The sequence below is a fragment of the Mya arenaria genome, chromosome 9, assembly GCF_026914265.1.
Source record: "Mya arenaria isolate MELC-2E11 chromosome 9, ASM2691426v1".
Taxonomy (NCBI): Eukaryota; Metazoa; Mollusca; class Bivalvia; order Myida; family Myidae; genus Mya; species Mya arenaria.
Window position 1 is genome coordinate 72665498 of NC_069130.1, and position 72089 is coordinate 72737586.

General features: G+C 34.6%; 2 protein-coding genes and 1 long non-coding RNA gene across 4 annotated transcripts in view; 2 read left to right on the forward strand and 1 right to left on the reverse strand.

Annotated features, from left to right (window-relative positions):
* Window positions 1-10490: 10490 nt before the first annotated feature.
* LOC128246957 (uncharacterized) lies at window positions 10491-34902 on the reverse strand. 2 transcript variants are annotated; one of them, XR_008263399.1, is made up of 6 exons: window positions 34775-34902; window positions 27822-27940; window positions 17458-17549; window positions 13414-13552; window positions 13094-13175; window positions 10491-12006 (listed from the first exon to the last, which is right to left on the reverse strand). It is a non-coding gene; the product is annotated as an uncharacterized LOC128246957 (long non-coding RNA). The 2 variants fall into 2 exon arrangements; XR_008263398.1 differs by having other exon boundaries at window positions 13414-13558.
* Window positions 34903-36432: 1530 nt separating this feature from the next.
* On the forward strand, window positions 36433-49937 carry LOC128246360 (uncharacterized). Its single transcript, XM_052964547.1, has 10 exons — window positions 36433-36452; window positions 36670-36778; window positions 46500-46791; window positions 46907-47291; window positions 47323-47524; window positions 47861-48215; window positions 48628-48720; window positions 48945-49146; window positions 49340-49377; window positions 49735-49937. Exons 1-10 carry the CDS (start codon window positions 36433-36435, stop codon window positions 49935-49937), a joined length of 1899 nt encoding a protein of 632 aa, XP_052820507.1.
* A 19962-nt stretch (window positions 49938-69899) lies between these two features.
* Window positions 69900-72089, forward strand: part of LOC128246361 (uncharacterized) — a 7063-nt gene continuing 4873 nt past the window's right edge. The window contains exon 1 of the mRNA XM_052964548.1: window positions 69900-69954. Coding sequence (XP_052820508.1) covers window positions 69900-69954 — 55 coding nt within the window. The remainder of the gene's footprint in view (window positions 69955-72089) is intronic.

The following is a 72089-nucleotide window of genomic DNA, read 5'->3' on the forward strand; positions in this document are numbered from 1 at the left end:
GTAAATAAAACTAAATATTTATAATAAAAACATAGCATTCTGGTACAAGTGGTACAAAGTTTGCATAGAATATAGGTCGTAATATGGATATATGTTGTTTTAAAGCTTACTGTTGATTATTTATTGATTCATTATACTTGTTATGTCTCCCCCCAATATTGTTTTTTCGCGAGTTATCTGTCTCTGTTCCTCACAAATTGTGTCCGCTCCATATCCCTTGAACTGCTTGAAGGATTTTGAAATAACTTGCCACAAATGTTTACCATATTGAGACGATGTGCATAGCCCATGTTTAATTTAGCTGGGTTCTAGATCAAGGCCATGCTTAGAGGTCAAAGGTCATAATGACTATAATATGACTGTATTTCATGTGAGATGTTCACCATATTAAGACGATGTGCAGAGAGCATTATACAGTCAGCTCGGGTCAAGGTCTCACTTTGAGATCAAAGGTCACATATGACTACAGTTTTTGTCTGCTCAATATCTTTTGAACCCCCTGAATGATTTTGAAATGACAGGCCACAGATGTTACCCATGTTTAGACAATATGCAGAAGGTATGTTACAACCAGCTTGGTTCACAGTCAAGGTCACACTCATATGACTACATTTCGTGTCTGCTCCATATATCTTGAACCTCTTGATGGATTGGAAATATCTGGCCACAAATGAACTCCACCATTTTGAGACGATGTGCAGAGGGAAAGACATCAGGTTTTAATTTCTTAAACAACCGTCTTGTTTTTTACTTGAACAAGTTTACTTTTCTCCATAACTCCATATAAATTGAGGTATTGACTTTAAACTTCATACAGATACTGACTGTGTTGAGGAAAAGTGCTGTGTATAAGAAACATAATTTTTTGTATGGTATTTTATTTCAACAGTCTATAGTCTGGTCAACATCTTTCAAGTCTAGGCCAGACATTTAATTTTCTCAATTCCTCACAAATTCACTTTTTCTCTTCAAAGATATTTTGTGGAAGTAGTTTTCTGCTTTGACAAAAATGTGTTCTTTTCCATGAATGTAGCCATTTATATGAACATGTATTGTATCTGTGGTGTTGACAGGAATTAATTGTGAATGCTTCAGTGATGTGCTTTAGATAACAAAATTCAAACTTTTTTCAGTAGAGGCTGGTAATATGATTGATTGTGTTGATATCTTGGTTAATTTTAAATACCCGGTAATGGCCATCTCAGGTCGAAAAGTAGGTAACCATTTTAGCCAAGTAGGCAGTAACCTCAGGTCAGAAATATATGGCCATCATGGCCCTCTTGTTGATAATACATGTAGGTGTCATGATAATTGTATAGATTCGCTAGATCTTGAGTTACCACAGGCATGTCTGTTTACATTTTTTTACATATACATTTTTTCATTTTTTTTTCAGAGTTGAAAATCAAGGACCTGTGATATACAATAGAGGACCACTCAAACACGCAGGAAATGTACAACCCTGACCTGACCCAGTGGCCAAGGATCTTTATTTGTGATTGGCGAGAGTCTTATTCGGGCCAAATGGTGCACTGGCCAAGAGCATAGATTGTCTCCAGGAATGAATACAGGAAGTCAGTTAAGTGTGGATCATACCAGCAGACCGGGGGCAGTATTCTGTATGAGGGACAAGACAGACATTGATTACACTGTCAGTCAGTATCAGCTGAAGCTGATTTGTTGTAAACATTTCCAACACGCAGCACCATGTGAACTAGACATTATTTGCTAATATAATTGTTCATTTTTTCATTAAATCATTAGTTCTGGTTGATTTGTATTTCCGTTCATTCATTCATTATATTGCTAATTAGCCAATCAATTATTCATTTATGCATTCAATTATCGGCCCTAATTTATAATATCAGATCTCATTTATGAGAAGTAAAGTGCACAAGAACCATTACACTGGCATACATGCCATATCCACTGTTTGGTGAAAAATCTCTCATAATTTTTATTTTTTTGAGAGAGATTTTACATCTGAGGCAATGATAATGAAGTGAAACTACAGTATGTGAGTGAAACTGAATGTAAACAAACAACTTCACATGGGTGAATTGACTGTTTAAAAAGTTTTCATAAATGCCAAAAGGAATGTTTTTCAACAAGTGATCAATTTATTTGTAGTTATGATCAAAGGCAAAGAAATATTTCTATTTTGGAAAAGGAAGAAATTAATAGTATTAAGCAGAATGTTTTAAAATACTTTGGAGGAAGGTAATTTAATTTAATTGTCTCCAAAACATGTTTTTCCAATGAAATATTTTATTCTGCAAGTGCAATTCAGAATGGCAAGACAGTGTATCATAAAAATTTGATAAATCATGACATAAAATAATTATGTATAAAGAAAAAGTTTTTCATAGCAAAATATATGTAAGACTGAATACATTTTTTCATACATGCAACTAGAAAAAATCACCAATTAGACCTGCTAAAAAATCCCCCTGAATACTTCCAAAATCCGCCTGAATTTTCAGCCTTTTGAAAAAATCCCCCTGAATGGTCTTCAGAAAATATGGCATGTATGCACAGTATTTTTTTAGAAATTGTCCTTTTGTAAATCTTCTTACTTATTTTTTGTACTGAGCATAACTTGAAAAGTCTTTCAGGTATTGATTTCAAACTTGATTAACAGATGATCTTTTTTAGGTTAAGTGCAGTGCACAGAACCATAACTCTGGCTGTCATATTGATTTAGTTATTGTTTTTGTTAATTTTCATTGTTATCCTTTGTCATAAGGCAAAGTTGTTACTGTTAAGATAAAGACAAGATTTATTTTGAGTTAGCAACAATGACAAAATTAGTTTGTGTGAGCTTTTTAACCAACTATGTTTTAACATACAGTCCAAGGTTTTACAATTGTATAAGAGCTGCAATGGCAAAACTAATGATGATTGCATTAATGATAACATTTTACAATAATAATATACAATAAATTCATGGGTTGATGAAAATAGGAACAGTCAAAAAAATCAATGTAGTTGCACAGCTATGTGATATAATTCTTAATTAAAATACATAATAGAAGCCTGCATGATACTTGTGCCAACCTAAGATGTTGATTAGAAAAAATATTAAAAAAGAGATATTATTGCAAAAATAGTTTGGGCTGAAACATCCAAGTACGGAAGAGGTACCATGGTTGGAAGCTATCACAGAAATTGTGTTACCATTTCATATATTGTGATGTATTATGACATAGCAATGACTGTTCTTTATTCTGTTGGGGATATGGCAGTCTGTGAATGCACTTGTTAGCTTTAAAGTCATCCATCTTTTTTTAGCCGGATTTTTTAACGAAATATTACGGTTTATAGAATGGCAAAAACCGGGCGGGCGGGTGTTAACGATACTTCGTTAAAGTTTTCATTTTATGTAATAAAATCAAGAGTTTTTATCCAATAGTTATCAAACTTGTCAGACTATTTTTTGGAATATTATCTTGAATATATATGAATATGGATCATCTCCGGTCAAAAACAAGGTCAGTAGGTCAAATCTTTAAAGAAATATTTCATGGTAATAAATTCAACAATTTTTATCAAATCTTGATGAAACATGGTCAGAATGCTTGTCTGCATTATATCTTGCATATTTTTTAATATGGGTCAACCCTGGTCAAAATCTAGGTCAAATCTTAGGAAAAATATTTCCACGTCATAACTTCAACATTTTTATTCATATCTTAATGAAACTTGGTCAGAATATTTGTCTGCATAATAATTTGCTTATTTTCTACATCGGTCATCCCAGGTCAAATTAAAGGTCAAACTTGGTCAGAATATTTGTCTACATGTTGTCTTAAACATTTGTGAATATGGGTCACCTCAGATAAAAAAAACTAGGTCACTAGGTCAAATCTTAGGAATTATTTTCCCGATGTCATAAAAAATATGAAATCTTAGATGATCAAGTGTGTCATCTAGGGTCAAAAACAAGGTCTGTGGGACAGATCTTATTGGAAAAGCTGATGTAATTATAAAATGTTGATTTTTCCTCACACAAATGGAATAGTTTCTGTTGATCAGGTTATTTGTATGAACAATATCTCAAATAAGTATAAATATGGGTTTTTTTGGTTAAAAGTACTAGGTCACTACCGCAAATCCTAGGTTTGCAAAATTGCATCGTCAAAGAAAAAATCAGGCTTTAATAAGGTATTGCCGCAGAGGCGTCTGGTTTTTCTTTTTTTCCTTTATTCATTGTTGAATTTTTGTTAGATTGTCAGTTATCCATTCATTCAATAATTTCTGTTTTCATTTATTTATCCATTTGTTGCTTTGTCAATCATACATTCTTTCATTTGTGCATTAGTTTATTCATTACACACCCAGAGAGACATATTATTGTAGTTCCAAATGTATTGCACCGAGTCACATGAAACTTAATAGGAATGTTGGTCAGCATGGGAAATGGTGCACCTGCAATTTGTATGACATTCATATATCATACAGTCTAACAAGAGTTATGGCCCTTTACTTAGTAAAAAAATGTTTGAAAAAGTTTGTGTCACATGCAGCTCCAAAAGAGTCAGACCTACACACATGAAACTTCATAGGATTGTCGATCAGCATAAGAAATTGTGCACCTGATATTTGTTTGACGTTTTGCTTCATCTTACAAAAGTTATGGGTCTTTACAGAGTAAAAAAGGGTATTGCTGAAAGTGAAGTATGCTCCCGAAATCTTATTTTCTATGAACAGGCTGAAATTTCAATTTGCTGGTAGAAGGTGAATGGTTTTAGCATTATTATAAACCAGTTAAACAAACATGGAATATATTGAAAGACTTGGCAATTCAATTCTGAAGTAAATTTTAAGCAATTTATTAGAAATACAGCAATTGAAATTCACAAATATCAGTAGAAGAGGAACATTGCTTGTAAGCCTGAATATGGATCTTCAAACATTATGTAACGTTATTGCCATCAATCTATATACCAAGTTGCAATTGAATCCCTTAATAGAACATTCTATGATATTGCCCAAACAAGCACCCATTGTTAAAAAAAGAAGGTTTATGGGAGATAACTAAATACATATCCAGGATGGGGTTATTATTCTTGGGTACTGCACTTCCTGTCATTACAATCTACACACCAAGTTTCATTTTAATTGCTTTTTGAAGTAGATTCCAAGATATGGTGTGGAAAAGCAGGAGTTTAATAAACAAACATGCAGGATGGAATTATGATTCTTTGGTTCTACACTTCTTTTTGTTGCCATCTTTCCACATTACAAGTTTCATTTCAATGCCTTTAGTATTTTCCCGGATGTAGCTGGGACGTATTGAACCCATTTCTGAAAAACACCAGGTTCAGGGGAGATAACTAAGGAAATATGTTGGGAAGGATTATGGTTCCTGTGTACTGCACTTCCTCCCGTTGCCATCTATCTACATACCTAGTTGTATAAAAATGTTTCAATGCGAACACAAATGTGTATTTCAGTTAACAAAATGATCTCTTTGTGCAGTTTTTTTGTTAATATCTCATCTTGTTGTCATTGTGTTAAATTGTTTACGGACGAGCGTTCTTGTTCCCTCCGCGGCGCACTTGTGTGTTTCCATAACTGTACACGGAATGGAATCACTTTTGAATTTGTTTTTCGGAATTATCTTGGCAAGTTTGGAGACGTAGTCATTGAAAAATGAAAGGAAAATACATTTCTAGGAGAAATACACCGGAAATATTTTGTAATTCCATATAAAACGAATTCGTTTAAAATTGGATTATAAATCATTTCCAAAAGACACAACTGATTATATAAAACTACATGTATTATTTAAACTAAATAGCTTAAATTGTAGTATTACAGACACATAATTATGTATATTATGACTACAGCGGCGTAGCGAAAACCATATAGCCAGGGGGGATGGCCAGAGTCAGTCTGTTAACCATGGAGGGACCCCGATGCAGGCGCGTAGGAAAGAAATTGACATTGGGGCCGCGGAAGGGGTGTGCTCTGGATGGGTGGCCCTTACCATCGGTATTTTTTTTCAATTTTAAGCATTGAAAGACTCAATTTCCAGTGAGTTCAGGTCTTATTTTCATGTTTTTATCTAAACCTGTTTCTGTTAAAATAGTCGAAAGATATACAACTATTATCGTTTAGTAGCATTTATTCCTATTTGCGCAGTCTCCCACAATGTATGTTAAATAACAAATTAGCGCAGTTTACCTCTTCATAGTAAAACTACAAGTGACTGGAACCATTGCGAATTGAATGTTTTCTTAGTGCCAAAACATCTCTTAGGAAATTTAAAACTTGTAGGCTGATTTGGAACGTCCATTTTAAAATCAAACTTTTATGTGACCAGTTTAATGAAATAATACATATTGCTGGCTATTTAATGACAATTCATTTTTAACGAGTTATTGCAATTATCACAATAAACTACAGTTTTTGAAAGATCAAAAACGATACAAATAATTACTGGTATTATATTGTCTTATTGCCTCTTCTTCCACTTTAATAATCCGCCCAGAATGTTTCGCCATTTTCACACACCAATATCCTTAACCGGTCATTTTTTACGTTCATTTATTTTTATTTTTTAAGAACAGTTTATGATGTGTGTACGTACACTTAATTTTACTGCTACGTGCAGATAAATAGTGATCAGTGTAACATTGGCGAAAATCAGCCATTGCCCGTGTAGGGCAGCCTTTTATGTGCGACAGAGTGCGTGACCGACGTGACCCAAAGTTTCATATAGGGTTAGCGGCCTAGCGGCCTATTTCCCCCCTCTATTGCAAAACTGTTAATGCGTTTTCTTGGTAAACAATGGTAAATCAATGTTTTTATTCATACATTTACATAGCGGCCTTAAATTATTTCTTAGTCAGGGCATTTTTATATACATTTACTTCCAAAGCAATGATGAACAAATGCCACCTGTTGACGGAGAGAACCTGCTTTCACCTTCGCTCAACATTAAAAAACAACAACAACACACTCTAGAATGGTCTTTATTTATTATGTACATAATTTCCCTCCGTCAGGAAATGCGTAAATGTGTCATAAGCTTTCTTAGTGTACATCAATCTAAATGTTATTCACGGAAATGTTTTTCTTAATTAAGTAAAACAATTCCAGTATGCTCAAAAATGGCTTGACTGGCACAAAAAGTTAAACATAATCTTAATGCTTTTAACTGTTAACTCAAAGTGAATTATTCGCTGAATAAAAACAACAACAACAACCAACAACGATAACAACAACTGATTTTGACAATTGAAGATTATTGTGTTAATTGTGCTAAATCTTATTTTAGGGTAAGAGTGCATCTTTAATGTCAAATAATGAGGTAAAAAAACAACTATGAACGTTGCACTCTCACAGATGTAGAGTTTGGACGTTTTATCAGTTTTTGTAGCAGAATCAGCTTATTTTTGTAACAATGCTCTTAGTTAAGTCGTTTACGGGTTGTCTGGTTAGTGCAGTGGTTAGAGCAGTCGCTTTCACCAACGCGACTCCGGCTCGATTCCCGGCCTTGGCGCATTCGGGCACCCCGAATTCCTCCACATCACAAGATTACACTCTTGCGTTATCATATATTTCTTCACAAACGTCCCAGGAATGTTTTTTGTTTGTTTACCTTTTTATATTTATTAAAAAACATTTCTTGTTATTATTAAGCGTTAGAACGCGTTTAGTCATAAATAAAAAATTTCTGAACGTAAATTGCTACCTGATCTTTTGTCAGCAGTCTTGTATCACAGGTTTTCAGACATTTATGTCAAAATTGGCTCATTCCAAGCCAATCAAAAACCGAAGTTGTGGAAACGTCAGAGTATTAAACTGTTGGTATATCACCAATTCTTGAAATGAAACTAATTAAAGCGATCATTATCTACAGTAGTTTAATTGTCATTTTTAAAATGTTGTAAAAAAAAATGGAAATACACATTTTAACTGGATGTTGAAATTAGAAAATATTTTTTAGTTAATATAAAAAGATAAACAAACAAAAAACAATCCTGGCATATCGATAATTAACTAAAATTTTAGGTTTCTGGCTATTTGTCTATGATATACTTGAATGCCGCAAGTCAAATGTCTCATTTCATTCAAAATTATTAGCGTTCTTAAAAGAAATGCTGTCCGGTGTCCGTATAATGATATTTGCATGCTTAAGAGCATTACGTCTGGTATAATGACTAAGGGGAAATTTGCATTTATCATCTCTGTACACTGCTGACGTAAACTGTTAAAGAACTCACTAGTCAAAGTATTAGGCTTTAATACGAACGAACATGAATTCGATGGAAGGTAATAGCTACCTTTTTATAGTTACACTCTCACAGATTGAACGTTTTGACAACTTTTTTATTTTTTGTCTTGGAAAGAGACAATTTTTGTGAAAATCCATGAAAACAAATTAAATAAGACTGCTGACAAAAATTAGATCGCAGATTCTTGTATTTAAGTTAAAAAATTGATGTTTTATGCATTTTTCATAAACCGTTAGTTAAACAGTTTAAGCCATAAAACATTAACTTAGTTTCAAACGGAAATATGAACATCTACGATCTGATTTTTTTGTCAGCAATCTTATATCATTGGTTTGCAGATATTTACGCAAAAATTTGCCCTTTCCAAGACAAGAAATAAAAAAGTTGTGAAAATGGTAAATCTGTGAGAGTGCAGCTTTAAGAGTTTAAAAACTCAAATCTAGTTTTTACTTATATTATATTTTTACTCAAACTGTATAGTGTTACATGGAATTTCTTATGTATTTAGTCAAATGAAATGTTTTGCATTTTGAATTATTGCTTCGATCGATGAAAATAATTATGCTCATTGATTGTACTTTTGTTTGTATATATGCTATAGGTACGTAAGTACCTGAGCGCATTATTGAAATCAATGGTAAATTGATATCAATGCCTTAAATATCACATTGAATATCAAAATGAACATCGCATAAATGATATGACAAAAATTGTAGTTAAAACGTGCTCATTTTCGTTAAAAATATATTTATTTAATTACAAAAACATAACATTTATTCATGATTAAACTTAGCATACTTATGCACTTGTTCGTATTTGATTAGCTGAGATTCACCATTATGACGTATGCTCTGCAGGGAAGCAAATGTATACCTACATGATACATAACAATATATCGTTTTGTTTAAGTACACACTGTTAAACTTTTAGATTTGTATTGTATAGTTTTGACGTCCTCTGAAACTGATTGTAGCCTAAACATACCTTCGGTCTTATGTGGTTAAAATAAAAGTATTTTGTGATATTTGAGCAATGCAGTTTTATGAAGTTTGAAAAAAACATGTTATCCCTATTTTTCGCAAATAAAATTGTTAACATTATAGATCGGATATTTATTATAGTCAATGAACATGCAGTGCCGTAGCTACACCGAGGCACTACCAGCTGCCTCGGTGTTTTTCTGGGCATATAACAATTTCATTTAGCTCTAAAAATAACTCTTTTCGACTTTCTTAATTTGCCTCAATGTACACAAACCATCGAGGCGGAATGTCTATATTTGAAAAAAAGAAGAAGTGAATATTAGATATAGTAAATAAACTCTACAAACTACGGTACCATACAGTACCGTTTAATGTTCACTTATTGATTATGTAAAGTGACGACATGTGAAACGTTTAGAAGTAGGTTTATGGTATTGGTAACAAAGCCTCTTATGATTGTGACAGTAAATTTCTTCTAAATGCACATTTGTTTTGTCTTAATTTATGTAAACCGTGTAAAATTAACTGTATCGAAAGTTATAGCCCTAAAATGTTGAAATGTTGTATTTTTATGTAATATATTTAGCATTTTATTCCAAAGAAACTCCAGAATGCAGAAAATTGCTTCTTGCAAAAAACATTTCCGGGGGAGATGCCCCCGGACCCCCTAGACCGTTTCTGCCTCGGTGTTATTTTAAGTGAATTAAGGGGATTTTAAAATAACGCATATGTCGCATGCAACACACTCATTTCTGTAGTTTACCATAACTCATAGTCAAACTAAGGTATGCTTAAGATGTAGGTTAGCCCTGCACCTGGGGATTGGGTTCAGAAATGTTTACTATTTGAAGACGGCATGTCTTTAACAAAACCCATAACCATAGGTCAAGGTCACAATCCCATTTTAATGTCACTGGTCAGAGATCTTGTACATGTAGTTTGCCTCATCTGCATTGCATCTTACATGCAGGAGCGTAGCTAACGCTTCGTTCATGTGGATTCATAATTGTCCTTAAGGGGTTCGGGGGCATGATTTTTTGAAGTTTCAAGCTTCTCCAGATTTTTACATCTCAATGCAAAGAGTGATTTGAAAGAACTTGGCATTAATGTTCACAATGAAACACTGCAACTTGAATGCAAATCCCCATTTATGTAAGTCAAATGTCAAAGGGAACACATTGAGGATGCAATTCATACATTACTAGGTGTACATGTAATTATCACTGCCAGTGATGTAGCAAGAAAACAAACTCTATTTTTCCTAGAAAGAAATTTATTGCACAAGTCTTCGCATTGATTATAAAAGAGAATTAAAAGTAAAATACACAATATAAAACAAAACAGACTCCATTTATGGAGCCTTACATTATCAAAGTACATGTATAGTAAAACATATTTTTAAAGCATTTGTTCCCATTTGTCAAAACTATGATGAAATATATATCACAACAACATGTCTTGAATGACTCACAGGCTACCACAAACTGGTCTCAACTTTTATTCTACAATCACATGATGGCAATAATAATAAGGACATTTTAATACATATATGTCACTTAAAAAGATATATATAATAAGTGATTTAAACAGCATTTGATCCCTTATGGTTCAAAATAAAAGATGCAGAGATAAATAAATAGTGTACATGTTTACAAATATATAGAAAATCTAGATGCTTATGATTAAAGTGACACTCTTATTCCAAATCAATACATACACATGTACAACAAACATCAGTTTTGACTGATAAGCCTGTAACTACTTAAACTAAATAATGCATTTATGAAAATTATTAATTACTGATCACAAGATTGTAACCATGTATTTAATAGCAAAAGCGCAAAACATATTAAATGTTTGGTGAATGCTAAAAGATTTACTGTGGTCTACTATAGTCACATAAGGTAGAAATACCGTGTTTTATGCTCATTTCTTTAAAATTAAACTGGGTATCCTTCATAAGAACCATTGTTTTTGACATTTATTCATCCTTTTTGGAATATTTAAATAATATTATGAATTGTGGTAAATCTCATTTGGGAGTTGGAGTGCATCTTTAACAAAAGCCCAAAACACCATTGGCTGCATAAAAAGTTTAAACATAACTATTCAGAAAAAAATAAACATTAATTTTGTACATAAGAAATATACAGTCATGTTACAGTCAATTGAATCCACTATCCGAATTATTAAAAGTATTTACGAGTTTGAACAGAACCTCTGGCAATGTCAGAGATGGATTTCGTTCTCCAAGCCAGTATATTGGGTTTAAAAGAGGTAGAATTTCTTATTTCTTAAATTTTCACTCAAAAACAATCATGTATTTGAACAGTTGTAACTTTTTTACATTTTCGGAAAATATGCCTTAAATATGTCATGGAACTTGTCAAATGGTTGTTTTCAGTTTGAAAATAAGAAGAATATATTACATCAAGCTTGTGAAAACAAAAGCTTGCTTTAAGTAGAGCCACTGATAAATCGAATCAAACTGCCCCAACAGGTCTAGTGCAGATGACTGCAGAATTGTGTATGAAGACGGCCCACAACAAGATTCTCTTCTTTGTTATAAACAATATTATTCCAGTTCACCACTTGAGTAGGAATTCGTAGAAAAGTTTCTAGCTTTAACACTATTTATCCACAAATTATACACACTTTGTCTGTTGATTTATCACCAAAAAACTAAATCATGATGGTTTCATCAATAACGTCCATGTGACACAGTCATGGCCGCATCTTTGGGGTCATCTCTGAATCCATCCACCCACAGAGAGGTCCTACAAAATATGATTCAAAACCACATATTAATTGTCTTCAAATATGATATCAATCATGTGTAAATTTGAAAATATATACAAGAATGCAATGTTCAAGTCATCAAATGCTACCGAAGTGGGGGAAAATTGTTTTTAAGAACTACTTGGGCAACAATGAGACACGGACGCATTAAAGATGCACTCTTACTCCAAAATAAGATTTACCAAAATTAATGTAATTGTATATTGATGATAATAAAAAGGATGAACAAAAGTATAAAACAATGGTTCTTATGGAGGCTAATGAGTTGAGTTTGAAAGAAATGTGCAGAAAAAACAGTATTTCTAACTATGAGACAATAGTACATCACAGTAAATCTTTTAGCACTCACCAATCATTTAATATCTTTGTGTGTTCAACTTTTAAATTCACAGTTACAAGCTTGTTATAAGTAATTAATTTTTACCATAAATGCATTATTTAGTAAGTAGTTAAAGATTTATCAGCCAAAATGTATCTTTGATACACATGTGTATGTATTGATTTTGAATAAGAGTGTCAATTTAATGCAAACCTTTGTTATACAATTAAAACTATTACTATTACTTAAACCTCTAAGTAAGAAATACACTTTTTTCCTTAGTATTTTTCTATGAAAATTCTATCGCAACAGCAATTTCAAGACAGTGATACTCATTGATGAATAGGTCCTCAGACAGCTACATTTTCTGAGAAATTAAGATCTAACAAAATTTGATGTTTCTCCAGATAAGATTTATAGATTTAGATGAAATAAGAAAAATGATACAATGTTTGTGACAGCTTGTTGTTCCTTATCCCTGATTAAGCCCCTTCACTGCATTTAAAATGTGTTAAAAAAATTTGAATAATGAAAATAATGAAAGTTCCACAGTGCCTCTTAAAATGAATGAAAATCCTGTTGACTACTTGATTTTAAAGCATAAAACAGGTTTTCTATGTACACATTTCGAACATCAATTAGTATCTAGTCTCTGATACTGTCAACTTCTTTTTTTAGTTGAAAAATGACAAAAGGAAAGCTTAGACTTCTAGCAGTGTTTAGGAAATAAATACACAGAAGCTCACCGTCTGATATTAATCCTGGCTCTAGTTCGGCGTACTGGAAACTCAGGCCCAATGTACTGGATCTACGCGCCATCGGCAGTATCTGCAAGAGGACTGGGTGTAAATCTTGGATACCTCATTTATTAAATCATTATCAATTTGAGAAAGTTCTTATCCAAATATTAGTAGTGTACGTACATGAAGCTTAGTCAGAACATCTGAAAAAAATATTTGGTCTGGGATCTTAAATTTTGATGTGGAATGTGAGTTGCGCTCAGAACAAGTACAGACTTTAAACGAGTGCATAAATCGTAAGCTTGTAGCCAAAATTTATCCCTTACCTAAAATTTGTAGGGCTATACTGAGGGCTTAGCTGTAAACTGCAGGGACTGTCCACATTAGCCTCTAAAATGAGGGGAAAGGTGGCATAGACGACTGGTGGTACCACTTTGTATTTCTGCCAGCGAACACTGGAAACCACTGCAACTGAACAATTCACTACAAATGTCTGGTCAGAAAAAAGATACAAATATTACTGGGAAGCCTTTCTCACCCAGTGCGCCACACCCAGTTGCTGAAACCTGTGTGTGTCATGGAGCTGTGCTGGCTCTCTGGGAGAATCAAAAGTAACAAAAGATGTCACATTGACAGTTGTATGCGCAGCCTGTGCCCGCTACACTAAATGCTGAAAAACGGGTAACCTTTCTCTTTACACAGGTCACCCCAGTTATCATTATTAATTGAATGCATTATGTTTAATTCAAGTATAAATGCTTTAATGTCTTAATTTGAAAAGTAATTCATTTCTCGTAACATTACATCGGAATTTTGTAACAATAGAAAGGCAATCTCTATAACATATTCATAAAACTCAAATTTAAGGAAACAAAACATGTATTTATTTTCTTAACAAAAGTCAACAATAAACAACGTTTGCTAATACATCATATGGACTTCGCTCTTTTTCTTCCATTCTTCATATAAGAATCACCTTTTTTTATGCAAGTTTAATAAATTATTATTATTGATGACCATTTTATATAAACTTTTTTATGACCATTGCATGATAATAGATCTATGAGATTTATTTATGCATATATATATATATGTCATTTTGTAACAAATCAAATATTTCATAAAGTTATATCACAGACTGATTACCAAAGTATAAGGGATGATATCTTTACTAAAACACAACATCATTAGAATGCGTTGGATACATGTACGTGTGTTAATTAAGATTTAATTCAATGTGACAAATATATAACACAGGATAACCCATTAAAGTTATTCAACTTATTTCCAATGGGGTTCTTATGACAAATATTATTATTTGCCAAGATCTCAGTTGTAAGCTGTTTAAATAGGTTTTATTATACAAAAAATAACTCACATGTACTCTGACTTAGCTTAAGAATGATTAATGTACTACAACCGATTGTAAAAACTCTTTAGCACACTTTAGCATAAAATGACAACAATCTTAGAACTGATATGCAAGCTTAAATGAATAACAATTAATAAAATAGAAAATCTTCTAATTCTGCACAATTCATATAAGCAATGAGATGTGATTTCATTTCTTTTCACTAACAGACTATGTCCAAACAAAGTTAAAAGCAATTGTATATGCCTTGGATTTAAAGATATTGACAATATCATACACTTTGAATACTGATCGATAATTTCTTGTTTTCAGACTAACGAAAAATATATGTATATACTAATACGGACGGTAACAAGAAGACATTTGGTGGGTTGAAATAGTCTACTTAAAGGTCACTTTGTTACCAAACAATGCAAAAAAAGCATAATTTGAGCAATAAAATGTCAGAATTTTGGATTTCAACAATTGTCTTTACATAACCTCTTAGTTATAAGAAACATATTTTGAGTTAAATGTATAGAAAACAGTGTAATTACACTACTGTTGTTAAGTGCAGATTATCGGAGACAGACATGGCAGAAAGCAACAGGCAACTGATATAAGCCCTACCTAACCTGGACACTGTTTGGTCAGACCGGCTAGTTTAATTGACAGGCTGCGTAATGTCATTTATATAAAAATATATAAATCAGTATCAACAAAGGAATTTAAAGGCAAGTATATTTCATTAATATTAACAACACTGTCCATTTGTGCCAGGGCAAACTAGAGGGCTCTTTTTGGAAACCTAACCAGATGTCTCCCAAATGCTTGTTTCATTTTATTCCATGACATTTGACAATGGGAGATATGAAACTGATTATGTGTATGGGTTGATGATATGAACATTGGACACACTTGTTATGAAAATTAGGTTCAGGAGATAGCGAACATGAATTATATGGCTAGAACCTTTGGCCTTGACCCTGTGCTTAGAATGTGAGTTCTCCACTTCATCTGAACAGGGTGAACATTTGACCTGAGTTTCATAGGAATTCTTTGAGGGGTGCAAAAGAAAACAATGTAGGCATGAAAATATATACATGACCATTAACTGTGACCTTGACTTTCAGCCAGCTAGCTTGGAATGTGGGTTCTGCATGTTAAGTCATGATAAGGTGAACATTTTACAAAAGTTTCATGAACATCCTTTAGGGGGTTTAGGAAATATGGAGTTTGAGCCAGCTAGCTGGAGTGTGTGTCTGCATATCTGCATATCATTTATGTTAGTAACATTTGATTTGGGTTCTGAACATTAAGTCTCAATGTACTTGATTATTGCTTGGCAACAAATGAAACAAGAGGGCCCTGAAGGCTCTGCATCACTCACTTGATCCTATTCAAGTGTAAAACAAGTGTTTTCAGGGCGGGGGCAATTGTGACAGGGGGTTCTTCCTAGTGACCCAAGTTTTTTTTAATTTCACGGATGATTTTTTTAATATCACAGATGACCCAGTTGCAAACCTTACCTTGCTCTTATAAGAATATTCCGACCAGGTTTATAGAAAATATGGCCTCAACAGTGTTTTTAACAAGGTTTTTTTACGATTTGACTTTGTGACCTAGTTTTTGAACTCAGGTTACCCAGTTTCAAACTTGACATAGACTTCATTAAACACCAACTTTCTGACATAGTTTCATGGCGATCAAGAGAATGTAACCTCTACAGTGTTTACAAAGTTTTTCTATGATTTGACCTAGTGGCCTGGTTTTTGACCTCTGATTACCAAGTTTCAAACTCAACCTAAAGATCATCAAGAATAACATTCTGATCAAGTTCCATGAACATATGGTCATAAATGTGGCCTCTAGAGTGTGAACATGCTTTTCCTATTATTTGACCTAGTTTTTGACTGCAAATGATCCAGAATCGAACCTAACCTAGAGATTATTAATGTTAACATTCTGACCAAGTTTCCTGCAGATACATTCATAATTGTGACCTCTATAGTGTTAACAAGCTTTTCCTTTAATTTGACCTGGTGACCTAGTTTTTAACCCCAGATGACCCAATACCGAACTCAGCAAAGATTTTATTGAAGGAAACATTCAAAACCTTAACCAGAATTTCTAAGTTGAATAATAAAGGCCTATTTTTTGCATTAAATGCAAACTATTTTTTTAAAACTTGGTTAATTAAGTAGGTTGGATGGTTGAGTATCATTGTATAGAGTCTCAATGCAATACCTCAAGGAGTTGCTGAGATATTAACCTATGTGTGCTTGCATGCAAGGGTGTGACGCTGACGCCGATGCTGATGCTTGGGTGAGTAGTATAGCTCTCCATATTCTTCGAATAGTCGAGCTAAAACAGTATCTCCCTTATATAAATAAGGAGATATCCCACCACTGGCGCCATCAATTTTATGCGCAATAGTCATTAGGTTCATTCTGAACTATATTTGAGACCTATACAAATGCATGTACACAAACGTTCACTTCATTACAAATAAGGAACCTTGAATAAGAAGGTTCAGGTGCTTGTGGTCCAATGTTGTAGTCATTCTGGCAAAACTTCAGACAGGTTGCTGGATATATTCCTATTAACACACTTCAAGATGAAATAGTTCAATCCGTATATAAGAAAAAAGATACAAATCATATTTGATATGCAGTATTCAAAAAACATAAATGGGTATAATTTACAAACTTTAAATGCAGCAATGTAAAGAAACCATGTTGTTAAATGTTTAGCTTTCGAAAAATTGCATGTACAAAAGATTTTTGTATTAAAAGCATAAGTTGCTATAGTCCCTCCAAAAAATCAGTTTACTATTAATATATCCTGCTTTTCAGAAAGACATCTTTGCCCAAAAATAAGATTTGTATGAGCAAATGTATGCAGACAAGGAATATATCTTTCGAAATTTGCTGTACAATTTTCAAGAAAAGTCAATCTTCTATTTGAATATATATATTTATATATATGCCGTTTCTGTACATGTTTGTACCATTCTTACCAGCTATGATTGCAGGTAGGTAAATGTTGGCATAACTGGTACCAAGATAGTTAACAGCAACAATTAAATACAGTCCTTCCCCATTGGTAGTCCTACAAATAAAAAGTACACATTTACCAAAAGGATATCGACATGGATATACATGGAGGCACCCTTCTGGTAGTACCAATATTCTGTGAATGGAACCATCAACTAATATGTTAAACTTCCTTTATCTTTATTCATTACAAAATAATAAGATGGCCCAGGGGAAAGCTGCTACAATCATAAGAGGGTTGTGCTGTGAGCTACTCAAGAAATTACTCTTGGCACTAATGTACGGCATCAATTATGAATAATAATGAAGATAAAACTCAGAATTAGTAGCCCCTTAACTAAATATGGAGATATCCCATTAGTGGCACCATCAATTAGTGATATAGAAAGATAATTATGTTACAAGCATCAGAGGAAGATTCCTAAAGAGATAACTCGGCTGTGCAGATAACTGCATCCACAAGCTCTCAAAGGAGTCCTCCAAGATGAGGATTAACCAAAAGATCAGCAGCCCCTTTAATAAATAAAATGATATTCCATCAGTGGCTCTAGCAATTAATATGTGCAATACCCTTTGGATTCATTCAAATGAGCTGGTCCTATCAATTATTGCAAACAAAATAATTGCACTGAGATTCGTTATAGAAAAAAATATTCTTTAGTGCCAATCTGGTGTACAGCCCCTTTAATGAAACCGACTCACTTTTTATTTCTATTGCCTTGAGTATAAATGTTAAAATGTCAAAACTATATAAGAAAATAATGTATTATTAATTTATATTATGTATTATTAGATTTACAATTTCATACTCAAACATCAATATTCTTCGGTTAAGCACAGTGTCAACTGGCCAAATTTCAACCAGATAGCTGTATATTTCCAAAATCCAAATGTCACTGGTATACGTTATATTCCCGAAATAAGATAAAAAACGCTATCTATAGACAGATAATTTTGTTTCAAATATATCAGAGGAAGGCTCCTAATGAGATAACTCGGCTGTGCAGATTACTGCATCCACAAGCTCTCAAAGGAGTCTTCCAAGATGAGGATTAACCAAAAGATCAGCAGCCCCTTAAATAAATAAAGTGATATTCCATCAGTGGCTCTAGCAATTAATATGTGCAATACCCTTTGGGTTCATGGAAATGAGCTGGTCCTGTCAATTATTGCAAACAAAATAATTGCCCTGAGATTCATTGCAGAAGAAAATACTTTAGTGCCAATCTGGTGTACAGTCCCTTTAATGAAACCGACTCACTTTTTATTTCTATTGCCTTGAGTATAAATGTTAAAATGTCAAAACTATATAAGAAAATAATATATTATTAATTTATATTATGTATTATTAGATGAACAATTTCATACTCAAACATCAATATTCTTCGGTTAAGCACTGTCAACTGGCCAAATTTCAACCAGAGAGCTGTATATTTCCAAAATCCAAATGTCACTGGTAAACGTTACATTCCCGAAATAAGAAAAAAACGCTATCTATAGAAAGATAATTTTGTTTCAAACATCAGAGGAAGGATCCTTAAGAGATAACTCGGCTGTGCAGATTACTGCATCCACAAGCTCTCAAAGGAGTCTTCCAAGATGAGGATTAACCAAAAGATCAGCAGCCCCTTAAATAAATAAAGTAATATTCCATCAGTGGCTCTAGCAATTAATATGTGCAATACCCTTTGGGTTCATTCAAATGAGCTGGTCCTATCAATTATTGCAAACAAAATAATTGCCCTGATATTCGTTATAGAAAAAATATTCTTTAGTGCCAAACTGGTGTACAGCCCCTTTAATGAAACCGACTCACTTTTTATTTCTATTGCCTTGAGTATAAATGTTAAAATGTCAAAACTATATAAGAAAATAATGTATTATTAATTTATATTATGTATTATTAGATTTACAATTTCATACTCAAACATCAATATTCTTCGGTTAAGCACAGTGTCAACTGGCCAAATTTCAACCAGATAGCTGTATATTTCCAAAATCCAAATGTCACTGGTATACGTTATATTCCCGAAATAAGATAAAAAACGCTATCTATAGACAGATAATTTTGTTTCAAATATATCAGAGGAAGGCTCCTAATGAGATAACTCGGCTGTGCAGATTACTGCATCCACAAGCTCTCAAAGGAGTCTTCCAAGATGAGGATTAACCAAAAGATCAGCAGCCCCTTAAATAAATAAAGTGATATTCCATCAGTGGCTCTAGCAATTAATATGTGCAATACCCTTTGGGTTCATGGAAATGAGCTGGTCCTGTCAATTATTGCAAACAAAATAATTGCCCTGAGATTCATTGCAGAAGAAAATACTTTAGTGCCAATCTGGTGTACAGTCCCTTTAATGAAACCGACTCACTTTTTATTTCTATTGCCTTGAGTATAAATGTTAAAATGTCAAAACTATATAAGAAAATAATATATTATTAATTTATATTATGTATTATTAGATGAACAATTTCATACTCAAACATCAATATTCTTCGGTTAAGCACTGTCAACTGGCCAAATTTCAACCAGATAGCTGTATATTTCCAAAATCCAAATGTCACTGGTAAACGTTACATTCCCGAAATAAGAAAAAAACACACGCTATCTATAGAAAGATAATTTTGTTTCAAACATCAGAGGAAGGATCCTTAAGAGATAACTCGGCTGTGCAGATTACTGCATCCACCAGCTCTCAAAGGAGTCTTCCAAGATGAGGATTAACCAAAAGATCAGCAGCCCCTTAAATAAATAAAGTGATATTCCATCAGTGGCTCTAGCAATTAATATGTGCAATACCCTTTGGGTTCATGGAAATGAGCTGGTCCTGTCAATTATTGCAAACAAAATAATTGCCCTGAGATTCATTGCAGAAGAAAATACTTTAGTGCCAATCTGGTGTACAGTCCCTTTAATGAAACCGACTCACTTTTTATTTCTATTGCCTTGAGTATAAATGTTAAAATGTCAAAACTATATAAGAAAATAATATATTATTAATTTATATTATGTATTATTAGATGAACAATTTCATACTCAAACATCAATATTCTTCGGTTAAGCACTGTCAACTGGCCAAATTTCAACCAGAGAGCTGTATATTTCCAAAATCCAAATGTCACTGGTAAACGTTACATTCCCGAAATAAGAAAAAAACGCTATCTATAGAAAGATAATTTTGTTTCAAACATCAGAGGAAGGATCCTTAAGAGATAACTCGGCTGTGCAGATTACTGCATCCACAAGCTCTCAAAGGAGTCTTCCAAGATGAGGATTAACCAAAAGATCAGCAGCCCCTTAAATAAATAAAGTAATATTCCATCAGTGGCTCTAGCAATTAATATGTGCAATACCCTTTGGGTTCATTCAAATGAGCTGGTCCTATCAATTATTGCAAACAAAATAATTGCCCTGATATTCGTTATAGAAAAAATATTCTTTAGTGCCAAACTGGTGTACAGCCCCTTTAATGAAACCGACTCACTTTTTATTTCTATTGCCTTGAGTATAAATGTTAAAATGTCAAAACTATATAAGAAAATAATGTATTATTAATTTATATTATGTATTATTAGATTTACAATTTCATACTCAAACATCAATATTCTTCGGTTAAGCACAGTGTCAACTGGCCAAATTTCAACCAGATAGCTGTATATTTCCAAAATCCAAATGTCACTGGTATACGTTATATTCCCGAAATAAGATAAAAAACGCTATCTATAGACAGATAATTTTGTTTCAAATATATCAGAGGAAGGCTCCTAATGAGATAACTCGGCTGTGCAGATTACTGCATCCACAAGCTCTCAAAGGAGTCTTCCAAGATGAGGATTAACCAAAAGATCAGCAGCCCCTTAAATAAATAAAGTGATATTCCATCAGTGGCTCTAGCAATTAATATGTGCAATACCCTTTGGGTTCATGGAAATGAGCTGGTCCTGTCAATTATTGCAAACAAAATAATTGCCCTGAGATTCATTGCAGAAGAAAATACTTTAGTGCCAATCTGGTGTACAGTCCCTTTAATGAAACCGACTCACTTTTTATTTCTATTGCCTTGAGTATAAATGTTAAAATGTCAAAACTATATAAGAAAATAATATATTATTAATTTATATTATGTATTATTAGATGAACAATTTCATACTCAAACATCAATATTCTTCGGTTAAGCACTGTCAACTGGCCAAATTTCAACCAGATAGCTGTATATTTCCAAAATCCAAATGTCACTGGTAAACGTTACATTCCCGAAATAAGAAAAAAACACACGCTATCTATAGAAAGATAATTTTGTTTCAAACATCAGAGGAAGGATCCTTAAGAGATAACTCGGCTGTGCAGATTACTGCATCCACCAGCTCTCAAAGGAGTCTTCCAAGATGAGGATTAACCAAAAGATCAGCAGCCCCTTAAATAAATAAAGTGATATTCCATCAGTGGCTCTAGCAATTAATATGTGCAATACCCTTTGGGTTCATTCAAATGAGCTGGTCCTATCAATTATTGCAAACAAAATAATTGCCCTGATATTCGTTATAGAAAAAATATTCTTTAGTGCCAATCTGGTGTACAGCCCCTTTAATGAAACCGACTCACTTTTTATTTCTATTGCCTTGAGTATAAATGTTAAAATGTCAAAACTATATCAGAAAATAATGTATTATTAATTTATATTATGTATTATTAGATTTACAATTTCATACTCAAACATCAATATTCTTCGGTTAAGCACTGTCAACTGGCCAAATTTCAAGTGGATAGCTGTTTATTTCCAAAATCCAAATGTCACTGGTATAAGTTACATTCCCGAAATAAGAAAAAAAAACACGCTATCTATAGAAAGATAATTTTGTTTCAAACATCAGAGGAAGGCTCCTAAACAGATAACTCGGCTGTGCAGATTACTGCATCCACAAGCTCTCAAAGGAGTCTTCCAAGATGAGGATTAACCAAAAGATCAGCAGCCCCTTAAATAAATAAAGTGATATTCCATCAGTGGCTCTAGCAATTAATACGTGCAATACCCTTTGGGTTCATTCAAATGAGCTGGTCCTATCAATTATTGCAAACAAAATAATTGCCCTGATATTCGTTATAGAAAAAAAATTCTTTAGTGCCAAACTGGTGTACAGCCCCTTTAATGAAACCGACTCACTTTTTATTTCTATTGCCTTGAGTATAAATGTTAAAATGTCAAAACTATATCAGAAAATAATGTATTATTAATTTATATTATGTATTATTAGATTTACAATTTTATACTCAAACATCAATATTCTTCGGTTAAGCACTGTCAACTGGCCAAATTTCAAGTGGATAGCTGTTTATTTCCAAAATCCAAATGTCACTGGTATACGTTACATTCCCGAAATAAGAAAAAAAACACGCTATCTATAGAAAGATAATTTTGTTTCAAACATCAGAGGAAGGCTCCTAAACAGATAACTCGGCTGTGCAGATTACTGCATCCACAAGCTCTCAAAGGAGTCTTCCAAGATGAGGATTAACCAAAAGATCAGCAGCCTCTTAAATAAATAAACATTTTGAACCCAAGCTATCTATAGAAAGATAATTTTGTTTCAAATATCAGAGGAAGGCTAATAATGAGATAACTCGGCTGTGCAGATTACTGCATCCACAAGCTCTCAAAGGAGTCTTCCAAGATGAGGATTAACCAAAAGATCAGCAGCCCCTTAAATAAATAAAGTGATATTCCATCAGTGGCTCTAGCAATAAATATGTGCAATACCCTTTGGGTTCATTCAAATGAGCTGGTCCTATCAATTATTGCAAACAAAATAATTGCCCTGATATTCGTTATAGAAAAAATATTCTTTAGTGCCAAACTGGTGTACAGCCCCTTTAATGAAACCGACTCACTTTTTATTTCTATTGCCTTGAGTATAAATGTTAAAATGTCAAAACTATATAAGAAAATAATATATTATTAATTTATATTATGTATTATTAGATTTACAATTTCACACTCAAACATCAATATTCTTCGGTAAAGCACTGTCAACTGGCCAAATTTCAACCAGATAGCTGTATAATTCCAAAATCCAAATGTCACTTTCAGGTATACGTTACATTCCCAAAATAAGAAAAAAACGCTATCTATAGACAGATAATTTTGTTTCAAATATATCAGAGAAAGGCTCCTAAAGAGATAACTCGGCTGTGCAGATTACTGCATCCACAAGCTCTCAAAGGAGTCTTCCAAGATGAGGATTAACCAAAAGATCAGCAGCCTCTTAAATAAATAAACATTTTGAACCCAAGCTATCTATAGAAAGATAATTTTGTTTCAAATATCAGAGGAAGGCTACTAATGAGATAACTCGGCTGTGCAGATTACTGCATCCACAAGCTCTCAAAGGAGTCTTCCAAGATGAGGATTAACCAAAAGATCAGCAGCCCCTTAAATAAATAAAGTGATATTCCATCAGTGGCTCTAGCAATTAATATGTGCAATACCCTTTGGGTTCATTCAAATGAGCTGGTCCTATCAATTATTGCAAACAAAATAATTGCCCTGATATTCGTTATAGAAAAAAACTTCTTTAGTGCCAATCTGGTGTACAGCCCCTTTAATGAAACCGACTCACTTTCTATTTCTATTGCCTTGAGTATAAATGTTAAAATGTCAAAACTATATAAGAAAATAATGTATTATTAATTTATATTATGTATTATTAGATTTACAATTTCATACTCAAACATCAATATTCTTCGGTTAAGCACTGTCAACTGGCCAAATTTCAACCAGATAGCTGTATAATTCCAAAATCCAAATGTCACTTTCAGGTATACGTTACATTCCCAAAATAAGAAAAAAACGCTATCTATAGACAGATAATTTTGTTTCAAATATATCAGAGGAAGGCTCCTAAAGAGATAACTCGGCTGTGCAGATTACTGCATCCACAAGCTCTCAAAGGAGTCTTCCAAGATGAGGATTAACCAAAAGATCAGCAGCCCCTTAAATAAATAAAGTGATATTCCATCAGTGGCTCTAGCAATTAATATGTGCAATACCCTTTGGCTTCATTCAAATGAGCTGGTCCTATCAATTATTGCAAACAAAATAATTGCCCTGATATTCGTTATAGAAAAAAAATTCTTTAGTGCCAATCTGGTGTACAGCCCCTTTAATGAAACCGACTCACTTTTTATTTCTATTGCCTTGAGTATAAATGTTAAAATGTCAAAACTATATAAGAAAATAATGTATTATTAATTTATATTATGTATTATTAGATTTACAATTTCTTACTCAAACATCAATATTCTTCGGGCACTGTCAACTGGCCAAATTTCAACCAGATAGCTGTATAATTCCAAAATCCAAATGTCACTGGTATACGTTACATTCCCGAAATAAGAAAAAAACGCTATCTATAGAAAGATAATTTTGTTTCAAACATCAGAGGAAGGCTCCTAAAGAGATAACTCGGCTGTGCAGATTACTGCATCCACAAGCTCTCAAAGGAGTCTTCCAAGATGAGGATTAACCAAAAGATCAGCAGCCTCTTAAATAAATAAACATTTTGAACCCAAAATATCTATAGAAAGATAATTTTGTTTCAAATATCAGCGGAAGACTCCTAATGAGATAACTCGGCTGTGCAGATTACTGCATCCACAAGCTCTCAAAGGAGTCTTCCAAGATGAGGATTAACCAAAAGATCAGCAGCCCCTTAAATAAATAAAGTGATATTCCATCAGTGGCTCTAGCAATTAATATGTGCAATACCCTTTGGGTTCATTCAAATAAGCTGGTCCTATCAATAATTGCAAACAAAATAATTGCCCTGATATTCGTTATAGAAAAAAATATTCTTTAGTGCCAATCTGGTGTACAGTCCCTTTAATGAAACCGACTCACTTTTTATTTCTATTGCCTTGAGTATAAATGTTAAAATGTCAAAACTATATAAGAAAATAATGTATTATTAATTTATATTATGTATTATTAGATTTACAATTTCATACTCAAACATCAATATTCTTCGGTTAAGCACTGTCAACTGGCCAAATTTCAACCAGATAGCTGTATAATTTCAAAATCCAAATGTCACTGGTATACATTACATTCCCGAAATAAGAAAAAAACCACTATCTATAGACAGATAATTTTGTTTCAAATATATCAGAGGAAGGCTCCTAAAGAGATAACTCGGCTGTGCAGATTACTGCATTCACAAGCTCTCAAAGGAGTCTTCCAAGATGAGGATTAACCAAAAGATCAGCAGCCCCTTAAATAAATAAAGTGATATTCCATCAGTGGCTCTAGCAATTAATATGTGCAATACCCTTTGTTTTCTTCAAATGAGCTGGTCCTATCAATTATTGCAAACAAAATAATTGCCCTGATATTCGTTATAGAAAAAATATTCTTTAGTGCCAATCTGGTGTACAGTCCCTTTAATGAAACCGACTCACTTTTTATTTCTATTGCCTCGAGTATAAATGTTAAAATGTCAAAACTATATAAGAAAATAATGTATTATTAATTTATATCATGTATTATTAGATTTACAATTTCATAATCAAACATCAATATTCTTCGGTTAAGCACCGTCAACTGGCCAAATTTCAACCAGATAGCTGTATATTTCCAAAATCCAAATGTCACTGGTATACGTTACATTCCCGAAATAAGGAAAAAAAACACGCTATCTATAGAAAGATAATTTTGTTTCAAACATCAGAGGAAGGCTCCTTAAGAGATAACTCGGCTGTGCAGATTACTGCATCCACAAGCTCTCAAAGGAGTCTTCCAAGATGAGGATTAACCAAAAGATCAGCAGCCTCTTAAATAAATAAACATTTTGAACCCAAGCTATCTATAGAAAGATAATTTTGTTTCAAATATCAGAGGAAGGTTCCTAATGAGATAACTCGGCTGTGCAGATTACTGCATCCACAAGCTCTCAAAGGAGTCTTCCAAGATGAGGATTAACCAAAAGATCAGCAGCCCCTTAAATAAATAAAGTGATATTCCATCAGTGGCTCTAGCAATTAATATGTGCAATACCCTTTGGGTTCATTCAAATAAGCTGGTCCTATCAATAATTGCAAACAAAATAATTGCCCTGATATTCGTTATAGAAAAAAATATTCTTTAGTGCCAATCTGGTGTACAGTCCCTTTAATGAAACCGACTCACTTTTTATTTCTATTGCCTTGAGTATAAATGTTAAAATGTCAAAACTATATAAGAAAATAATGTATTATTAATTTATATTATGTATTATTAGATTTACAATTTCATACTCAAACATCAATATTCTTCGGTTAAGCACTGTCAACTGGCCAAATTTCAACCAGATAGCTGTATAATTTCAAAATCCAAATGTCACTGGTATACATTACATTCCCGAAATAAGAAAAAAACCACTATCTATAAACAGATAATTTTGTTTCAAATATATCAGAGGAACGCTCCTAAAGAGATAACTCGGCTGTGCAGATTACTGCATCCACAAGCTCTCAAAGGAGTCTTCCAAGATGAGGATTAACCAAAAGATCAGCAGCCCCTTAAATAAATAAAGTGATATTCCATCAGTGGCTCTAGCAATTAATATGTGCAATACCCTTTGGCTTCATTCAAATGAGCTGGTCCTATCAATTATTGCAAACAAAATAATTGCCCTGATATTCGTTATAGAAAAAATATTCTTTAGTGCCAATCTGGTGTACAGCCCCTTTAATGAAACCGACTCACTTTTTATTTCTATTGCCTTGAGTATAAATGTTAACAAATGTCACTGGTATACGTTACATTCCCGAAATAAGAAAAAAACCGCTATCTATAGACAGATAATTTTGTTTCAAATATATCAGAGGAAGGCTCCTAAAGAGATAACTCGGCTGTGCAGATTACTGCATCCACAAGCTCTCAAAGGAGTCTTCCAAGATGAGGATTAACCAAAAGATCAGCAGCCCCTTAAATAAATAAAGTGATATTCCATCAGTGGCTCTAGCAATTAATATGTGCAATACCCTTTGGCTTCATTCAAATGAGCTGGTCCTATCAATTATTGCAAACAAAATAATTGCCCTGATATTCGTTATAGAAAAAAAATTCTTTAGTGCCAATCTGGTGTACAGCCCCTTTAATGAAACCGACTCACTTTTTATTTCTATTGCCTTGAGTATAAATGTTAAAATGTCAAAACTATATAAGAAAATAATGTATTATTAATTTATATTATGTATTATTAGATTTACAATTTCATACTTAAACATCAATAGTCTTTGGTTAAAACAAATGCATGTACACAAACATTCACTTCATTACTAATAAGGTACCTTAAATAATAAGGTTCCAATGCATGTGGTCCAATGTTGTAGTTGTTCTGGCAAAACTTCAGACAGGTTGCTGGATATATTCCTATTAACACACTTCAAGATGAAATAGTTCAATCCGTCTATAAGAAAAAGATACAAATCATATTTGATATGCAGTATAGTTCAAAAAACAAAAAACATAAATGGTTATGCCAAGAATACATTTATGTGCCACCATGTTGAATTTTTTAACAATACAATTACTACAATTTTGATACAAATAGCAGTCCAACTGCAATCATAACCAACTAAAATAATACCATGACCAACCTCTTAAATGATCCTGAAAGTATTATATCATCATATAAAATTATCAGCTGTGTCTACCAGAGAAGTCAGGTGAACAATGACTTTCAAAACTCCCTCCTAAATTGAGCAAACAACTGGTCACACCTGATGACAACAAAAGGCCACACAGGTCAATATGTTCCTTCAATCACCACTTATGGTCAAAGGGAGATAATCACAACATTATCTCAAATAAGATCTGGTTAGGCCTTAAAAAAAATGTTTGGTTATGGTCACATCCTTTTTTATTTTTTTATTAGGCGTTGGAGAATGGTGTTAAAGTTATCTTCTGTATAAGCATTTAAGGTTTTAAAGTTTATATTAGTATGTGCTTAAAAGAACCCTTAATATTCTCATAGAAATTTAAATTTCAAATTGACATAAATTCAAAATTGTGATTTCTCCACCCAAGGAATGCTTGCTTTTTTGCTTGAATGGTGACAAAGACATCAGAACAATGATGCAGGTCAGTCAAATAACTTGTTTTTCCTTGCCAAAACATGGTTAAGAATTTAAAAATGTGCCTGTCAACAGAAATAAAAAGAAAATTTAAAACAAAAAAGTCAATCAAGGGCCATAATTTGTATTAAGGGCTAAAATGGAGTTATGTAACCTTATTGTAAGATGGTCAACATTAATTGTGTGAAGTATTTAGTCAATTGAATGAAGGGTATAGGAGATTTTTATTAAAATCCAAACTTGACCTTAACTGCTGCACTCTCACAGATTTACCATTTTTACAACTTTTGATTTTGTTTGTCTTGGAAAGAGCAATTTTTGCGTAAGGCCACAACAAATTGATCATTTGTTCTACGGATTTTGCCCAAAAAAAAGTAGGAGCGAGCAAGCGAAAAAAAAAAAAATAAATACTTTTTTTTAAATTTATGGCAAATCAGAGGCGAGCGAAGAGCGAAAATGTATATTTCTTACCAAATTTATCATACAACTATGTCAAGAAATGCTTTTTAATTGCAAAAAAAGGTTCTCAGTTATAAATGAAAAGGTTTTGAAAGCATCACATGAAAATATGTCTCAATATTTAACAAATGGCAATTATAAAGATCCAGTGCTTAACTATTAACTTTCATTGCATTAGCAATTTAATTGTGGATATTATTGTAAAGACAGCATTCCTCACAGTAACCTGCAATTATTCGAAGAATATAAAAATGTATATAACACAGAGAACATTTCTGAAAAAATACAATGAACATTGAAGCAGTGTTAAACAAATCTGCAAATGTGGCCTGGTCATTATATTAGAGCAGGTGGTGGAATAAAGATGTTTCCGTTTCAAGACCTCACTTTTACCATGAACCTATGGTTTAAAGGTCTGTGCCTTGAAAAAGAATAACATGACAACCTCCATAGCTTCAATGCCTGTAAGAAACAGGCCACTTTATCACTAATTGATCAAAGAAAATAAGTGCGATAAGAACAAAAAATTTAGAAAATTCAAACAGTCATTTACTTATAAAAGGTTTTATTTTCTGATTTTACTGATGTTATTATGCACCAGTCAATTGTAACCACGCCCCCAAGGTCTGGGCAATAACGGGGACTTTGACTTCTGGTCCAGCCAAACCCAGGTAAAATCTCCGCCCTGTGGGAACGAACTGATGGTAAAATCACCGCCAAATGCCCACGCAGCCCAGAGAAGGCACATTCCCTGCTATATTTTGCGCAATAAAACCCACCGCATTCACCCGGCACTGCGGGGCCACCTGAAAGGTAAAAACACGGCCCATTTCCCCGGCTATTCCCGGTATACCCCCGCACCGGGGGGAGCCGTGGTTACAATAGACTGGTGCATTTTAATACTGTATGTGTAAATACAGACTGTTTCTAAAACATTTACAAGTCCTACTTTTTTCTGTTTATAACACTTATGAGTACAGTATATGAATACTGAGAAATGCATTTCAGAATTTTAAAAAAATAACTCACGAAAACATGTTCAATGGTTGTAAGTCGTGTGTCCGGCGTGTATTTGAATAGAAGTTTTGCACTCAAAATCTGATTTAGTCATTATTTAGCACTAAATTTTGAGTGCAAAACAATGAATTACTTAAAACACACAGATAATTAATGCCTTCGACGCTGTGAAACTGCTGTTGTTTACTGAAGGCTATAATCCATTGACTATGACTCTGATTTTTACTTAAAACGTGTATTTTACATTACGAAAACTGATTTAGTAAACTGAAAATGAATACCGGAAATAAATAACAACAGTGCGTCCTGCAAAATATTCCCGACAAAAAAGACTGTCAACAAATATCGGCTGTTTTGCGGTTACCCGGACCTGACTTTGTCCTGACACGAGGAAAGTTTGCTCGCGAAGAATGTAAAGCATGGAAATACCTTCAAAAATAGACGAAGTCGACGTTACAGGTTTAAATTTTAAATAAATCAAATTAAGAAAATAGTGGAAATTCAGAAGTATACAAAAAAAAATCCGCGCGGCCAAATAATATGTGCGGGCGCAATTTTTTTATTTTGTTATTTTTTTGCGTTTTTCGAATTTTAGGTGCGGCAAATCCGACGAACATATGATCAATTTGTTGTGGCCTAAATATCTTCAAACCAATGATATAAGATTGCTGACAAAAAATCAGATCATAGATTTTCATATTTCCATTCGAAAATTAATGTTTTATGGCCTAAACCGCTACTTACGGTTTAAGAAAAATGCATAAAACATGGGTTTTTTTAATACTGGTTTCAATGGATTTTCGCTAAAATCTGCTCGTTCCAAAACAAAAAATAAAAAGGTTGTCAAAACGTTCAATCTGTGAGAGTGCAGCTTTAAATGTTAACATGCCCTTAAAATTTATCAGAAGTTCGTAAGTCAATCAGGGGCCATAACTTGTATCAAAGATATAATGAAGTTGGATATTATGGAGTTATGTTACCTCATTGTGTGAATGGTCCTGAACAATTGTGTGAAGTATTAAGTCAACTGAATGAAGAGTATAGAAGTTATAAATAAATATCAACCTGCCATAAATCATTAACCTTTAAATCAACTTGAACTTTATTATGAACATTGATATCATTTATAACATCATTTATCTTTCAAAATAAGGATACTTTATTTCATTCAACCATTAAAAATAAAACTACTCGCCTACTGGAAGTCCTTGTCCAAATATCTGTACGTTTATGGATTTTTTAAATTTTTGATATAGCAAATCCTTCACGTACAAATTGTTAAGTATCAAAAGTGGGTAGTTATTCCGATCGGGATTCAGGGTTAAAGCATATAACATCTATAAAATATCATAAAAACAAGAAATATTACCAGTTACGTTATTTTATATTTAAGTTCCGTACACCGAAAATAAATATCCGACTTCTAACTTCTAATTATGAGTTTGACGGGTTTTCTTCATTTCATTCGGTCAAAACATAATGATATATATATGAAGGGCACAATTTTAAAATAATCAGAATATTTCGGCCATGGCTGAGTTGTTACAATTGTATTAATGCACCAGTCAATTGTAGCCCCACCCCGGCCGGTCCAGCCAACCCCGGGTAAAATCCCCTCCCTGCAGGGACCAACTGTTGGTTAAACCCCGGCCATATGCCCCGCACCCCAGAGACTCTATATAGGGCCCAATCTTTGCTAAATTTGGCGCACTCACCTGGCCCTGCGGGGCCACCTGGAAACACAGCTCTTTTCCCCGGCTATCCCCGGTATACCCCTGGACTTGGCGGGGGGGGCGTGGTTACAATTGACTGGTGCATAACAAGGTCTATCTCAAAGCTTGTCAGAGGTGCCCGAGTTATTACGATTGGATCGAGTTGTTCCCCTTGGCATTAATTGTTGTCTGTGTCAGTCAACCTTCGTTTTATTGGAAAGGTAAACAATGTGTTTTAATGCATTAAATGCTTGTTATGTGCAAAATAACTTTTAACTTACATGGTAAAATATAAATATAGCCTGTGTGTATCATCTATCAGTGTACTAAGACTTCCTTTGTTTACTGTGAAATCGAAGTTGATATATAAATGTATAATCTTTAATACATATATGTTGAGGATTTAATTACCTTTCAAATTATGTGGCCTTAAAAAGTATTTCTATAGTATGTGTCCGACACCTGACCTATTTGTTGACATAGGGTTCGGTCATTTTGTTTTGTGACGTATGTATAATCAATCGGTGTACATATGACATTTTCACTAGATAACAATAGCAAACATGGAGGTTACGTGACCGCGAATATGCAAGTTGTTAAGAAGCACCAGTGTCAGTGAAGTCATCTGCATATATAAATAGATGAAAATCTGATCTGGGCTTTGCGAGATTCTAGCAATAGCAATGGCTTACACAGGGTTCGAATTTAGACTCGCATACTCGCAAAATGCGAGCGACATTTGAAAATTGCGAGTGACTTTTATTCAAGCTCGCACAATTCTGCGAGTGGCTTTTTCTAGACCACAAAATGTTAAAAGGAAAGTAGAATAAACATGAACTTAACTCCGCTATGTAGTTGAGTGTAAACAGCCTATAAGTGGCATGTTTACACAACCAGTATAAAGAAGACAGTACAGAGTCACGCTCTAGTAAGTTTCCAAAATAGAACAAATACGGAAAAAGCCGAGTTTTATTACGAATCTTTCTGGGATTCTCCGAGGCATGCATAAAACAAAGTGAATTAAAATGATGTAATCACCTAACTCAGTCATTAGCTAAATTTAGCCCAACTGTCAAAGTTTTTGTTATCAAAATGCGGCCAGCATCTGATGAGTCTTTCCATACTTCCCAAAAAGAATAAGCCATCAACAAGTTCTAGTAGTCGAGTCACTCAAGATTGATACTTTTTAATATTCATAATATGTCTTAGGTGTAAATTTCTACTTTAATTAGACAATATAATTATAAGGGAATAAAGCAAATGATAAAATTGCAAGTTGATTTTTCATTTTGCGAGTTGCCTCAAAAAGCACTCGCAAAATTTTGCGAGTGCTCCTCAAAGTTAAATTCGAACCCTGTTACATTTAGAAAGTTTTAAAAAGTAGAATATAGAAAAACAAGAGCTATCGTATCGACCATGCTGCTTCGACTTAGAATCAGTGACGATGTAATATTAATACCAAGTTTGGTCTCTTTATGTCAAACCTAACTAAAATTATTTTATACATAAGGTGACTTTGATGCTGCCCTCCCACCAGCCTGCCCAAACAATGACGCCAGTCATTCAAATAACTTGATTTCCCATTATGAAAATGTGGTTAAGAATATACAAATATGCCTTTCAAAGGAAATTAAAAAAAAATATTAAAAAATATATAAAAAATTCAAGGGCCATAACTTGTACTTAGGCTTAAAACGGAGTTATGTTTCTTGTTGTAGGATGGTCGTAAATAATTTTGAATTTTATTAAGTGCATTTAATGAACGGTATAGAAGTTATTTTTTATTAAAATCCCAACTTGCCCTTAACTTTTACTTGCCTAAAACTTTAACCTAAGTCAATCAGGGGCCATAACTTGTATTGAGGGTATGGAGTTATGTAACCTCATTGGGTGATGGTCCTGAACAATTGTGTGAAATATCAAGTCAATTGAATGAAGGGTATATAAGTTACTAAACAATATCCCAACCTGCCCTAAAACTTTAACCTAAGTTCCATAGTCAATCAGGGGCCATAATTTGTATAAAAGATAATATGGAGTTATCTAACCTCATTATGTGATGGCTCTGAACATCTGTGTGAAGTATTAAGTCAATTGAATGAATGGTATTGGAGTTTTAAGTAAAAATCCCAACTTGCCCTAAAACTTTAACCTAAGTCAATCAGGGGCCATAACTTGTATTTAGGATAATATGGAGTTAAGTAACCTCATTGTGGGATGGTCCTGAACAACTGTGTGAAGTATTAAGTTATTTGAACAAAGGATATAGAAGTTATTAATAAATATTCCAACTTGCCCTAAAACTTTAACCCAAGTTTCATAGTCAATCAGGGGCCATAATCTGTGTAAAGAATAATATGGAGTTATCTAACCTCATTATGTGATGGCCCTGAACAACTGTGTAGCCAATTGAATGTAGGGTATTGGATTTATAAGTGAAAATCCCAACTCGCCCTAAAACTTGAACCAGACGCCGACACCGACGCCGACGCTGGGGCGAGTAGTATAGCCCACCTATTCTTCAAATAGTCAAGCTAAAAATGTAATTACGTATATATTTTAATTACTGGGGAAACGACATGATCTTCAAATGTTTGTAGCTGACAGTTCTCTCGAATGAATATAAACAATCCGAAGTGCAGGTACCCGTTCATGTGATCATTATTCGGCATGTTTCAGATTACATTGATAGATGGTATACACCGATAGATGACACATTTAGTATAAACCTTATGATCAATTTCAACCATAAAATACTTTACTTAATACAATTTCAATATTTTTAAAACACCCCCGCTTTTTGCACCAACCCGTTTAGACGTAAGGGATTGGAAGAATTCCGTATAACACGTCTATTATTTTAGACTACTGGAAGCCCCAGCCAAAATACGTCATTTTATAATTGATTAAATTGTTCATTGTTTACTGAAAACACAAACAGTACCTCTACATTAAAAAAGATATTGTACAGGGACATACTTTATTCCTGTTTAGTGAGCATTGGTCCGCAGACACGGCAAGTCAGTTTGAGGATGAAATCGAATAAAAGTCAAGATGTTTACCATTTTTCTTTCGCACGCAATTTCGAAAGGCAAAACGTATTATCACAAACGGATAAAACCGGTATGTGACTTAACTGGAAATACAGAAATTCATGTAATTACAACAGGAACAAACATCAACTTATTACTATTTTTTTCATTGTATGCAAATTGGAATCACTTTATAATTGGTTAATATTTTAATACGAAAACAAAGACTACGACGAAACAGCCTAATAGCTCATGTCAACTGGCTATGTACAAAGTCAACATATTTTCACTTGCTTCAAGAAGACCACCGATTTCACATACGCCTAATGGTATTCATGCTGCGAAGGCAAAGTTACCGTTTCTGAATTTGTTTGTACAAAGTGACAGTCATACGTAACTTTAAATAAATCATTACTTATGGTCACTTAGGGTTAGTTTACAGTTACTGGGTAAAAAAATCTGCGGATCTTCATCGTTAAATAATAAGTAAAAAAAGTTCCATAACACCCTGTCAACTCATCAGAATTAAGCTGTAGTACCATTGGATGTTTACATTACGCATTAACCGTGTACAATTGTATCAGAAACATTGCCTGCTAAACGTTTAAACATTTGATTTTGAATGTATTTAACAATAAACATACATGTATTTTACTTAATCTGTTAAGTCACATTTGGATATAAACGAAATCCTAGCCGAGTCGTTTGAAGACAACCACAACGTTTTTAAATAAACACAATATTAATAAATTAGATAACTACATTTACATTAAGTCCCATAAGCCACTATATTACATTATGCATAATCATAAATGAACATGTAAATATAACCAATAACTAAAGTAAATAGAAGTAAAAAGCAAACATTTTTCAGAATACAAATATGATACATGTATATCGATGATATAAAACTGTTTGTGTGTGCTTTAATTGTGATTCTATAAAACACACAAAAAGGGCTCATCGTAGTATAGCCTGGAAGTTTATGGACGTTGTGTATATATCTGAAATTAGGCATTGTACATTATAACACACATACAATTAATAAACAAATGTGCATACACAAAACGAAGTGTTTTGCAATATAACTAAAATACGAAGATAATTTTAAAAATATATGTGAATTATCAGTGGATCCATGTAATCCGAAGTCGGATTTCCATTCAATTTTCATTTCATTTATTTTTTGTTCAAGTATCTATAACTTCGGCGATTTTGTATTTATTTCATCAGAATTTAAAATTTAAACCCTTTTATCATGTGCATTCAAATATGCATACAATAAAACCGGTCATTCGGAGCTCCTCGGCCATTTTTTCAAAAACAACCTCGGATGTATATGGACGGTTTACATACTTAAAAAGTGGTACGTTTAAGTCCGCTGCAAATAATCGCGTAGTAATATTATTTAGTAGTTAAAATTTATGACTTAACTCTTGGGAATCGTAATTATGTTTGCAATAATAAACTTCACTGGCAATCAATTTAAACTGAGAGCGATGAATACAATTCTTAAACACTACATTTAATTAATGCTTTTATTTAAAAAAATACGGACTACTTCAACAGATGTACCGGCATTCATCCGAGGTTGTTTTTGAAAAAATGGCCGAGGAGTTCCGAATGTAAAACCGGTGTGTTATCATTGGATCTTGAATGGAATTGGATTCCGGGTTCATCACGTACCAGTATAACAACTTTTAAATAGATAAAACGTCTTATTCTACAAACGATACAGAGTTTCCGATTTGTACTGTATAATTCAATATTTACATGTACATGTACATGTATTAACTTGTGATATATGTTTTAATTGTTTTGCTATACTTCACCATATTTCAGGTCCAAGTTGGCCCTTGCTCTGGAGCGCAGACGATGCCGCCGAAACGGGCAGTGCACGCGTCCCACGACACTGCCAGGCGCACGAGGGGTCGGGATCCTGATTCGGCAAGTAGGGATCAGTCATGGGCATGTCTGGCAGTTTTTCGAAATAAACCACAGTATCTAACTACAGTAGAAGGTAAGCAAACATCGAGTTATAAATTGAGTTTCTCTCGATCTGAGTTAAAAACTAACCCTGATGTTTTTATGTCAAGGTCAACATCCTCATGAACACTCATGATTGCAGTAGAAAGATGAAATGTTTGACCTTAAACATAGATTATCCCATATTGTTTCAAACGCCTAGTTGAAGCCTTCAATAAGTGACAACCGACCCCACCCCAATCAATGTAAAGTACACAACTTTTGTGTATTGATTTTTGTTTTTATTGCTGACTTCTGTATATCAGGTCTAAGATCTGAGTGTCCTGCTGTTCAGTTCTTGAAGTTTATAATAGAAATGAACAAATGTTTTTTTGTTGTTGTTTTTTAAATTTCAAATAGTGATACTTAAATTATTTTTACAATGCTTTAGAATAATGATATATATGATAGCCCATTTATATAACTGCACATGATGCTTCAAAATGTGGATATTACCAATAAAGTGCATTGAAATATGTCAGTCATATATATATATATTGCCCAGTGCCACTAAATCGGGTTTATGTTTAAACTTTTTGCTACTGAGCTTGTTTCTGTAGCCTTTTGCATAAATAATCATAATTGTTTGTCTTAATGCGCTGCAGTTCTTTTTCACAAGTAGATATTTGGTAGTGTCAGTGTTGCTGTTTTTGATGCCTTGGTCATATTTATATTTCGAATATTCCAAAGTTCCTATCAATCCGCACTTTGTTAATATTGACTTTATATTGAAGAACCATTGATATCGGGCTCTTATTATATCATGAGGTAAAGTTTGAACTGTTTTGTATATGCATTTTTATATCATTGATGATAGTTTACTACTACTACTACTATTATTATCATCATCATTATTATTATTATTATTATTATTATTATTATTATTATTATTATTATTATTATTATTATTATTATTATTATTATTATTATTATAAACCATATAATTTGGAATTGAACATTTTAATTTGAGAATATACTTTAAAAAATTCAGCTGAATCCTTTCTATAACACCAAAATTCCCTTTACCCCAGATTTCTGATCTGTAATGTAGAATTGGTTGAACTGTTTTATGGAATAAGTCTATTTGAAGATGGATAGGTAGATTGAGTCTATTAGAGTTTCTGAGAAGACTATAATACGATGCAATATGTATTTTGTTTTTATAGAAAGAACCTGTTCTACTAAACAGCACACCTAGGTATTTATATTCTTTCACTATATCAAACGGTTGATTGTTAAGAGGAGAATTTAAATTTGGTTGTCGGCCTTTTGAAAATATTAGTTTTTTTATTTTGTTGTATTGATCGTAAGTTTCAAGTCAGTGCAGTAATTATAATAGGCATCGAGAGCATTTTGCAGGTCATTTGTCGTTTCTGCCATTATATCTATGTCATCTGTAATAACAGAATAAAAAGCTTTAGAAACTGGGGAAGTTCGTTGTCTTCATTAGGTCGAATTGAAATTCCGTTTACGGTTGGCTTTGACTGTAAGTATTCATGTAGATCATGAAGACATAATGAAAATAAAAGAGGCGAAAGATTTTCTCCTTGTCTGACTCCTATATTGGAAGGAAAATAATTTGAGTATTTTGCAGTAGATGAAGAGAACACACACGATTTGATATTATTATACATATTAGTTATAACCCTTGAGCATTTTTCTGAAAATTGCATTTTTCCCCCCACAATCCAGATATCCATACTTTGTCAAAGGCTTGGTTAAGGTCAATAAATGCACAAAATAACTTCTTTCTATGGTGATTCAAATTAGCTATTAGATGCTGTAGAACAAACATATGATCTGATGTCGAGTATCCTTTTCAAAAACCAGCTTGACAGTTATTACTGACATCATTATCTTCAACATAATTTGCTATCCTATTATTTAAAACACTAGTAAATAATTTGCCAAGACAGCTTAGAAGTGTTATTTGACGATAGTCCTCAGGTTTTGTTTTATCCCCTTTTTTGTCAATTGGATTTACAATTCCAAATTGTCCAAACTTCTTTATTATTATTATTATTATTATTATTATTATTATTATTATTATTATTATTATTATTATTATTATTATTATTATTATTGTTGTTAATTTTACTATAGTAGTTCTTCAACAGATTTTACTCTCATTACCTTTGTTAATTATTTTCCAGAATTCTTTAGAATTATTTCCTTTTAGGGTTCTTAGTTTTGTTATTTTATTATAATGGTGAATTGACCTGTAAAGATTCCCTCAGTTCTGTTACTTGATAGCGTCACAAATTTAAATGTTCCATGTCTCAATCTTGAAAGTTCAATTCTAAATCCTGGGTATTGATATTCTTGTTTTTGGAGAACCCTGGCAAATCTTTTTTCATTTTTAAAACATTTGTGGAAACTATAAATAAATTTAAAAATACTATTAACATTTCAACACTTGTAGCAACAAAATTGAACCAGGCAAACAACGATGCACAGTTTTAAGTCTGCAGCAGTTATATGAATAGCATTAGACAGAAGGCAGTGCCTAATATTTATCAACAGCACTAAGTTATCATGGTAACATGTTATATGAATTGAATACCAAGCACAAATTAACAGGGAGAAAATAATTATTCACTTTTTAAATAAAAACTACTTCCTAATAGCATTGTGTATGCAGTATGACATAGGTGTACAGTGTAGATGTATTTTACAAAGATTGTTTAAAGTATGGCCCTGTGGTTTAAAGTTCCCCTGAAAAAGAGGCGACAGGTTTTCTATATAGTATATAATTACATCATTGAAAATCTTCTCTGAAACTGCAAATAACAGTCCTTTGATTAAAAGGAATTGATCAAATTAAAGAAGTATGTGTGCCAACCACGTAAATTAATTTGTGCAAGTCTGATTTAACGACTTTGGGAAATTCAAAAGAACTATGACTGTATCTGATTTAACGCTTTAGCCCCCCCCCCCCACCCCCACCCCCTCACACACTTAACTAGATTTTTCAAGTTTCCTTTGCAGCTTGCAAGCAGTTTTAGTCTAAAGTTTAAGCTAGCCCATTAAACAGTGACCCCTTGTGATATGAGCCGATTTTTTCAATGCTTAGAACATGGTTGTCAACATTCCCCTGAATGAGGCCCTAGTCCATCAGTGCTTTCAGCACTTTGATTTTAGAAAGGTATGACTCTTAGCGGAAGAAAACAGTGCCCTAAAATATATTAAACAGCTGGGAGCCCAACGTGTTTTGTGTTTTCCAAATTTTAAGTGAGGGAAATGTGTGATGCGGAAAAAAATGGCGGTGTTCGATGAGATTTTGGTCTTTTGGCAGGATATTTGCTCCCATTGATACAGCATACAAAAGTCTTGACGATAAATACGAGCGATAATACTAAGATATAGGTGAGGCTGCTCTTTTATGTATTGTGCAGTTGCCTAGCCTTTTGTATTCATATAAACCTTTTACAATAGCAACTGTTTCAATTTCGTAACTACAATACAATACAATACAATACAATACAATACAATACAATACAATACAATACAATACAATACAATACAATACTATACAATACAATACAATACAATACAATACAATACAATATAATATAATGCAATGCAATACAATACGTTTATTTTGGTTTTAAACTTAAAACCTTTTATATTAGTGAAAAATAGGATATGAAAAGTAGTAGGCAGAACTTAACAAAGGGATGTTATGTATAAAAAATAGATACATGAAATGTTATATCATACATGTATATTCTTCCAAAAGAACAGTACAAAAAGTCAGAGGAAGCTATAATTTCAGGATCACTGATGATGTATGACTTAAATATTTTGAGTTGTTGGTAAAAATTAATTTCTTAATTTCTTTGCAACAAAAATATGTATTTCGCAATATTCATTTGATATTTATTTGATTTGGAGTGTTTCAAACGTATTAAATGTAGGTCATCTACTACAGTAAGTTCTAAAATACCCTTCCCATATGTCTCTATATACAGGGCATACAAGAAAAAAGTGAAATTCTGTTTTTACAGCTGTCATTGAACAAAATTTACAAAGTCGTTCATTTCTTGGTGTTTCATCATACCTCACAGTCTCTATTACTAGTGTATGTGCAGATACTCTAAATTAATATTTTAAGACAGAAACATTGTCTATATAATTTTCTTAGGTGACAACCGCAACACTATATTAGTATTGTGGCCACAACTTAGTAATAACTTGAAGCCACAACTTAGTAACTTGTTGCCACAAATATGGAACTTGTGGTCACAACTTAGTAACTTGTTGCCACAAATATGGAACTTGTGGTCACAACTTAGTAACTTGTTGCCACAAATATGGAACTTGTGGTCACAACTTAGTAACTTGATATCACAAATATGGAACTTGTGGTCACAACTTAGTAACTTGTTGCCACAAATAAGGAACTTGTGGTCACAACTTAGTAACTTGATGTCACAAATAAGGAACTTGTGGTCAAAACTTAGTAACTTGCTGTCACAAATAAGGAACTACAACTTAGTAACTTGATGCCACAAATAAGGAACTTGTGGTCACAACTTAGTAACTTGATGCCACAAATAAGGAACTCGTGGTCACAACTTAGGAACTTGTTGCCACAAATAAGGAACTTGTGGTCACAACTTAGTAACTTGCTGCCACAAATAAGGAACTTGTGGTCACAACTTAGTAACTTGTTGCCACAAATAAGGAACTTGTGGTCACAACTTAGTAACTTGTTGCCACAAATAAGGAACTTGTGGTCACAACTTAGTAACGTGACAACTTTGTTATTTGAGGCAACTACAAAGTAACTTGGGGCTATAACATAGAACCTTGAGGCCACTACAAAGTAACTACAAGCCACAACATAGTACATTGAGGCCACAATATAGTACATTGAGGCCACAACATTGTACCTTAGGGCCACAACTTAGTATCTTGAGGCCGCAACATAGTACATTGAGGCCACAATATAGTGCATTGAGGCCACAACTTTGTACCTTGAGGCCACAGCATAGTACATTGAGGCCACAACTTTGTACCTTGAGGCCACATCATAGTGCATTGAGGCCACAACTTTGTACCTTGAGGCCACATCATAGTACATTGAGGCCACAACTTTGTACCTTGAGGCCACAACTTTGTACCTTGAGGCCACAGTATAGTACATTGAGACCACAACATAGTACACTGAGGCCACAATATAGTACATTGAGGCCACAACATTGTACCTTAGGGCCACAACTTAGTATCTTGAGGCCGCAAAATAGTACCTTGAGGCCACAGAATAGTACTTGAGGCCACAACATAGTACATTGAGGCCACAGTATAGTACATTGAGGCAACAGCATAGTACCTTGAGGCCACAACATAGTACCTTGAGGCCACAACATAGTGCATTGAGGCCACAACTTTGTACCTTGAGGCCACAGCATAGTACATTGAGGCCACAACTTTGTACCTTGAGGCCACAACATAGTACATTGAGGCCACAACTTTGTACCTTGAGGCCACAACATAGTACATTGAGGCCACAACTTTGTAAATTGAGGCCACTACTAAGTTCCTTGTTGCCAAAACATAAAACCTTGAGGCCACACCATAGTGCATTGAGGCCACAACATAGTACCTTAGGGTCACAACACAGAATCTTGAGGTGGCATAATAGTACCTTGAGGCCACAATATAGTATCTTAAGGTCACAACATAGTACATTGAGGCCACAACTTTGTACCTTGAGGCCACAACACAGTCCATTGAGGCCACAACATAGTACCTTGAGGCCACTACTAATTACCTTGAGGCCACAACATAGTTACCTTGAGGCCACAACATAGTACCTTGAGACCACAACGGTGTACATTGATGCCAAAACATAGTACCTTGAGGTCATACCTTAGTAACTTTAGGCCACAACATAGTACCTTGAGGCCACAACATAGTATCTCGAAGTCACAACATAGTATTTTGAGGCCACACCTTAGTAACTTGAGGTCACTTCATAGTTACTTAAGGCCACAACTTAGTTACATAATGTCCCTACTTAGTAACTTAAGGCTCCTTCTTAGTTACTTAAGCTCATTTCTTAGTTACTTAAGGGCCCTTCATAGTTACTTAAGGCCCCTTCTTAGTTACTTAAGGCCATTTCTTAGTTACTTCAGGCCCCTTCATAGTTACTTAAGGCCCCTTCTTAGTTACTTATAGCCATTTCTTAGTTACTTAAGACCCCTTCTTAGTAACTTAAGGCCCCTTCTTGGTAACTTTAGGCCCCTTCATAGATACTTAAGGTCCCTATTTAGTAACTTAATGCCCCTACTTAGTTACTTAAGGCCGTTTCTTAGTTACTTAAGGCCCCTACTTAGTTACTTAAGGCCCCCAACTTAATAACTTAAGGTCCCTACTTAGCTACTTATGGCCATTTCTTAGTTACTTAAGGCCCCTACTTAGTAACTTGAGGCCACAACTTAGTTCATTTATGGTGGGGTGTACATAGAGTACGTATATATTTAGGAACAGAGCAGAACAAAACAGAACAGGGCGGGCGGCGTCCAGTATGTTGTCTGATTAACAACAAATGCATTTGTCCAATCATCACCAAAATTGGTCGCAATTGATACAGGCGTGATATATTTGACAAGTTTGATAACCAGCTACATTGAATGAGTTACTAGAGATTATATCACCTATTTTAGTTACATAATATCGGCTCAAAATTCAACCTTGTTTATCTAATCTTATTATTTTGATTAAACTGTCAGAATTGTTTTTGTCAAAATGAAACATATGGCTATGATGTTGTTTCCTATTAACCTCTTGTCTGTATTCTTTGTACTATAAGAACTTTTTTTCCGAAAATATTCCATTTGGTGACCTACAGCACCATTGAAGATGGCAATGCCCAAATCTTTATTCCAATGATTCCAGCGATGGCCAGATCTCTTGCAGAATGAATAGCGACGTTAACACTGCAGCTCAGTGCAGAGTTAGTACACGATATGTGATAACTGGTGACAGATGCACTTTTAATCGGGGTAAGGTATACGATACTAGTATGCGATATAAGATATGATAAATGTTCATGACAGCTAATATGCCAATAACTGGTTGAAGGGGGTTTAATGCCTTTACATACACGATTAAGCCTGTTGTTTGCTGGCGATCGTTATCCATGGCACACCCTTATGCCTTAAAGTTCACTTTCAAAGCTGTCTGGCAGTTTACATTTAGCGATGTTGCATGAGATTCTTTTACATCCATAACTTGCAACCAGAATGGACTCCTGGATTTAGGGCGGTATTTACATAACCATTATTCAAAAACTTCAAATGCTCATAATTTCCTTTTTTATACCCCCTTCGTGGAATAGGGAGTAAATTTCTTTGCACATATCGGTTGATCGGTCGATATGTCGGTCGGTCCTGCCGTCCATCCGTCGGTAGACCAAAGCTTATCCGAGTGATAACTCGACAATTTCTAGACCTATGGTAATTAAACTTGACGTAAAGATGTGGCCAGACCAGTAGGAGAGCCCTATTGAGTTTAGGGGTAATGGGGTTCAAGGTCACAGTCGTTTTCCACTCGTTTTCAAGACATAATACAGCACTCTGCTACCACAAATGAGAACACAAACAATAGGACATCTGTATTAAGATTAACATTCAAGGTGCTGAAACACAGGTGAAGTTTAGGGTTTATTCCTGTTAAAACCTGTTACCTGATTTATCATTATCATTATGAGGCAACAAACTGTTTCAACATTATTTATTATACCCCTGACGAACAAAGTTTGAAGGGGGTATATTGGAGTCCTCCTGTAGTTGGTCGGTTGGTCGGTCAGTCAGTTTACTTCAAGAAGAAAACTTGAAAATTACTGGATGGATTTTATTGAACTTCATGCAATGATGGAACATATTGAGAATAAGTTCAATGAGACATAACACAGTTTGGTTAAGCATGATGGGTAGGAACGCTGTGTAAGATCTTATTTTTCCCAGATCATATTCTTCCCACCTGGGAAAAATAGGATCCTATTCTTCACAGCTGGGAAAATAAAGATCTCATCTGTCACTCATTTCGAACATGTAAGTCACAGCGTCTGGGAAATTTGAGATCGAAATCGTTATGTACCATGAAATCACACCCCTCATAGGTAAAAAAGTGCATGAATTTTACAAATGAGTCACATTTGTCACAGATTGCTATTGCCAGTATTGTAGTTATATTTCGACGATATACATGTACATGTATGCGTACATATATTCTAGTTTTAAGAATCGTTGATTCAGTTGATGTTGTTGCCTTTTTTGTTGTTGTTAGTTCTCGGCTTGGCTGCAGTTGTAGGCGCAATGGCGGTTGCTGTTTTACTTTGTTATTGTTGTTGTTTTGTTATGTTGTTGCTGTACAGGTATTATTGGTTTAAGAATAAAAAGTATTGGTTCTTGGTGACAACGGAATAGTAGGTGTATGCGTAGTATTGGTATATGGCATTGTGGTTGTGAATTGTGTTGACATAGACAGATGTACTGGAAGAGGTATTTACAAGTCTTTCAACCAACGGCTAAATTTGGAGTAAGCAGTGAATACCGTAGTGCCAGCAGAGATTTGGATAAAAGACAATTCTTTACCGAGCTTGCCTGATATGGTCGAGCATTAACAATAGTGTAACAATTCAACCTCGGGGACACAGTCCGACCAAGATAATTATAGAGTGAAGTTAAGATTTAAGAATTGATGTTGTTGTTGTAAATATGTTTTAAATTTTTTGTATTATGCGTACTTTGAAGAATATGTGTTGGTGTTTGTTTCAATGGCGTAGAAGTAGTTATTGTAGGTGTTTGGCGCCGGGGGATATTTTATATAAACTTCGCGGAGTTGGCCAAAATATAACGTATATCAAATCTAAACTTTTCGTTAAGTCAAACAACTCATTACATTAAGTATGCCCCGTTCAAATAATGCACCAGTCAATTTTAACCGTACCGCCCCCCCCCCCCCCCCCCCCTCCGGGGTATACCGGGGATGGCCGAGGAAATGGGTCGTATTTTTACCTTTCAGGTGCCCCCGCAGTGCCGGGTGAATGCGGTGGTTTTGTCTTTACGCCAAATATAGCGGGGAATGGGTCTTAACTTGAGTGCCTCTGGTGCGGGTCATTTGGCGAGGGTTACACGAGCAATTCACGAGCGGGGACTATGCCTTGGCTTGGCTGGACCGAAAGTCGAAGTCCCCGCTATTTCCCGGATCTAGGGGGGGGGGGGGGGGCGTGGTTACAATTGATTCGTGCATAAGTAATTTGTTCATGTTCGAAACAGAGAAAAAGATAGTATAACAATATTTAAAATATGTTGTTTTCAACTAGAATTTTGACCTCAGTTAAGCAGTGTAGTGATTATGTCCCTTCAATATGCGCCCCGCAAACTTTTCTCGAACCAGCCCGAAATACGACTACTACTGCTGCTGCTGCTTCTGCTTCTGCTGACATAATCGCCTGTGCCGCCGCCGCCACAACCACCTGCTGCTGCTGATCCTCCTCATACTACTACTACCACCAATAGCTGTAATTATCATAATTGCTTCATACTATAATTAATATTTTTATTTTATTATATAATACAAAACTACCCGGTTCATATGACAGATATAATGAGGTTTTTCCTATAATATATTTTCAGAAGTTAGAGAGTGTGTACTCAAATCATTTTGGAAGAACGCCAGTTTCCACACCATTTGCATCACAAGAGTTAGACGAGTCGTGTGAAGTTGATTATGAAGTCGACAACGATGATATTGACACAACTGGCGGGATATTGGAAGGACGTGTGAGGGATTATATTTTGCAGCAAGAAATCGTTGATGAAGATACAGACAGCGATGGCAATGGAGAGGCTGAATTAGATGAAAGCGATATTGAAGTGGCTGAATATTGTGCGCTTACAGATATAAAGAAAGTGTGTAAATATGGATGTGGGTGTCAAAGGAAATGTTCACAACAGCTTAATATAGGAAATGTGTATGAACACATACTTAAGAGAAATGGACACAAATGAAAAAGACATGTATATTATGGCCATCTTACAAGACGACCGCGCCACGGCAACAACTAAGAAAGGAAAAAAGAGGCAACGGATGCGTTATACATTTAAATTTAATGGGTCCATTGTTTGCAGGATAACATTTCACCTCTGCTATGACATAGGAAGAAGTGCCTTACAAGGTCTAATGGCGCACATGGCAACAAATGGGATCGTTCCAAGGACCCATGGAAACACTGGAAGACGGCCCAAGCACGCACTAACGTTTGACGATGTGCAGCGCGTGGTAAAGTTTTTCCTGAACTATGCAGAACGTGAGGGGTTACCAATGCCTGCAGCTCCAAGAGGGCGAGACAATATTCCACCAACTTATCTCCCTGCAAGCGAAACGAAACTGAAGACATTCAAGGAATATGAGAAACAGGCTGTAGATTCGGTGGTTCCCATTCGCTGTAGATTCGGTGGCTCCCATTCGATGTGTGAAGCTGACCGCCTTCAAGACAATTTGGTCGACATGTGTACCCCATATCAAAATCGCATCTCCGCGTGACGACGTCTGTGCTACATGCGAAAAAATCAGGAAACGCGTGATGGACGCTGTCGAGGAAGATGACAAAAATGAAGCGGCGGATGCATACAGCGCTCATATAACGAAGGCACAACAGGTTAAGTACAAAGTTTTTTTGTATGCCAAAGAAGTTATTTTGTGATGATAATATGAATAACTGCCGCATCAATTTCCTGTTCTCGAGAAGCAATAAGAAAGTACCCGTGTAGTGGATCGAACCCATGACCTTTAAGGTGAGAGGTGCACAACTATCCACTAGACTCCCCCACCGTTATAGTTTTATTTATGTACATAAATCATGATGTGCATACTTACTTAAATCACAAATACGAGTCTGCTATTCTCACCTATTATTATACGACAATGTCAATTTCTGGTAAAAGTGAGTTATATTCAAGGTAAATAAAAGAGCCGATTATAACATTTTTTTCAGGAACGGGAGTTGTACAATGACTGTATACGTCGCAGTACGGAGACGCGTCACACCGCTGAATGTGAGCGGTACCACCATTTCACGTTTGACTTTGCCGAAAGTGTTAGCCTGCCGCATTACTACAGACAAATGGGGCCCTTATTCTTCTTGTCCCTTCGGAAGATCAGTATATTTGGATTCCGAATAGATGGCGACCCACACCAGCTGAATTTCCTCATCGACGAGAACGAGGCCAAGGGGAAAGACGGTTCGAAATCACACGGACCAGATGCCGTCATTTCAATGATAGACTGGGCCCTTCAAAACTACGGCGGCCAATCAACGTCTTGCTCCATCCACGCCGATAATTGTACAGGTAAATTTAAACACAAAACAAATCTTTCACAAAGCATATACAATTTATTACTAGCATACCAATTTATTTTAGTTCAATTGTGACGAAAGCTGATAGCGTATAGAGTAACTCTCGAGTCAATTTCCTTGCTTGAACTCACCAGTACTGTGTGTCAATATGAGTGGTCACAAAAATGTTTCCCGACTTGTGATCGGACTTTGCACCTCTTTGTCTCGGAAAGCAGACACTCTAACTCTGCGCCGTCCCTCCTATTTTTATTGGTAATTGTCCGTAACATTAACAATGTCGCACCTTTGCAGTTTTGTGCGTGTGTGCGTTTACGTGTGTTTCTGCTTTAATTTGCGCGTGAGTGGGCGATACATTCTGTACAGGAAATTAATTGCACACATTCATGCATTTTTTCGCATTACAGGTTTGAATAAGAATAAGTATCTCGTGGGCTACTTCATGTGGAGAGTCATGACCGGACAGCACAGTACCATTGAGTATCTTATGCAAATAATAGGTTCGTCTTTCTAAGTCATTATAGTAAAAAATATGCATATTTTTATACATAAACATACAACGATTTCTTGAATACGCATATATAGATGTATATTCACATTTGCTCATATTAAGATTTTATTCTCCTGCTGCTTTTACAACATCGTCTTTTTGTTTCTTCAACTTTAACATCGTGCAAAATACACATGCTCTTAATTAATAAATCCGTTTATCAAACTCTTGCAGGACATGCAAAATGCCTCGTGGATAGTGGGTTTGGAAATGCGAAGCGATTGTACAGGAGAACGGACTGTGAAAGCCTGGATCAGCTGGAGGACGTTGTGAACAAATTCTCATATTCTAACACAGCGGTTCGTTATCCAGCATGGTCTTGGAGAAACTTGAAAGGCTTCCTTGGCGATCATTTCAAAGCACTCAATGGAATAAGGTAACGTCACGTTCAATTATAACTCATAAAAGGCCCATACCTTCTACATAATGATTATGGTTTTACGATTGACTAAAAACCCATATATAAATAATAACCGCAAATGTTACAGTATATAATAAGTAGCCAATCTCCGTTTATTTATTGATGAAAACCGCTTGTTAATCAAGTGTCATGCATGATTAAATTTCAGGAAGTACCAGTACTTTCGATTTTCGTCCACTGAGCCTGGTGTCGCATTCGGAACTCCTCGGCCATTTTATCGAAAACAACCTCGGATGTATGCCGGTACATCTGTTGAAGTAGTTCGTAAAATTTTGAATTATATCATTAGTTAAATGTAGTGTTTTAGAGTTGTATTTATTGATCTAAGTTTAAATTTATTGTCATTGAATTGTATTATAGCAAACATAATGAAGAATCCCAAGAGTTAAGTCACAAAGTTTAACTGCTAAATAAAATCACTACGCGATCTACTTGCAGCGGACTTAAACGTACCACTTTTTGAGTGTGTAAACCATCCATATACATCCGAGGTTGTTTTCGATAAAATGGCCGAGGAGCTCCGAATGCCTGGTGTCGTTGTAGTAAGAACGTCGCGAGATGCAGAGGAGGACACGCAGAACGTTCTAAAGGATCCTGCCTTCCGGTTCGAGACCCAAGCCCGACCGGATGTTGTTCAAGCTGCAGGATTTAGCCATCCCCGACAAGAATCATTATATAAATGCGTCCGACAATACGTTCGGCCTCCGTACCAGGACATTTTATGCCCCGTACCAAACACTTTATAGCTGTGTATGCCTTGTCGCTGGTGATTGTTCTATTGTTAATGTAAATTCACGACATCTTTTGTAGATATATATTTCAGACAATAACTCTAATAAAATAAGTGAAAGGAAATGAAGTTGTTAATTTGTTTTGTTTTTTTGCATTCTGATGCTATGATTCATGTTATTCTTAATTGTTCTTATGTTGCTTAGCAACGAAATAAAAATTGAAAATAAAACAATTAAAACGGTCTATGTCAGTAATATTCTTATAAATATATTTACTCATGAAGACAGGTGTTCGCTTCATTATCACAAAGTTTTTACGTCAGTTGTTGGTATTTCACGTCATAATGTCACGCGTTTTCAAAAAATCGACGTTTACCCCTGTGCCACTTAAAGTGGAAAATCTCAAAAAGTTTACAAGATATCAAAAAAATTTATTGTTATACACACACGTATATAAAAATGTAGAAAACTCAAAATCGATATTTTGGTCACTAAGACAGGTTTTGTCGCGACGCGGCCCATGTATATGTTTAATACTTTTCATAACATTCGACATCTATAGCTACTAAAAACTGCACTCTCATAGATTGAACGTTTTGATAACTTTATTTTGGTCTTAGACAAAGCCATTTTCTTTGCGAAAATCCTTGGGAACCAGTTATATAAGGCTGCTGACAAAAATAGATCGCAGATTTTTATATCTAAAAAATATGTTTATGCATTTTTTACACCGTTAGTAACGGTTTAAGCCATAAAACATTCGGAAATATGAAAATCTGCAATCTGATTTTTAGTCAGCATTCTTTTATCATTTGTTTGCAGATATTTACGCAAAATTTGCTCTTTCCGAGACAAAAATAAAAATGTATTGATTTGTTTATGAAAGGAAAGATGAGCATTGACTTCGTAGAACACCAAAAGCAAGCGTTAACATTTTCCATGCAGCTACTCAAGGGAGCTAACTAAATAGTAAACTGCATGCAGCGGTAACAGCCGTTACTTCCCTTTGTTGACTGCATAGATGATGGCCCAAGATATATTTGAACGGGCCATATCAATGAAGTTTACCACAAGGACGCATGCACAAACATAAGGATGACTTATCCTTAAAGCCTTTTGTTCAAAGACAATGTTTGAGCATAAACCAACATTTATTGAAGTCAGTATCATAGTTTTAAAGCTCCGAAAGATTTTCCATACGAAAAAAGTGAATTTTACAATGTCGAATGGCGTTCGTCTAGCTACACATTCTTTCTCAATGTTGAATGGCGTCGTCTAGCTCAACATTCTTTTACAATGTCGAATGGCGTTTGTCTAGCTCAACATTCTTTCTCAATGTCGAATGCCGTTCGTCTAGCTCAACATTCTTTCTCAATGTCGAATGGCGTTTTTCTAGCTCAACATTCTTTCTGAATGTCGAATGGCGTTTTTCTAGCTCAACATTCTTCCTCACTGTCGAAAGGCGTTTGTCTAGCTCCACATTCTTCCTTAATGTCGAATGACGTTCGTCTAGCTCAACATTATTTCTCAATGTCGAATGGGGTTTTTCTAGCTCAACATTCTTTCTGAATGTCGAATGGCGTTCATCTAGCTCCACATTCTTCCTCACTGTCGAAAGGCGTTTGTCTAGCTCCACATTCTTCCTTAGTGTCGAATGACGTTCGTCTAGCTCCACATTCTTCCTTAATGTCGAATGGCGGTCGTCTACCTCCACATTCTTCCGCAATGTCGAACAACAAATTAACCCGTTTTCCGTGTGTTCATTCATGTAGCAATTTAAAATCATTGGCTACGGAACTGCAGACATGTTTTCACTCACCATTGAATGGATGGGAAAACACTATTTCCGCTTAGGTTTATATGGTAATACTTGATAAAAATAATATATAGAGGATATTTGTTTATTTCAGTGTAAGATCGTATTTTATTTCACGAGTGTCATAGAAAAACATATTTTCACGAGTGGCGAAGCCACGAGTGAAAATGTAGTTTTTTTATGATCACTATCGTGTTTTTCATCATCGTGCCGTCGTGTTTTTATCATCGTACTATCGTGTTTTCATCATCGTACTATCGTGTTTTTATCATCGTACTATCGTGTTTTCATCATCCTACTATCGTGTGTTTATCATCCTACTTTCGTGTTTTCATCATCCTACTATCATGTTTTCATCATCGTACTTTCGTGTTTTCATCATCCTACTACCATGTTTTCATCATCCTTCTATTGTGTTTTCATCATCCTACTATCACGTTTTCATCATCGTACTATCGTGTTTTCATCATCCTACTATCACGTTTTCATCATCGTACTATCGTGTTTTCATCATCGTACTATCATGTTTTCATCATCGTACTATCGTGTTTTCATCATCCTACTATTGTGTTTTCATCATCCTACTATCGTGTTTTTCATCATCGTGCCGTCGTGTTTTCATCGTCCTACTATCGTGTTTTTATCATCGTACTATCGTGTTTTCATCATCGTACTATCGTTTTTTCATCATCGTACTATCGTGTTTTCATCATCCTACTATCGTGTTTTTATCATCCTACTTTCGTGTTTTCATCATCGTACTATCGTGTTTTCATCATCGTACTTTCGTGTTTTCATCATCCTACTTTCGTGTTTTTATCATCCTACTTTCGTGTTTTCATCATCGTACTATCGTGTTTTCATCATCGTACTTTCGTGTTTTCATAATCGTACTATCGTGTTTTCATCATCGTACTATCGTGTTTTCATCATCGTACTGTCGTATTTTTATCATCCTACCATCGTCATTGAATCATGTCTTCAACCGAAGCTTTTATCACGCATTTTGAATTGATCTGAAATACTGTTCATTAAAAGTTTAAACAACGATTGACACAATAAATATTAAAGTGACAGTCGTATTCAAAATCGATACATACACTTGTATAACAAACATTAATTTTGAATGTTAAACTTTCAACTAGTTCCAAAATAATTAATAATGAGAAATATTTATTACTGATAACAAGTTTATAACCGTGTATTTATTAGCTGAAAACGCAAATCAATAAATGATTGGTGAATGCTAAAAGATTAACTCTGATCTACTATCGTCTAGGTAGAAAATCCGTGTTTTCTTTACATTTCTTTCAAATTAAACATAGTATCCTTCATAAGATACTGGTTTTGACATTTATTAATCTGTTTTGGTATATTAAAACAACTGTATTAAATGTAGTAAATCTCATCTGGAAGTAAAAAGTTTAAATTATGAAAAGTCAAAACAGTATCTTCGAACAATTTTACAAATGCATTGCCTGTGAGGTCACATCATCATCATCATCATCATCATCATCATCATCATCATCATCATCATCAGCAGCAGCAGCAGCAGCAGCAGCAGCAGCACCACCACCACCACCACCACCACCACCACCACATCCACCACCACATAAACGTTTAATTCATCATTCAATTTGTGTTTTACTAGTCACTAGCAAGCAGCCATTATCATGCCGTGTTCTATGAACAAAAGTGCTTGTGGATTATTTTAGACGCTTTTTTAAGAATACAACGTAAATAAAAAGACAAATATATTACTGATACAATACCAGCATAAGCAACACATAGTCAATCAGAAAAGAGACCGCGGGTAGTAGTAGTAGTAGTAGTAGTAGTAGTAGTAGTAGTAGTGGTAGTGGTAGTGGTAGTGGTAGTGGTAGTAGTAGTAGTAGTAGTAGTAGTAGTAGTAGTAGTAGTAGCAGTAGTAGTAGTAGTAGTAGTAGTAGCAGCAGCAGTAGAAGTAGCAGTAGCAGCAGCAGCAGCAGCAGCAGCAGTAGTAGTAGTAGTAGTAGTAGTGGTAATAGTAGTGTAGGTAGTGGCAGTCGTAGTCGTCGTGGTAGTCGTGATAGTAGTGGTAGTGGTAGTGGCAGTGGTAGTGACAGTGGCAGTGGCAGTGGCAGTAGCAAAAGCAGAAACAGTAGTAGTCGTAGTAGAACTATTATTGATAAAAAAAACAGGTGCTCTTATTAGGTTTATATGGCGTGGCGTCATTTCACTTCAGGATAATGGCAGATCGTAAAAATGCTCTGAAACGCAGCCCTGTATTCGACATTTTGTCTCATAGACTGCAAATATTTCTCTGCGCATGCGCGCCGGAAGGCGATAGGACGATGATTTAAACTCGACAGTACGATGATGAAAACGCGATAGTACGATGATGAAAGCACGACAGTACGATGACGAAAACACGACAATACGATACTACGATGTTCAAAACGAGAAATCATGAAACTACTATTGTGAAAACGAGACAGTACGATGGTGAAAAGACTGTCGTATCAACGCGGTTTCGTAATGTAGTGTTTTCATCATCGTACTGTCGCGTTTTCACCATCGTAGTTTCGTGATTTCGAGTTTTCGCCATCGTACTTTCGAGTATCGCGTCTCGGATCATCACTTTCAAAAGCCATGGCCCTAACTCCATTCCGTAGAATAGCACTGTTTGACAACGGCATTCAAATATCGCCTGTCTCATAAAGCACAGCCACAATTTACACAAAAGTTGTCTGATTAGATATGTCTTCTGTATTTCATACATCTGGAAGTTTATTTGACTAGTAAAATATTGTTCCGTTGTGCATTCGTATGTCTGTCGGTTACATGGCCATACGTCCTATCACGTGTCATGGTCATCCATGGCACTGGTTCACTATTTCTGTATACGTTGATTGTTATATACACAGGCAGTAACCACTGATTACCAGAAATGCGCGACACACCATTACATGATGCTGTAAATTTATGCAAAGTTTAGACAGGGGGGTACACGTTTTCCGAACCTACAAAGGTTAGAGTGAGATTTTGAGGTCTGATCTGCAAGATGGCGGCGAAACAATGACAAAGTAGCACTTTCGGAACCTGTTTTCGCCTGGTTCTAGTGTAAAGTATATATTTCCAAAATATCATGACGTGCATTCGGCTCTTCAATAACCATGCCTCCCTCAGCTTTTTATTTCATGCTTCTAGGTTACGGAATAAAACAATATTGAAAGAAAACCTCTGGCCAATATGTTGTTTACAAATGTGGGAAGCGAGAATTTGATACATTTAAGGACGTTTAATCTCCAAAAACACATTATTTTGTAATGTTTTCTCCTTTAACATGATTAAAATGTGGTATTTTATTTTCATGACAATTCCTCTGCTGTACAAGAGCCTTTATGGTCTTTTTTGTTTGTTTAACCACCTCAATGTCTACTGATAACAGTTCAACCACCTTTTGGCATCTTCCCGAACAGACTGACCGTAGGTTTTCCTCCAATTACTTTTTTCCATCGCATATTGGCTATATGTTGAATAAGCATACCTTTGCCCACGCATATAACTTATCGCATGTATATGCGGTATGAGCCAACATTTTCCAACGCAAAAACTCATCTTGTATATATGCGAAGTGAGCATCACCCCGCATTTAACTCATCTTCTGTATTTGTGTATATGGGGTATGAGCCTAACTTTTCCCACACATATAACTCATCTTGTGTTTGTGCGGAATGAGCATGCCTTTTCCCACGCATATAACTACATTTTGTGTTTGTGCGGAATGAGCATAACTTTTCCCACACATATAACTCATCTTGTGTATGTGCGGAATGAGCATGCCTTTTCCCACGCATATTATAACTACATTGTGTGTTTGTGCGGAATGAGCATAACTTTTCCCACGCATATAACTCATCTTGTGTATGTGCGGAATGAGCATGCCTTTTCCCACGCAGATAACTCATCTTGTGTATGTGCAGAATGAACATGCCTTTTACCCCGCATATAACTAATTGTGTGTATGTGGGGAATAAGCATACATTTCCCACGCATATAACTCATCTTGTGTATGTGCGAAATGAGCATGCCTTTTCCCATGCACATAACTAATTGTGTGTATGTGTGGAATAAACATACCTTTTCCCACGCATACAACTTATCTTATGTATGTGCGGAATGAGTATGCCTTTTTCCCCGCATATAACTCATCTCGTTTATGCGCGGAATGAGCATACCTTTTTCCACGTATACTACTAATCTTCTGTATATGCGTGCCCCTTACATATAAAACATCTTGTGTATGTGCAGATAAACGTCTCCCCCTCCACCGCATATAACTCATCTTGTGTATGTGGAGAAACACGCCTCCCGCTCCCCCACCGCATGTAACCCATCTTGTTTATGTGCAGAAAAACGTCTCCCCCTCCCCCACCGCATATTACTCATATTGTGTATGTGCAGAAAAACGTCCCCCCTCCCCCACCGCATGTTACTCATCTTGTGTATATGCGGAATGGTTATTCCCCCCCCCCCCCTGCATATTACTCATCTTGTTTAAATAAGGAATGGGAATATATTTTCCCATGCATACAACTCATCTTGTCTGTATTCGGATTGGGAATGTCTTTCCCCCGCGAATAGCACCTCTCGTGTATTTGCGGAAAAGTTTTGCCCCCCCCCCACCCCCCACCCCGTAAAACCTAGCTCGTGTGTATAGGGAATGGAAAGTCTTTTCCCCGCGTATTACTCATCTGATGTATATGCGGAATGGGGATGACCTTCACCCGCATATTTCTCATCAGTGGTGTCTGGGGTCACTTGCACATTCCTTAGATACCACAAAAAATCACTAATACTAAAGTATTCAGAAAAGACAGATTAAGCTATTAATGAAGTCGGGAACTAGCCACTGTGGAAACATATTCAAACAGTCAGGGTTGCGATCTTTTGAAGACAGGTGCTTTTATCATCTTTCATTACTTGTTTTCAAAAGCATGAAATGTTTGACTCCTTCGTACTTCACAAAATTGTTAACATTTGTCAAAGATAGCTTGCGTTCTTCAGAAAAAAGGATCTTTTTGTTGTAAAACCTAGAACAAACTATATCAAAAATACATTTGCCTATAAACCAATGAAAATTTGGAATTCTCTTCCTATACATACATTAAATGTCCAGATAAGCTACCAGCCTTTAAACATGCATTAAAAGGCTACTTATTGGCAGAATAATTTTATCACATGAAAAAAATCTTGACACTTCATTTAATTCACATTATAATAAATAGTTCATTGTTCACGTGAATTGCGTTAATGTACGTAGATGATATTCTTGCAATAACTTGCAATGGATACTACCAAATATGTAAATGTTGAAAATATATTGATTGAATGTGGTTTTACTGAATATATCTACTTTATTTACAATATGAAACTATTGTAATTTATAATCATCATATTACACTGAGTTGTGTTTGTCGAAGAAATGTATGATAGTGATAGTGTGATTGTATGTTTTGTATGTTGATTAATGTGTAACTTAGTATATGTGGAATGGGAATGTCTTTCACTCGCATATTTCACATTTTGTGTATATGCGGAATGTATACGGAATGGGAATGTCCTTCACCCGCATATAACTCATTTTGTGTATATGCGGAATGGGAATGTCTTTCACCCGCATATAACTCATCTTGTGTATATGCGGAAAGGGAATGTCTTTCACCCGCATATAACTCATCTTGTGTATATGCGGTATGGGAATGTCTTTCATCCGCATATTTCTCAACTCGTGTGTTAACGGAATGGGAATGTCTTTTCCCCGCGTATTACTCATCTCATGTATATGCGGAATGAGAATGACTTTTCCCCGTGGATAACTCATCTCGTGTATGAGCGGAATGGAAATGTCTTTCACCCTCATATTTCTCATCTCGTGTTATACGGAATGGGAATGTCTTTCACCCGCATATTTTACATCTCGTGTTATGCGGAATGGGAATGTCTTTCACCTGCATATTTCACATCTCGTGTATGAGCGAAATGGGAATGTCTTTCACCCGCATATTTAACATCTCGTGTTATGCGGAATGGGAATGTCTTTCACCCGCATATTACTCATCTCGTGTTATGCGGAATGGGAAAGACTTTCACCCGCATATTTTTCATCTCGTGTATGAGCGGAATGGGAATGTCTTTCAGCCGCATATAAGTTGTCTTGTGTATATGCGGTATGGGAATGTCTTTCACCCGTATATAACTCATCTCGTGTATGAGTGGAATGGGAATGTCTTACACCTGCATATAACTCATCTTGAGTATATGCGGAATGGGAATGTCTTTCCCCGCATATAACTCATCTTGTGCATATGCTGAATGGGAATGTCTTTCCCCCGCATATAACTCATCTTGTGCATATGCTGAATGGGAATGTCTTTCACCCGCATATGACTCATCTTGTGCATATGCTGAATGGGAATGTCTTTCACCCGCATATATCTCATCTTGAGATTGTGCGGAATGGGAATGTCCCCCCCCCCCCCCCCCACATATTGCATTGCTCATCTTGTGTACATGGGAATCCTACCCATCTTGTGTATATGGGAATCCTACCCATTTTGTGTAAATGCGGACTGGGAATGGCTTTCACCCGCATACATATCATCTTTTGTATATGCGGAATTTAACGGTCAAGTTCAGGCTTTTTTGTCAAATTTCTTGTTTTGGCTTGTCTTTCTTAATTTTCTTTATGAATAAGTAATATTGACTTAAAGCTGCACTCACACAGATTGAACGTTTTGACAACTTTTTTTTATTTTTGTCTTGAAACGAGCAAACTTTTGCGTAAATATATGCAAACCAGTCATAAAAGACTGCTGACAAAAGGTCAGATCGCAGCTTTACATATTTCCATCCCAAAAGTGATGTTTTATGCTAGACATTTCTGACCTTGAAGTTTTCGGCGAGAGCACAGTGGAATGATCAACAAACATCCCCATTCTGTATGGTTTGATCGAAATTCCAGTAAAATTGAGGAAAGCTTATGTCACATAACTTACAGTATGTTTTTGTCCCAAGTGTTTAGGGGGTCTACGACACAGTGGACGCATGTAGGTTTGGCAGAGAAGGATATTAAAATTGCGTACAAGAAAGACCATTGATGCAAAGCATCAAAGGGCGCCGTTTAATAGTTTATGCACTTGTTATATGTTGAAAAACAAGGAATGTCAAGGCCAACAAGCATATTATGGTGTATTGAACCGCATCTATGAAATTCTCAAAATGTTTGTAGTTTTCTGCATGACAACATAGGCAAAAGCATTGAAATTGAAGATTTTCAAGTTGAACATTTCATTAGAGGTGGGGTACATTAATGAACACGACAGAATTAGGGTGCTTGTGCACAGTACTTTTTGTCATTGCCACATACCCATATACCAAGTCTTATTTCAATACCATAAGTAGTTTTAAAGTAATGCTCTGGTCAAGAAAAAGCGGCAAAGGGCAATAATTATGTAATTAGCTTAAAAAACAGCTATAGTCATTGTGCACTGCACTTCCTCTCGTTGTGCTAAATACCATTGAATGATGTTTAATGAAATTCCAAAAAAGTAGTTTTCTAGTTATGCTCCGGACAGGAAAAGATACAAAGGGAATAACTCTTGCAATACGCTGAAATAGAGTTATTGTTCATGTACACTGCAGTTCTAATCATATAGGGGGAGGGGGCAACGTCACCATGCTGGAATGAAAACTTGTAGGGAAGAATAAGTTACCTCATTCATCATGAAGAAGTGATATGAAATAACAATTCAACAATTTGTGTAGTACTTTAATAAACATTATCATTTCGTCCAAAAGTTGCAAACATAAATAGAACATAATTATTGAACTGTACAGTTGAAAACATAAATAGAACATAATTATTGAACTGTTATATAAAAAGTGAACATTGTTTACTAGATGAAATGCATTTATAACATAACATGTCTTGTTTTTAGCTGTTTAATAATACTAATGTTAACTTCTTCATTTACATAGTAAAGAAGAGTAGAAAATGAATGTTTTAGTTGATATTAGCACAAAAACAGCATGTGTCTGGACAATGGCATTTTTTTCAAATATGATAGAAATAACGCATTCAAACTGAATATGTATCAGACTATTTTTCACAAAGGTTTTGAAATACAACAATGCACATATAAGCATAAATAGGCCAAATATGCAAAAAAATAATAGTAAACAATGTGTGAAAGTGATACTGAACACTTAAAATAATTTCTTTGTGCAGTAAATGAATATATACCAGAAAAGCAATACTAAATCAAGTCCAAAATGTATAATAACATGAAGAACAACCCTTTATGAATATCTTCATAACAAATCAGAGTACATGTAAACAATAATCATTTATATCATTAGTATCAAATGTGTCCAGTTTAAAGTGTGTTTTCATTTGCATTAAATTACATTGTAATATATACCAGAAAAGCAATAATAAATATCCTTAAATGTATAAGAAACTGAAGACAATAAAGAATAACACCCATTTATGAATATCTCCAAAACAAATCAGAGGTCACCTATATATAAAACAATAATCATTCGTATAATTAGTATCAAATGTGTCTAGTTTTGTGCGTCTGTTCATTATCTTTAAATGAGCATCTTTAAAGTGAAACTCTTATTTGAAATCAATACATATAATTGTATATATAACACACATCAAATCGAGTGAAAAAACAATAACTACATACTAAATAATGCATTTACTGAAATATCGTTTACTGATAATAAGCTTGTCACCCTGTTTATAATAGCAGAATGCATGACAAATATTAAATGATCAATTGGTGATTGCTAAAAGATTTACTGTGGTCTACTATAGTATCACAGGGCAGAAATACCATGTTTTAAGTTCATTCTTATTAGCAAATTGAACTCCTTCATTAGAAACATTGTTGTTGACATCTATCAACCCATTTTGAAAAATGAAAACAATGATATTAATTATCATAAGTCTTCTTGGGGAGTAAGAGTGCATCTTTAAAAATAGTGTGTGTGTTTTTTCACTTAAATATGTAACAATTCAATTTGACAAATGAGACAAAAGTTAGGAAATTGAAGTAGTAATTGTACATAAAACAAAACATCAACACAAATTGACAAAGCTCAATATAACAGGAAATCTATATTATGAAAACACAAATCCTTAAAGGCCATAATTATTTGAACTGAATTAAAGTATAAGTAATACACACTATGGGACTTTTATCCAAACTTTGAAGATTTTTTACTGTTAATTAAAAATGTTTTGTCTTTATTTGATTTTTTTTTTCACATTATCAGAGATTATGAAATAAACACAACAGTTTCTGGTAAAATAAACTTCAGTTAACAGAAAAATTACGTTCAACCGAACATATTATTGATACACATGGGAAAAAAATCATTTTGATTGATCTTGTGAGTCTTCGGAACAGAGCAGTATTTCGATGTTTGAAAATATATAGCAGTTTTATAAATTCATAAAAAATAGTTAATAATAAGACAACCTGCTGAAATCATTTAAATATTTTATGTCTAATGAACAATTCAAAAGACAATTTATGATAGTTTACCATTCAGTTTTGAAGAAAATATACATAATGTCATGTAACTATACATTTTTATAACTAATAAAATGCTTAAAAATCAACCTTTTTCTTGTAAAAAGCTCAATTGGACTTATTCATAAAATGTAATCATTCAAATAAATGAATTTTACTTATGATACTAACTCAGAATTCAGATTTAAAAACAATGAATGTACTTTTAAATTAAAATATGTAAAGAAACAAGAACACTAAGTAGGCGGTAATGCCCCTCCAAAAATGTCAGAATGAAAGTTCTCAACTAATGTCTTTTGAATATTCTAACATGTAAACAGTCTCTGCTGGTAATCGATGTCTATTTGTTTTATTTAGTCAATGGTATTCTAACATTTAGAACTTTTCACAATAATTCTTCACTCTTCAACATTTAAAGTTTGGTTTGTTCCCATGCGTTTGTACTTGTAGTGTCTGCACAGATGAAAATTACTCAATGCTGAGTCAATGCTGATTTAACAGGTCTTTGCCCATCTAGAATGTTTAGTGCTGTAAAAAAAAAAAGTACTTTCTAACTAATTTGTATAGATAATAATACTGCCATACATATACAAAATAAAATATAAACAGTTTAATATTTCTCAACATTATTTAAAAACAACAACAATAAGCTGATACATACATGTATAAAATATAAAGAAAATTACTAAATTTATCAATAAAATTCATCATCACCACCATCATCACCACCACCACAACCACTGGATTATTGAAAACAGTGAGTTTATAAAACAACAAACACCAACTCAAATATGTTTTATATGAAATACTCACATCATCTCTATCAGATGTGGATAGACATGGATGTCAAATCTGTCTCAATGATCCAACAAAGTATTTAATGCAGGCTGGAATCCTTCATATAATAGTAATATTCAGTCCTTTTCCTGCCTGAAAGAAATTAGACTTCTGATTATCAACCAACAGAAACTACAACCGTAAAATACAAATGCACATGTATTAATTATACATTCTGCACTAATATCCGTTTTAGCCAAGAGTAAGGGTTGGTAGGCACAAATGTGTAGGTGTTGTGCATATAATTGATAATGATTCACAACAGTATGGCGTTCAACGAGACCTACACCAAGCAAATGAATGTCGCTTGTGTCCAAGCTGTTGTGGCTTCCAGCCCGAAACCATGTACATCTTTTAATACAGGATTATTTTGAAAATATGCAGTTTGTAAACAAATAATGGGTATTTTTAAGTCTAATATTTTTCTAAGATAAAACAATCAAATAAAAGATTACATACTCATATCATATACATAAATGATGTACATAAGTACATTTAAAAATATGTAACATGTACATAATGTACCAGTCAATTGTAACCACGGCCCTCCAGGTCTGGGGATATGCCGGGGAAATGGGCTGTGTTTTTAACTTTCAGGTGGCCTCACAGTGCCGGTTGAATACGGTGGTTTTGTCTTTGAGCCAGATATAGCAGGGAATATGCCTTACCTAGGCTCCCTGGGGTACGGGGCATATGGCGAGGATTTGACCATCAGTTCGTCCCCGCAGGACGAGGATTTCACCCGGGGTTGGCTGGACAGAAAGTCAAAGTCCCAGCTATTCCTCGGACCTGGTGGGGCTTTGGTTACAATTGACTGGTGCATTATAAGTAGATGTAAAGTATGTAACATGTATATTTATAGTACATGTAGAAATATTAAAACGCTGTCTTAACGTTTAGCAAATAAAAATGATTTAAGAATTCCAAAGAAATTAAAAAACAAACATTTTTGAACACATAAACTTACACAACTACTCAAGGAAACTTACATCAAGAATTCAAGAATTCAAGATTTATTTAGATCATGGGTTATTACAACCATGTGATCAGAACAATAACGCTTTAACAAACAAATAATTAACCATATATATATATAAACAAAGTGGACATATATTACATACAATTTCCTATAATAGGAAATACTAAGACAAATAAGTCGTATTGTTTTTAAAGGAGAATGACTATTTGACATTAGATAAAAGGGATTTACAAATTATAGCCAGTTTAATAAGTTCTTTTTTGTTTTTACTGTTCATTAATTGATCTAACTTAATACAATTAGAGTTACGACAAAAGTACAATTTAATATTTTTCTTTCTATCGTCTGAAAAATGTTGACATTCAAACAAATAATGAAATTCATCACCTAAACTATTACTACTACACAAATGACATGTTCTACGAAATCTCTCAACATTTTGACCACGCCCTACTTCAATAGGATTTTCAATTTGTGATTCATAATTCTAAATTTAAGCAAATGCAATGAAAGATTCTTGGGTAGTATATCAATATAGCTTTCAAACCCAAAATCTTTTTTGTATACTTTATACATTTGACATTTTGGTGAATTTGAAACAGTACTATACCAATTTTGAATAAATTGTCAGATAATCTGTTTTTAACCATATTTTTAAAAACAATAACACTATTAACCTGTTGTAAATCAAAGTACATACTTAATCCTAAATCATTAAAAGAATTCTTAACAAAGGAAAGCCATGGGAACTTCAAGCCAGAGTTAACATCATTGTGCAAAGAATATGCAGTATTATACAATAAGCGACTAATTTTGCTGCTGCTCACACCAGCAGAATTCACTATCTTACTCCAAAAGGTCAAAAGCCTAGTTTTAGCTTGTATAGAAATTGGTTTTAAACCAAGTTCACCATAAATCATACAATTAGGGGTACACTGTTTTAAATTTAAAATGAGTTTACAATATTTTAACTGAAATTGGTCTAATATCTTAAGATCCTCCATAGCCCATACCTCTGAACCATATAATAATATTGGTACAATCATTGAATTAAACAAATACAATTGTAAAGAGTAAGCTAAGTTAAGTTTACGAGATTTCTTTATAAGTGCAAACATTGCTTTACGAGCTTGATCTACCAAAAGTTTTTTAGTTTTAGTAAATTTACCATTGTAGCTAAACATAACACCAAGATACACAAACTCATCAACAATATCTACTTTAGCGTCATCATAGTAAAAATCCTGTTCTTTCAGTAATGTTCTTTTAGACTTACAAAAAACAATGACTTTAGATTTACTAGGATTAACTTTTAAATCCCACATATTACAATATTCTAGCATGGCATTCAATGCCGCTTGCAAGTCGGCGTGAGATTCGGCGAGGATAACTGTGTCATCAGCATAAAGTAATATATAAAGACGTAGGTAAACATCTACATCATCATCACTTAAACATTCAAAGGTACTTTTAGAAAAGGTTTCAAGCCCTTCAAACCTACTTGACATAAACTGAGTCAAATCATTAAGAAACAGAGCAAATAGTATCGGGGAAAGGTTCTCACCTTGAATAACACCAGCTTGACTACTAAAAACTCTGATAATGAATTACCAACTTTAACACATGACTTAGCAATATCATACATACTATTAATTATCTTAATACATTTACCATCTATATTATTTTCTAAGAGTTTATGCCACAGAGCTATTCTATTAACACTATCAAATGCTTTCTTATAATCAATAAAGGCACAGTAAAGTTTACTACCTTTCATTAAATAAAAATCAATCAAGATTTTCAAAGAAAAAACATGATCAATGGTACTATAGTTTTTCCTGAAGCCAGCTTGCTCCTCACAGAGTAAATTGTGGTTAACCAGGAAAGAGTTTAATCTGTTATTTAGCATGAATAGCCCTTTGATACGAATATCCCAATTTCATGCTGATTGTTGACATTAGTTTTTTTCGACAGAAAATCTTCTCTTACGCGTATAATTCATATAATCCATGTTTTACTGTAATGACTCAAATTGTTAGATGTATCGTAATCAACTGTCAGTGTGCACTTTTAGTGTTTACTTATTTTATTCGTATATTCATGACAAAACCGAGTTTCCAACTATTAATCGACGATGTAGAAATTCCATTATTGACCTATGAATAGCGGGGAAATACCTCCTGGTTCTAAAAATAGCAACATCCGGATATGTGTATTGTTCTAAAAATAAAACAACTCGGGGGCAATCATAATACAATTTTACTAATGTCACCTTCAACACATTAAAAAATAAAGTTAGGTGAACATTTAATACAATATCGATTAAATTAAAGAAAACAGCTTACCTCATTGTTTATTAATGCAGTAAACATAACAAAACAACATAAAACATAATTATTCCCATTCACATAATTACCGGTCCACACATTTTACATTTCATTCGGAACTCCTCCGAATATTTACATTTCCGGCACATGATATTACAGTTAACCAATCGGAAAACGTAAACGAAACAGTTATTAAACTTATTTGTCGTTCTTCAAATATAATGTTTTTAAGATAAATTGAAGACAATCTATTCAACCACAAATAGCATTTTTAACACCCATGCAATCGCCATCCATTTGTATTTTTTAATCATAATAAAATAACAGTAAAACCCAACTGTCAATCAACTTAAAAACCGCTCCTACCACTAACTAAAATAAATTCCCATTCCATAATAGGCGCGCTCTTCAGAGCGGCGCCAGTAAGCGTTCATTTTCTCCCACCTCAGATAAATAGATCCATTAATTTAACCATGCTAGAAATTCTTATCTTGCCCACGGGCGAAGATAAAATGCCCGTATGGAACTCCTTTTAATGGTCACCACATTGTAATTACCTCCCTTGTTGAAGACTGTCGTCTGTAGCATCTGTTTGAAGCTCATCATGGAAACCTTGTCTTGTGGCAATATTTAGAACGTTAGTTAATTATTTCTCGCTTCAAATGTCACCAATGCTTCACTCTTAGAACTATTTAAAGACCGATCAGACAATTTACATACTCTGAATCACTGCGCTAATATCCATGACAACCACGAATTATCGCAAATCCATACGCAATTATTTTCACCAAGCACAAAAGAGTTCCAGCAAAAAAATACATTTTTACTTAATTTTGTTTAACTGAGATGGGAGAAAAGCATCTACCATAGCCGCTCGTGTAAGATAGGTTCATCCCGACCCTCACGCAAGGTGTTTTGCGGAAACTCGCTAAACCTCGTTTCCGCAAAACACCCTACGCTCGGGTCGGAATGAACCTATCTTACACTCTCGGCCATGGAAGGTACTTATAATCAAATATGTGCTGTAAGACTGTCGTCGCAAAATATGTCAAGGCTTTCGAAGTCATATCGTAGGATAGAATTAAAGTCGTGGGATTAGCCCACGAGAATCACAGAAATAACGTACGGTTTTGGAGCACGCCATAAACATAGGCGATTTGTCGGACTGTCATGGGTTACCGTAGGACAACCGAAGGACTATCGGAGGAAATTCCTAAGAGTCTGAGGACGACCAGAAAATCGGGTATATCGTTGATCAGACGTAGGTTTGACGTTTGTAATTACACAATTGTAAGACGACGGATTGTCGAATACCTGCTATGCGACGTACGTGACTGGACATACTTAACAGTCTATGACACGATGGTAATGGACGGTCACCCGGACACTATTGCTCCATGGAATTACTTAATGAGTACACATTTGAATGATAGTGTGTTTAATTAACAAGAAATGAAAGTTGATGCACTGTGGAAACCCCGAGCATATTGTCCATGTCAGCTGTGTAGGTCCTGATCGGGGTGCAAATTTACATCATTCGAAAAGGATCTCAACTGATTGCTACATGCACTAAAACTGCACAATCACCGATTAACCGTTTTAACAATAGGTGTTCATATTATATTATAATATTGGAAACCAGTAATATTAGAAACAAATATTGGATCGCAGATTTTATTATTATGTTTAAAAAAATAAAGTTAACGCCAAAAACTCATTTTTCTTAGAGCTTAAGTTACGCCCTATAACGCCGCATAACAGCATCGCCGCATAACGTTATTTTTTTCGTTTATGCGGTGATTTTCAACGTATAAAGCAGAAAATGCTTATATGGGGCGCAACTGTGCCTTATTGCCACATAAAAAGGATAACTTAACCATTTATTATCAAGCTAAAAATGTTTCAACAAAAACGATGGTGTTGACGTTGAAGTTGACGATGATGATGATGATGATGATGATGATGATGATGATGATGATGATGATGATTGTGGGGCTGATGATGTTAGTTGTGATGATGTTGTTGATCATGGTGATGATTAAGGTTAGGGCGTTGTATATTAATGTCATTTTAAAGAAAATATGGGGAAAGTTGGCAGGCAAGTTGAGCCAAAATGGAAGTCGAAAATTAACCCTTAGAGTGTTCAAATGACTAGTGCATAGAAACACAATCAATGAAAGAAAGAAGTCCATGATGACCCTATTATTAGTTTGAAATGACGTTGAAAGTTTGTACGTGAAGTTAGCGGCCTACCGGCCCACCGGCCCAGCGGCGTGAAGTTAGCGGCCTAGCGTCCTACCGGTCTAGCGGCGTGAAGTTAGCGGCCTAGCGGCCTGGCGGCCTAAAATGCTATCCTATTTTTCCTATTTATATATTTTCTGTTTTTATGCCCAAATTATCACTCTTAAGCAATTATTAATCTTTTTCAAAAAGAGTCGATCGAGCACTTCAGCGACCTAGTGGCGTGAAGTTAGCGGCCTGGCGGCCTAGCAGCCTAAAATGGTTTCCTATTTTAAAGTATGTATACATGCGTTTTCTTCACAAACAATGATAAATCTATGGTTTAACAATTTTGCTAAATACAAAAAATAAAAATGCTGATATTCGCTATCTTGGATTTCTTAGGCAGTTTGGTCGAGTTTTGGGCGAAATGCAGACATTCGTTAAAGGATGGTGATTTGTGAATAGGAACCATGACTTTGTCATTTTTAATTAAAAGAAGAAAAGGCATGTATAAATGGTTAATATCAAAAACCAATTTAAGGCCGCTAGACCGCTAGGCCGTTAGGCCGCTGAACTGCTTGATCGACTATTTTGAAAAAAAGTTAGTTGCTTAAGAGGGATAATTTGTGCATAAAACAGTAAATATATCATTGTTTTCGAATGTTTAATGCTTTGAAATAGCTGACTACTTTATCGACATTTTTAAAAAATAAATGTTGATAATAGCTTCAATGTGTAAATTTGTGCATAAAAACAGTTACTATGTCATTGTCTTAGAAGATAATGCAAGTATACATGCTTTGAAAAAGGATTCAATTTTAGGCCGCTAGGCCGCCGCCAACTTCACACCGCTTGGCCGCCAGGCCGCTAACTTCAAGTTGCCAGGCCGCTAACTTCACGCCGCTAGGCCGCTAACTTCACGCCGCTTGGCCGCTAGGACGCATGGTCGCTTACTTCACGTACATGTTGAAAGTGCGCATTGTCAAGGGTACATGCCCGTCAGTCTGACAATAAGGCGAGAATATATGTCACGTCATTCATTTTTCTGAATGTCCCTAATGACGGTGTTGTGCTTTGTCATTTAATCCATCCTTTAGTCGGGTTAAATGTAATTTCAAACGTTTTCGCAGTAAGATCAATTGGTTTGGTTAACATTTAAATCGATCTTACCAAATCTTTGTCAGAAATTACGTCTCTAAAAGTCTAGTTCAAAGCTTGGTTAAGTGGACATAAAAAACTAAGACCGATCTTGATGAAACTTTATCAACCATTATTGTACTAGTATATGTTTTAATTGCTTTTTATGCGGTGAAAGTGTGCCTTTTTGCCACATAAAAAAGAACATTTTTATGCGTTGAAAATCACCGCATAAACGAAAAAACACGTTTATGCGGCGATGCAGTTATGCGGAATTACAACGCCTTTGGTCATAAAACAGTTAAAGATGCACTCTTACTCCCAGATAGGATTTACCTCAATTAATGATGTTGTTTAAATATTCCAAAAAGGATGAAAAAATGTCGAAAACGGTGCTTATATTCTTATGGAGGATAACGAGGTTAATTTGAATGAAATGAGCATAAAACACGGTATTTCTATCTTATGAGACTAAAGAAGACCTCAGTAAAACTTTTTTAGTAATCATCAATCATATAATCTTTTTTGCTTTCTGCTATTTAATACACAGTTACAATCTTGTTATCAGTAATTAATATTTAATTAATGCATTATTTAGTAAGTACTTCAAGGTTAATCAGTCGAAATTGATGTTTGTTATACATGTGTATGTATTGATTTTGAATAAGAGTGTCACTTTAATACGGAAGCCCTGGAGGGACACTTTAATGTCAGTACGTAAATGTGAATAACTGCAATCTGATCTTTGTAAGCCGTCTTATACCAATAATTTCCAGATATCTACATTCGGAACTCCTCGGCCATTTTTTTCAAAAACAACCTCGGATGTATGCCGGTACATCTGTTGAAGTAGTCCGTATTTTTTTAATAAAAGCATTAATTAAATGTAGTGTTTAAGAGTTGTATTCATTGCTCTCAGTTTAAATTGATTGCCAGTGAAGTGTATTATTGCAAACATAATTACGATTCCCAAGAGTTAAGTCATAAATTTTAACTACTAAATAAGATTACTACGCGATCTATTTGCAGCGGACTTAAACGTACCACTTTTTTGTTGTTTTTGAAAAAATGGCCGAGGAGCTCCGAATGAGATATCTACTCAGAGACTGGCGCTGTCGAAACGGTCAGTCTGTGCGAGTGCAGCTTTAATGATTATGAGCATTGTATATCTCGATGGTACTGCGCGGATATGCAGGCAGATATGTAGCTAAAAAACTTCAGAGAACACGTTATATATTACCTTTTTGGACGTGATCATGTGCTGTAAACATAAAAAATATCAACATTAAAGTTATGGAAGCCAGCACTAGCATAATCTGAGTCTACCCTGGTCGCATAGGCTAAAATCCTTGTTGTGTCATGGTGCGTTACACATATGTAGTATTATGTTGTTGATTTCAGTTCCGAGGCGGAGCGTGGAGCACCTTGCTCAATCCAGAAGCTATTTTGAGCAAGACCGGTACCACTGTCACAGGTCACAATGCCAGATGTGACATGAATAGAACAGAACAGAATTTGTTTGATATAAAGCTGCACTCTCACAGATTTACCGTTTTTACATTTTTTTTTGTCTTGGAAGAGCAATTTTTTGCGTAACTATCTGTAAACGAATGATATAAGATTGCTGACAAAAAAATCCGATCGTAGATATTCATATTTCCATTCGAAAATTAACGTTTTATGGCTTAAACCGTTACTAACGGTTTAGGAAAAATGCATAAAATAATATAAATGTTGAAAATATATTGATTTAATGTAGTTTTACTTACATGATGGTCACATATATGTCTCTATGATGAAAAATATATGAAATTCTACTGCAAATGCTCTCAAAATTGTCGGAATTTTTTGTTCATATTTCTTTTCCCTATTTCCATTGTTTCCACTATGACGTAAATTGTAGTTGTGTGAAGTTAGCTTAAAGATGCACTCTCACAGATTGACCATTTTAACAACTTTTTTATTTTTGGTCTTGGAAAGAGCAAATTTTTGCGTAAATATCTGCAAACCAATAATTAAAGATGGCTGACAAAAAATCAGATAGTAGAGTTTCATATTTCCGTTCGAAAATTAATGTTTTATGGCTAAAACCGTTACTAACGGTTTAAGAAAAATGCATAAATATCATTTTTTTAACTAAATATAAGAATATGCGATCTGATTTTTTGTCAGCAGTCTGTTTTAAGTGGCTTCCATGGATTTTCGCAAAAAAATGGCTCGTTTCAAGACAAAAAATAAAAAAAAATGTCAAAACGTTCAATCTGTGAGAGTGCAGCTTTAAAATTCGACGTTCGAATTAATTAAAACATACATAAGATACCAGCACGGCTTTCATCTTTTGAATGCCGAATGTCGTATGCTTTGCTTACTAAACTGGTTACTTCTTCTGTATTATGTATGTACATTCATTTCTTTGCGTTATTTATTGTAAAGAAAATTCTTCCAGTATATATCCATATGCAGAATGTAAGCTGTCCATTCACCATGATACAAAACCACGTTATATTTCTTTGGACTATGGTGCAATGCCATCAAATGGTTTTCACAAGACTTACATTATAACGTATGGGACCTGGCTAGATTCCAAACATTCCCCCGAGTTAAACGTTAGCGCCATACATACAAAATACCTCGTCAATAAAAGTGTGTCGTTACATTTTTTGCATTTTGGCCCCCAATGTTCATGATCGTCATTTTTTGAAACTAATTTAATTAAAGCATTTTCACCTAATTCACCATGTCACAAAAATCTCATAACCCCTCAGTATATTCATGAATCGAAAATAAACCAATAGAAAATCTAAGAAATTACAATTACAGTACCGTTTAAAGCTACAGAAGTAAGTAAATACATTTAACCTCAGGGCTCAATTTCTCGAAACTTCTTAAGTCCCTTAAAACAGGATTAAGCTAAGCTCGCTATTTGTGTTCTTCAAATATTTGCGTTATATTAACTTCTTTAAGAACTTGTATACTTTATATATAAATTAAATCTATGATTATCACAATAAACCATTTTCCTTTCAAAGAAGTTCAATTTAAGTATGTATATTAGCTAATTGAAATAAGCTACTTAAGCCTGTTAAGCTTAAGAAGTTTCGAGAAATCGGGGCCAGATGTTTAATTTCCAATGCCTAACGTCCCTTTTCATTACCAGTCATGTAGTCGAAACTCAAACACCTGTTGTTGTTTTTTTAGACCTATAGGGTATAAGCTAGACTAGGCGTGTACATGTATTAATGTGAAAGTGAAAAAAGA

Excerpts from the sequence above, each read along its gene's own strand:
- LOC128246360 (XM_052964547.1), top strand. The coding sequence starts at position 36,433 with ATGGCCGAGGAGTTCCGAAT. Across the intron at positions 49,147-49,339 it reads AAAGCACTCAATGGAATAAG|GAAGTACCAGTACTTTCGAT; the intron begins GTAACGTCACGT and ends ATTAAATTTCAG. Across the intron at positions 49,378-49,734 it reads ATTTTCGTCCACTGAGCCTG|TAAGAACGTCGCGAGATGCA; the intron begins GTGTCGCATTCG and ends GTGTCGTTGTAG.